This window comes from Schistocerca nitens, chromosome 12 (assembly GCF_023898315.1).
Source record: "Schistocerca nitens isolate TAMUIC-IGC-003100 chromosome 12, iqSchNite1.1, whole genome shotgun sequence".
Taxonomy (NCBI): Eukaryota; Metazoa; Arthropoda; class Insecta; order Orthoptera; family Acrididae; genus Schistocerca; species Schistocerca nitens.
The window spans coordinates 184281911-184353999 of record NC_064625.1 but is presented as its reverse complement, the minus strand read 5'-3'; positions in this window follow the sequence as shown (position 1 = coordinate 184353999).

The following is a 72089-nucleotide window of genomic DNA, read 5'->3' as shown; positions in this document are numbered from 1 at the left end:
TGCCGACTTAAGTACAAGAAAAGTGAATCTTCTCAGAGTTTGTGCTTTGAGCGGCTCCTGGGAGGCCAGTATTGGATTCCGATGCACCAGTGCAGGTTTACTCTATCCCTTGGACCTTCACATTGACGATGAAACACAGAAATCGCATCGGAATTGAATATAAAAGGCACAATACCACTTAAGTACAAGAAGAGTGAGTCTCCTAAGAGTTTGTGGTTTGAGCGGCTACTGGGAGACCAGTATTGGATTCCGATGCACCAGTGCAGGTTTACTGTATCCCTTGGACCTTCACATTGACGAAGAAACACAGAAATCGCATCGGAATTGAATATAAAAGGCACAGTGCCGACTTAAGTACAAGAAGAGTGAATATTCTCAGAGTTTGTGCTTTGAGCGGCTCCTGGGAGACCAGTATTGGATTCCGATGCACCAGTGCAGTTTTACTCTATCCCTTGGACCTTCCCATTGACAATGAAACACAGAAATCGCATCGGAATTGAATATAAAAGGCACAATACCACTTAAGTACAAGAAGAGTGAGTCTCCTAAGAGTTTGTGGTTTGAGCGGCTCCTGGGAGACCAGTATTGGATTCCGATGCACCAGTGCAGGTTTACTGTATCCCTTGGACCTTCACGTTGACGATGAAACACAGAAATCGCATCGGAATTGAATATAAAGGCACAATGCCGACTTAAGTACAAGAAGAGTGTGTCTCCTAAGAGTTTGTGCTTTGAGCGGATCCTGGGAGACCAGTATTGGATTCCGATGCACCAGTGCAGGTTTACTGTATCCCTTGGACCTTCACATTGACGATGAAACACAGAAATCGCATCGGAATTGAATATAAAAGGCTCAGTGACGACTTAAGTACAAGAAAAGTGAATCTTCTCAAAGTTTGTGCTTTGAGCGGCTCCTGGGAGACCAGTATTGGATTCCGATGCACCAGTGCAGGTTTACTGTATCCCTTGGACCTTCACATTGACAATGAAACACAGAAATCGCATCGGAATTGAATATAAAAGGCACAATGCCGACTTAAGTACAAGACGAGTGAGTCTCCTAAGAGTTTGTAGTTTGAGCGGCTCCTGGGAGACCAGTATTAGATTCCGATGCACCAGTGCAAGTTTACTGTATCCCTTGGACCTTCACATTGACGATGAAACACAGAAATCGCATCGGAATTGAATATAAAAGGCACAGTGCCGACTTAAGTACAAGAAGAGTGAAAATTCTCAGAGTTTGTGGTTTGAGCGGCTCCTGGGAGACCAGTATTGGATTCCGATGAACCAGTGCAGTTTTACTCTATCCCTTGGACCTTCCCATTGACAATGAAACACAGAAATCGCATCGGAATTAAATATAAAAGGCACAATACCACTTAAGTACAAGAAGAGTGAGTCTCCTAAGAGTTTGTGGTTTGAGCGGCTATTGGGAGACCAGTATTGGATTCCGATGCACCAGTGCAGGTTTACTGTATCCGTTGGACCTTCACATTGACGATGAAACACAGAAATCGCATCGGAATTGAATATAAAAGGCACAGTGCCGACTTAAGTACAAGAAGAGTGAGTCTCCTAAGAGTTTGTGGTTTGAGCGGCTCCTGGGAGACCAGTATTGGATTCCGATGCACCAGTGCAGGTTTACTGTATCCCTTGGACCTTCACATTGACGATGAAACACAGAAATCGCATCGGAATTGAATATAAAAGGCACAGTGCCGACTTAAGTACAAGAAAAGTGAATCTTCTCAGAGTTTGTGCTTTGAGCGGCTCCTGGGAGGCCAGTATTGGATTCCGATGCACCAGTGCAGGTTTACTCTATCCCTTGGACCTTCACATTGACGATGAAACACAGAAATCGCATCGGAATTGAATATAAAAGGCACAATACCACTTAAGTACAAGAAGAGTGAGTCTCCTAAGAGTTTGTGGTTTGAGCGGCTACTGGGAGACCAGTATTGGATTCCGATGCACCAGTGCAGGTTTACTGTATCCCTTGGACCTTCACATTGACGAAGAAACACAGAAATCGCATCGGAATTGAATATAAAAGGCACAGTGCCGACTTAAGTACAAGAAGAGTGAATATTCTCAGAGTTTGTGCTTTGAGCGGCTCCTGGGAGACCAGTATTGGATTCCGATGCACCAGTGCAGTTTTACTCTATCCCTTGGACCTTCCCATTGACAATGAAACACAGAAATCGCATCGGAATTGAATATAAAAGGCACAATACCACTTAAGTACAAGAAGAGTGAGTCTCCTAAGAGTTTGTGGTTTGAGCGGCTCCTGGGAGACCAGTATTGGATTCCGATGCACCAGTGCAGGTTTACTGTATCCCTTGGACCTTCACGTTGACGATGAAACACAGAAATCGCATCGGAATTGAATATAAAGGCACAATGCCGACTTAAGTACAAGAAGAGTGTGTCTCCTAAGAGTTTGTGCTTTGAGCGGATCCTGGGAGACCAGTATTGGATTCCGATGCACCAGTGCAGGTTTACTGTATCCCTTGGACCTTCACATTGACGATGAAACACAGAAATCGCATCGGAATTGAATATAAAAGGCTCAGTGACGACTTAAGTACAAGAAAAGTGAATCTTCTCAAAGTTTGTGCTTTGAGCGGCTCCTGGGAGACCAGTATTGGATTCCGATGCACCAGTGCAGGTTTACTGTATCCCTTGGACCTTCACATTGACAATGAAACACAGAAATCGCATCGGAATTGAATATAAAAGGCACAATGCCGACTTAAGTACAAGAAGAGTGAGTCTCCTAAGAGTTTGTAGTTTGAGCGGCTCCTGGGAGACCAGTATTAGATTCCGATGCACCAGTGCAAGTTTACTGTATCCCTTGGACCTTCACATTGACGATGAAACACAGAAATCGCATCGGAATTGAATATAAAAGGCACAGTGCCGACTTAAGTACATGAAGAGTGAATATTCTCAGAGTTTGTGTTTTGAGCGGCTCCTGGGAGACCAGTATTGGATTCCGATGCACCAGTGCTGTTTTACTCTATCCCTTGGACCTTCCCATTGACAATGAAACACAGAAATCGCATCGGAATTGAATATAAAATGCACAATACCGCTTAAGTACAAGAAGAGTGAGTCTCCTAAGAGTTTGTGGTTTGAGCGGCTCCTGGGAGACCAGTATTGGATTCCGATGCACCAGTGCAGGTTTACTGTATCCCTTGGACCTTCACATTGACGATGAAACACAGAAATCGCATCGGAATTGAATATAAAAGGCACAGTGCCGACTTAAGTACAAGAAGAGTGAGTCTCCTAAGAGTTTGTGGTTTGAGCGGTTCCTGGGAGACCAGTATTGGATTCCGATGCACCAGTGCAGGTTTACTGTATCCCTTGGACCTTCACATTGCCGATGAAACACAGAAATCGCATCGGAATTGAATATAAAAGGCACAGTGCCGACTTAAGTACAAGAAGAGTGAATCTTCTCAGTTTGTGCTTTGAGCGGCTCCTGGGAGGCCAGTATTGGATTCCGATGCACCAGTGCAGGTTTACTCTATCCCTTGGACCTTCACATTGACGATGAAACACAGAAATCGCATCGGAATTGAATATAAAAGGCACAATACCACTTAAGTACAAGAAGAGTGAGTCTCCTAAGAGTTTGTGGTTTGAGCGGCTCCTGGGAGACCAGTATTGGATTCCGATGCACCAGTGCAGGTTTACTGTATCCCTTGGACCTTCACATTGACGATGAAACACAGAAATCGCATCGGAATTGAATATAAAAGGCTCAGTGCCGACTTAAGTACAAGAAGAGTGAATATTCTCAGAGTTTGTGCTTTGAGCGGCTCCTGGGAGACCAGTATTGGATTCCGATGCACCAGTGCAGTTTTACTCTATCCCTTGGACCTTCCCATTGACAATGAGACACAGAAATCGCATCGGAATTGAATATAAAAGGCACAATACCACTTAAGTACAAGAAGAGTGAGTCTCCTAAGAGTTTGTGGTTTGAGCGGCTCCTGGGAGACCAGTATTGGATTCCGACGCACCAGTGCAGGTTTACTGTATCCCTTGGACCTTCACATTGACGATGAAACACAGAAATCGCATCGGAATTGAATATAAAAGGCACAGTGCCGACTTAAGTACAAGAAGAGTGAGTCTCCTAAGAGTTTGTGGTTTGAGCGGCTCCTGGGAGACCAGTATTGGATTCCGATGCACCAGTGCAGGTTTACTGTATCCCTTGGACCTTCACATTGACGATGAAACACAGAAATCGCATCGGAATTGAATATAAAAGGCACAGTGCCGACTTAAGTACAAGAAGAGTGAATATTCTCAGAGTTTGTGCTTTGAGCGGCTCCTGGGAGACCAGTATTGGATTCCGATGCGCCAGTGCAGTTTTACTCTATCCCTTGGACCTTCACATTGACAATGAAACACAGAAATCGCATCGGAATTGAATATAAAAGGCACAATACCACTTAAGTACAAGAAGAGTGAGTCTCCTAAGAGTTTGTGGTTTGAGCGGCTCCTGGGAGACCAGTATTGGATTCCGATGCACCAGTGCAGGTTTACTGTATCCCTTGGACCTTCACATTGACGATGAAACACAGAAATCGCATCGGAATTGAATATAAAAGGCACAGTGCCGACTTAAGTACAAGAAGAGTGAGTCTCCTAAGAGTTTGTGGTTTGAGCGGCTCCTGGGAGACCAGTATTAGATTCCGATGCACCAGTGCAGGTTTACTGTATCCCTTGGACCGTCACATTGACAATGAAACACAGAAATCGCATCGGAATTGAATATAAAAGGCACAATGCCGACTTAAGTACAAGAAGAGTGAATCTTCTAAGGGTTTGTGCTTTGAGCGGCACCGGCGAGACCAGTACTAGATTCCGATGCACCAGTGCAGGTTTACTGTATCCCTTGGACCTTCACATTGACGATGAAACACAGAAATCGCATCGGAATTGAATATAAAAGGCTCAGTGACGACTTAAGTACAAGAAAAGTGAATCTTCTCAGAGTTTGTGCTTTGAGCGGCTCCTGGGAGACCAGTATTGGGTTCCGATGCACCAGTGCAGGTATTACTGTATCCCTTGGACCTTCACATTGACGATGAAACACAGAAATCGCATCGGAATTGAATATAAAACGCTCAGTGACGACTTAAGTACAAGAAAAGTGAATCTTCTCAGAGTTTGTGCTTTGAGCGGCAACTGGGAGACCAGTATTGGATTCCGATGCACCAGTGCAGGTTTACTGTATCCCTTGGACCTTCACATTGACGATGAAACACAGAAATCGCATCGGAATTGAATATAAAGGCACAATGCCGACTTAAGTACAAGAAGAGTGTGTCTCCTAAGAGTTTGTGCTTTGAGCGGATCCTGGGAGACCAGTATTGGATTCCGATGCACCAGTGCAGGTTTACTGTATCCCTTGGACCTTCACATTGACGATGAAACACAGAAATCGCATCGGAATTGAATATAAAAGGCTCAGTGACGACTTAAGTACAAGAAAAGTGAAGCTTCTCAAAGTTTGTGCTTTGAGCGGCTCCTGGGAGACCAGTATTGGATTCCGATGCACCAGTGCCGGTTTACTGTATCCCTTGGACCTTCACATTGACAATGAAACACAGAAATCGCGTCGGAATTGAATATAAAAGTCACAGTGCCGACTTAAGTACAAGAAGAGTGAGTCTCCTAAGAGTTTGTAGTTTGAGCGGCTCCTGGGAGACCAGTATTAGATTCCGATGCACCAGTGCAAGTATACTGTATCCCTTGGACCTTCACATTGACGATGAAACACAGAAATCGCATCGGAATTGAATATAAAAGGCACAGTGCCGACTTAAGTACAGGAAGAGTGAATATTCTCAGAGTTTGTGCTTGGAGCGGCTCCTGGGAGACCAGTATTGGATTCCGATGCACCAGTGCTGTTTTACTCTATCCCTTGGACCTTCCCATTGACAATGAAACACAGAAATCGCATCGGAATTGAATATAAAAGGCACAATACCACTTAAGTACAAGAAGAGTGAGTCTCCTAAGAGTTTGTGGTTTGAGCGGCTCCTGGGAGACCAGTATTGGATTCCGATGCACCAGTGCAGGTTTACTGTATCCCTTGGACCTTCACATTGACGATGAAACACAGAAATCGCATCGGAATTGAATATAAAAGGCACAGTGCCGACTTAAGTATAAGAAGAGTGAATATTCTCAGAGTTTGTGCTTTGAGCGCCTCCTGGGAGACCAGTATTGGATTCCGATGCGCCAGTGCAGTTTTACTCTATCCCTTGGACCTTCACATTGACAATGAAACACAGAAATCGCATCGGAATTGAATATAAAAGGCACAATACCACTTAAGTACAAGAAGAGTGAGTCTCCTAACAGTTTGTGGTTTGAGCGGCTCCTGGGAGACCAGTATTGGATTCCGATGCACCAGTGCAGGTTTACTGTATCCCTTGGACCTTCACATTGACGATGAAACACAGAAATCGCATCGGAATTGAATATAAAAGGCACAGTGCCGACTTAAGTACAAGAAGAGTGAGTCTCCTAAGAGTTTGTGGTTTGAGCGGCTCCTGGTAGACCAGTATTAGATTCCGATGCACCAGTGCTGGTTTACTGTATCCCTTGGACCGTCACATTGACAATGAAACACAGAAATCGCATCGGAATTGAATATAAAAGGCACAATGCCGACTTAAGTACAAGAAGAGTGAATCTTCTAAGGGTTTGTGCTTTGAGCGGCACCTGCGTGACCAGTATTAGATTCCGATGCACCAGTGCAAGTTTACTCTATCCCTTGGACCTTCACATTGACAATGAAACACAGAAATCGCATCGGAATTGAATATAAAAGGCACAATACCACTTAAGTACAAGAAGAGTGAGACTCCTAAGAGTTTGTGCTTTGAGCGGCTCCTGGGAGACCAGTATTGGATTCCGATGCACCAGTGCAGGTTTACTGTATCCCTTGGACCTTCACATTGACGATGAAACACAGAAATCGCATCGGAATTGAATATAAAAGGCACAGTGCCGACTTAAGTACAAGAAGAGTGAGTCTCCTAAGAGTTTGTGGTTTGAGCGGCTCCTGGGAGACGAGTATTAGATTCCGATGCACCAGAGCAGGTTTACTGTATCCTTGGACCTTCACATTGACGATGAAACACAGAAATCGCATCGGAATTGAATATAAAAGGCACAGTGCTGACTTAAGTACAAGAAGAGTGAATCTCCTAAGAGTTTGTGGTTTGAGCGGCTCCTGGGAGACCAGTATTAGATTCCGATGCACCAGTGCAGGTTTACTGTATCCCTTGGACCGTCACATTGATAATGAAACACAGAAATCGCATCGGAATTGAATATAAAAGGCACAATGCCGACTTAAGTACAAGAAGAGTGAATCGTCTAAGGGTTTGTGGTTTGAGCGGCAACTGCGAGACCAGTATTAGATTCCGATGCACCAGTGCAAGTTTACTCTATCCCTTGGACCTTCCCATTGACAATGAAACACAGAAATCGCATCGGAATTGAATATAAAAGTCACAATACCACTTAAGTACAAGAAGAGTGAGTCTCCTAAGAGTTTGTGCTTTGAGCGGCTCCTGGGAGACCAGTATTGGATTCCGATGCACCAGTGCAGGTTTACTGTATCCCTTGGACCTTCACATTGACGATGAAACACAGAAATCGCATCGGAATTGAATATAAAAGGCTCAGTGACGACTTAAGTACAAGAAAAGTGAATCTTCTCAGAGTTTGTGCTTTGAGCGGCTCCTGGGAGACCAGTATTGGGTTCCGATGCACCAGTGCAGGTATTACTGTATCCCTTGGACCTTCACATTGACGATGAAACACAGAAATCGCATCGGAATTGAATATAAAACGCTCAGTGACGACTTAAGTACAAGAAAAGTGAATCTTCTCAGAGTTTGTGCTTTGAGCGGCAACTGGGAGACCAGTATTGGATTCCGATGCACCAGTGCAGGTTTACTGTATCCCTTGGACCTTCACATTGACGATGAAACACAGAAATCGCATCGGAATTGAATATAAAGGCACAATGCCGACTTAAGTACAAGAAGAGTGTGTCTCCTAAGAGTTTGTGCTTTGAGCGGATCCTGGGAGACCAGTATTGGATTCCGATGCACCAGTGCAGGTTTACTGTATCCCTTGGACCTTCACATTGACGATGAAACACAGAAATCGCATCGGAATTGAATATAAAAGGCTCAGTGACGACTTAAGTACAAGAAAAGTGAAGCTTCTCAAAGTTTGTGCTTTGAGCGGCTCCTGGGAGACCAGTATTGGATTCCGATGCACCAGTGCCGGTTTACTGTATCCCTTGGACCTTCACATTGACAATGAAACACAGAAATCGCGTCGGAATTGAATATAAAAGTCACAGTGCCGACTTAAGTACAAGAAGAGTGAGTCTCCTAAGAGTTTGTAGTTTGAGCGGCTCCTGGGAGACCAGTATTAGATTCCGATGCACCAGTGCAAGTATACTGTATCCCTTGGACCTTCACATTGACGATGAAACACAGAAATCGCATCGGAATTGAATATAAAAGGCACAGTGCCGACTTAAGTACAAGAAGAGTGAATATTCTCAGAGTTTGTGCTTGGAGCGGCTCCTGGGAGACCAGTATTGGATTCCGATGCACCAGTGCTGTTTTACTCTATCCCTTGGACCTTCCCATTGACAATGAAACACAGAAATCGCATCGGAATTGAATATAAAAGGCACAATACCACTTAAGTACAAGAAGAGTGAGTCTCCTAAGAGTTTGTGGTTTGAGCGGCTCCTGGGAGACCAGTATTGGATTCCGATGCACCAGTGCAGGTTTACTGTATCCCTTGGACCTTCACATTGACGATGAAACACAGAAATCGCATCGGAATTGAATATAAAAGGCACAGTGCCGACTTAAGTATAAGAAGAGTGAATATTCTCAGAGTTTGTGCTTTGAGCGGCTCCTGGGAGACCAGTATTGGATTCCGATGCGCCAGTGCAGTTTTACTCTATCCCTTGGACCTTCACATTGACAATGAAACACAGAAATCGCATCGGAATTGAATATAAAAGGCACAATACCACTTAAGTACAAGAAGAGTGAGTCTCCTAACAGTTTGTGGTTTGAGCGGCTCCTGGGAGACCAGTATTGGATTCCGATGCACCAGTGCAGGTTTACTGTATCCCTTGGACCTTCACATTGACGATGAAACACAGAAATCGCATCGGAATTGAATATAAAAGGCACAGTGCCGACTTAAGTACAAGAAGAGTGAGTCTCCTAAGAGTTTGTGGTTTGAGCGGCTCCTGGTAGACCAGTATTAGATTCCGATGCACCAGTGCTGGTTTACTGTATCCCTTGGACCGTCACATTGACAATGAAACACAGAAATCGCATCGGAATTGAATATAAAAGGCACAATGCCGACTTAAGTACAAGAAGAGTGAATCTTCTAAGGGTTTGTGCTTTGAGCGGCACCTGCGTGACCAGTATTAGATTCCGATGCACCAGTGCAAGTTTACTCTATCCCTTGGACCTTCACATTGACAATGAAACACAGAAATCGCATCGGAATTGAATATAAAAGGCACAATACCACTTAAGTACAAGAAGAGTGAGACGCCTAAGAGTTTGTGCTTTGAGCGGCTCCTGGGAGACCAGTATTGGATTCCGATGCACCAGTGCAGGTTTACTGTATCCCTTGGACCTTCACATTGACGATGAAACACAGAAATCGCATCGGAATTGAATATAAAAGGCACAGTGCCGACTTAAGTACAAGAAGAGTGAGTCTCCTAAGAGTTTGTGGTTTGAGCGGCTCCTGGGAGACGAGTATTAGATTCCGATGCACCAGAGCAGGTTTACTGTATCCTTGGACCTTCACATTGACGATGAAACACAGAAATCGCATCGGAATTGAATATAAAAGGCACAGTGCTGACTTAAGTACAAGAAGAGTGAATCTCCTAAGAGTTTGTGGTTTGAGCGGCTCCTGGGAGACCAGTATTAGATTCCGATGCACCAGTGCAGGTTTACTGTATCCCTTGGACCGTCACATTGATAATGAAACACAGAAATCGCATCGGAATTGAATATAAAAGGCACAATGCCGACTTAAGTACAAGAAGAGTGAATCTTCTAAGGGTTTGTGGTTTGAGCGGCAACTGCGAGACCAGTATTAGATTCCGATGCACCAGTGCAAGTTTACTCTATCCCTTGGACCTTCCCATTGACAATGAAACACAGAAATCGCATCGGAATTGAATATAAAAGTCACAATACCACTTAAGTACAAGAAGAGTGAGTCTCCTAAGAGTTTGTGCTTTGAGCGGCTCCTGGGAGACCAGTATTGGATTCCGATGCACCAGTGCAGGTTTACTGTATCCCTTGGACCTTCACATTGACGATGAAACACAGAAATCGCATCGGAATTGAATATAAAAGGCACAGTGCTGACTTAAGTACAAGAAGAGTGAGTCTCCTAAGAGTTTGTGCTTTGAGCGGCTCCTGGGAGACCAGTATTGGATTCCGATGCACCAGTGCAGGTTTACTGTATCTCTTGGACCTTCACATTGACGATGAAACACAGAAATCGAAACGGAATTGAATATAAAAGGCACAGTGCCGACTTAAGTACAAGAAGAGTGAGTCTCCTAAGAGTTTGTGGTTTGAGCGGCTCCTGGGAGTCCAGTATTAGATTCCGATGCACCAGAGCAGGTTTACTGTATCCCTTGGACCGTCACATTGACAATGAAACACAGAAATCGCATCGGAATTGAATATAAAAGGCACAATGCCGACTTAAGTACAAGAAGAGTGAATCTTCTAAGGGTTTGTGCTTTGAGCGGCACCTGCGAGACCAGTATTAGATTCCGATGCACCAGTGCAAGTTTACTCTATCCCTTGGACCTTCACATTGACAATGAAACACAGAAATCGCATCGGAATTGAATATAAAAGGCACAATACCACTTAAGTACAAGAAGAGTGAGTCTCCTAAGAGTTTGTGCTTTGAGCGGCTCCTGGGAGACCAGTATTGGATTCCGATGCACCAGTGCAGGTTTACTGTATCCCTTGGACCTTCACATTGACGATGAAACACAGAAATCGCATCGGAATTGAATATAAAAGGCACAGTGCCGGTTTAAGTACAAGAAGAGTGAGTCTCCTAAGAGTTTGTGGTTTGAGCGGCTCCTGGGAGACCAGTATTAGATTACGATGCACCAGTGCAGGTTTACTGTATCCCTTGGACCGTCACATTGACAATGAAACACAGAAATCGCATCGGAATTGAATATAAAAGGCACAATGCCGACTTAAGTACAAGAAGAGTGAATCTTCTAAGGGTTTGTGCTTTGAGCGGCACCTGCGAGACCAGTATTAGATTCCGATGCACCAGTGCAAGTTTACTCTATCCCTTGGACCTTCACATTGACAATGAAACACAGAAATCGCATCGGAATTGAATATAAAAGGCACAATACCACTTAAGTACAAGAAGAGTGAGTCTCCTAAGAGTTTGTGGTTTGAGCGGCTCCTGGGAGACCAGTATTGGATCCCGATGCACCAGTGCAGGTTTACTGTATCCCTTGGACCTTCACATTGACGATGAAACACAGAAATCGCATCGGAATTGAATATAAAAGGCACAGTGCCGACTTAAGTACAAGAAGAGTGAGTCTCCTAAGAGTTTGTGGTTTGAGCGGCTCCTGGGAGACCAGTATTAGATTCCGATGCACCAGTGCATGTTTACTGTATGCCTTGGACCGTCACATTGACAATGAAACACAGAAATCGCATCGGAATTGAATATAAAAGGCACAATACCACTTAAGCACAAGAAGAGTGAGTCTCCTAAGAGTTTGTGGTTTGAGCGGCTCCTGGGAGACCAGTATTGGATTCCGATGCACCAGTGCAGGTTTACTGTATCCCTTGGACCTTCACATTGACGATGAAACACAGAAATCGAATCGGAATTTAATATAAAAGGCACAGTGCCGACTTAAGTACAAGAAGAGTGAATATTCTCAGAGTTTGTGCTTTGAGCGGCTCCTGGGAGACCAGTAATGGATTCCGATGCGCCAGTGCAGTTTTACTCTATCCCTTGGACCTTCACATTGACAATGAAACACAGAAATCGCATCGGAATTGAATATAAAATGCACAATACCACTTAAGCACAAGAAGAGTGAGTCTCCTAAGAGTTTGTGGTTTGAGCGGCTCCTGGGAGACCAGTATTGGATTCCGATGCACCAGTGCAGGTTTACTGTATCCCTTGGACCTTCACATTGACGATGAAACACAGAAATCGCATCGGAATTGAATATAAAAGGCACAATGCCGACTTAAGTACAAGAAGAGTGAATCTTCTAAGGGTTTGTGCTTTGAGCGGCACCTGCGAGACCAGTATTATATTCCGATGCACCAGTGCAAGTTTACTCTATCACTTGGACCTTCACATTGACAATGAAACACAGAAATCGCATCGGAATTGAATATAAATGGCACAATACCACTTAAGTACAAGAAGAGTGAGTCTCCTAAGAGTTTGTGCTTTGAGCGGCTCCTGGGAGACCAGTATTGGATTCCGATGCACCAGTGCAGGTTTACTGTATCCCTTGGACCTTCACATTGACGATGAAACACAGAAATCGCATCGGAATTGAATATAAAAGGCACAGTGCCGACTTAAGTACAAGAAGAGTGAGTCTCCTAAGAGTTTGTGGTTTGAGCGGCTCCTGGGAGACCAGTATTAGATTCCGATGCACCAGAGCAGGTTTACTGTATCCTTGGACCTTCACATTGACGATGAAACACAGAAATCGCATCGGAATTGAATATAAAAGGCACAGTGCCGACTTAAGTACAAGAAGAGTGAGTCTCCTAAGAGTTTGTGGTTTGAGCGGCTCCTGGGAGTCCAGTATTAGATTCCGATGCACCAGTGCAGGTTTACTGTATCCCTTGGACCGTCACATTGACAATGAAACACAGAAATCGCATCGGAATTGAATATAAAAGGCACAATGCCGACTTAAGTACAAGAAGAGTGAATCTTCTAAGGGTTTGTGCTTTGAGCGGCACCTGCGAGACCAGTATTAGATTCCGATGCACCAGTGCAAGTTTACTCTATCCCTTGGACCTTCACATTGACAATGAAACACAGAAATCGCATCGGAATTGAATATAAAAGGCACAATACCACTTAAGTACAAGAAGAGTGAGTCTCCTAAGAGTTTGTGCTTTGAGCGGCTCCTGGGAGACCAGTATTGGATTCCGATGCACCAGTGCAGGTTTACTGTATCCCTTGGACCTTCACATTGACGATGAAACACAGAAATCGCATCGGAATTGAATATAAAAGGCACAGTGCCGACTTAAGTACAAGAAGAGTGAGTCTCCTAAGAGTTTGTGGTTTGAGCGGCTCCTGGGAGACCAGTATTAGATTACGATGCACCAGTGCAGGTTTACTGTATCCCTTGGACCGTCACATTGACAATGAAACACAGAAATCGCATCGGAATTGAATATAAAAGGCACAATGCCGACTTAAGTACAAGAACAGTGAATCTTCTAAGGGTTTGTGCTTTGAGCGGCACCTGCGAGACCAGTATTAGATTCCGATGCACCAGTGCAAGTTTACTCTATCCCTTGGACCTTCACATTGACAATGAAACACAGCAATCGCATCGGAATTGAATATAAAAGGCACAATACCACTTAAGTACAAGAAGAGTGAGTCTCCTAAGAGTTTGTGGTTTGAGCGGCTCCTGGGAGACCAGTATTGGATCCCGATGCACCAGTGCAGGTTTACTGTATCCCTTGGACCTTCACATTGACGATGAAACACAGAAATCGCATCGGAATTGAATATAAAAGGCACAGTGCCGACTTAAGTACAAGAAGAGTGAGTCTCCTAAGAGTTTGTGGTTTGAGCGGCTCCTGGGAGACCAGTATTAGATTCCGATGCATTAGTGCGTGTTTACTGTATCCCTTGGACCGTCACATTGACAATGAAACACAGAAATCGCATCGGAATTGAATATAAAAGGCACAATACCACTTAAGTACAATAAGAGAGAGTCTCCTAAGAGTTTGTGGTTTGAGCGGCTCCTGGGAGACCAGTATTGGATTCCGATGCACCAGTGCAGGTTTACTGTATCCCTTGGACCTTCACATTGACGATGAAACACTGAAATCGCATCGGAATTGAATATAAAAGGCACAGTGCCGACTTAAGTACAAGAAGAGTGAATATTCTCAGAGTTTGTGCTTTGAGCGGCTCCTGGGAGACCAGTATTGGATTCCGATGCGCCAGTGCAGTTTTACTCTATCCCTTGGACCTTCACATTGACAATGAAACACAGAAATCGCATCGGAATTGAATATAAAAGGCACAATACCACTTAAGTACAAGAAGAGTGAGTCTCCTAAGAGTTTGTGCTTTGAGCGGCTCCTGGGAGACCAGTATTAGATTCCGATGCACCAGTGCAGGTTTACTGTATCCCTTGGACCTTCACATTGACGATGAAACACAGAAATCGCATCGGAATTGAATATAAAAGGCTCAGTGACGACTTAAGTACAAGAAAAGTGAATCTTCTCAGAGTTTGTGCTTTGAGCGGCTCCTGGGAGACCAGTATTGGGTTCCGATGCACCAGTGCAGGTATTACTGTATCCCTTGGACCTTCACATTGACGATGAAACACAGAAATCGCATCGGAATTGAATATAAAACGCTCAGTGACGACTTATGTACAAGAAAAGTAAATCTTCTCAGAGTTTGTGCTTTGAGCGGCAACTGGGAGACCAGTATTGGATTCCGATGCACCAGTGCAGGTTTACTGTATCCCTTGGACCTTCACATTGACGATGAAACACAGAAATCGCATCGGAATTGAATATAAAGGCACAATGCCGACTTAAGTACAAGAAGAGTGTGTCTCCTAAGAGTTTGTGCTTTGAGCGGATCCTGGGAGACCAGTATTGGATTCCGATGCACCAGTGCAGGTTTACTGTATCCCTTGGACCTTCACATTGACGATGAAACACAGAAATCGCATCGGAATTGAATATAAAAGGCTCAGTGACGACTTAAGTACAAGAAAAGTGAAGCTTCTCAAAGTTTGTGCTTTGAGCGGCTCCTGGGAGACCAGTATTGGATTCCGATGCACCAGTGCCGGTTTACTGTATCCCTTGGACCTTCACATTGACAATGAAACACAGAAATCGCGTCGGAATTGAATATAAAAGTCACAGTGCCGACTTAAGTACAAGAAGAGTGAGTCTCCTAAGAGTTTGTAGTTTGAGCGGCTCCTGGGAGACCAGTATTAGATTCCGATGCACCAGTGCAAGTATACTGTATCCCTTGGACCTTCACATTGACGATGAAACACAGAAATCGCATCGGAATTGAATATAAAAGGCACAGTGCCGACTTAAGTACAAGAAGAGTGAATATTCTCAGAGTTTGTGCTTGGAGCGGCTCCTGGGAGACCAGTATTGGATTCCGATGCACCAGTGCTGTTTTACTCTATCCCTTGGACCTTCCCATTGACAATGAAACACAGAAATCGCATCGGAATTGAATATAAAAGGCACAATACCACTTAAGTACAAGAAGAGTGAGTCTCCTAAGAGTTTGTGGTTTGAGCGGCTCCTGGGAGACCAGTATTGGATTCCGATGCACCAGTGCAGGTTTACTGTATCCCTTGGACCATCACATTGACGATGAAACACAGAAATCGCATCGGAATTGAATATAAAAGGCACAGTGCCGACTTAAGTATAAGAAGAGTGAATATTCTCAGAGTTTGTGCTTTGAGCGGCTCCTGGGAGACCAGTATTGGATTCCGATGCGCCAGTGCAGTTTTACTCTATCCCTTGGACCTTCACATTGACAATGAAACACAGAAATCGCATCGGAATTGAATATAAAAGGCACAATACCACTTAAGTACAAGAAGAGTGAGTCTCCTAACAGTTTGTGGTTTGAGCGGCTCCTGGGAGACCAGTATTGGATTCCGATGCACCAGTGCAGGTTTACTGTATCCCTTGGACCTTCACATTGACGATGAAACACAGAAATCGCATCGGAATTGAATATAAAAGGCACAGTGCCGACTTAAGTACAAGAAGAGTGAGTCTCCTAAGAGTTTGTGGTTTGAGCGGCTCCTGGTAGACCAGTATTAGATTCCGATGCACCAGTGCTGGTTTACTGTATCCCTTGGACCGTCACATTGACAATGAAACACAGAAATCGCATCGGAATTGAATATAAAAGGCACAATGCCGACTTAAGTACAAGAAGAGTGAATCTTCTAAGGGTTTGTGCTTTGAGCGGCACCTGCGTGACCAGTATTAGATTCCGATGCACCAGTGCAAGTTTACTCTATCCCTTGGACCTTCACATTGACAATGAAACACAGAAATCGCATCGGAATTGAATATAAAAGGCACAATACCACTTAAGTACAAGAAGAGTGAGACTCCTAAGAGTTTGTGCTTTGAGCGGCTCCTGGGAGACCAGTATTGGATTCCGATGCACCAGTGCAGGTTTACTGTATCCCTTGGACCTTCACATTGACGATGAAACACAGAAATCGCATCGGAATTGAATATAAAAGGCACAGTGCCGACTTAAGTACAAGAAGAGTGAGTCTCCTAAGAGTTTGTGGTTTGAGCGGCTCCTGGGAGACGAGTATTAGATTCCGATGCACCAGAGCAGGTTTACTGTATCCTTGGACCTTCACATTGACGATGAAACACAGAAATCGCATCGGAATTGAATATAAAAGGCACAGTGCTGACTTAAGTACAAGAAGAGTGAATCTCCTAAGAGTTTGTGGTTTGAGCGGCTCCTGGGAGACCAGTATTAGATTCCGATGCACCAGTGCAGGTTTACTGTATCCCTTGGACCGTCACATTGATAATGAAACACAGAAATTGCATCGGAATTGAATATAAAAGGCACAATGCCGACTTAAGTACAAGAAGAGTGAATCTTCTAAGGGTTTGTGGTTTGAGCGGCAACTGCGAGACCAGTATTAGATTCCGATGCACCAGTGCAAGTTTACTCTATCCCTTGGACCTTCCCATTGACAATGAAACACAGAAATCGCATCGGAATTGAATATAAAAGTCACAATACCACTTAAGTACAAGAAGAGTGAGTCTCCTAAGAGTTTGTGCTTTGAGCGGCTCCTGGGAGACCAGTATTGGATTCCGATGCACCAGTGCAGGTTTACTGTATCCCTTGGACCTTCACATTGACGATGAAACAGAAATCGCATCGGAATTGAATATAAAAGGCACAGTGCTGACTTAAGTACAAGAAGAGTGAGTCTCCTAAGAGTTTGTGCTTTGAGCGGCTCCTGGGAGACCAGTATTGGATTCCGATGCACCAGTGCAGGTTTACTGTATCTCTTGGACCTTCACATTGACGATGAAACACAGAAATCGAAACGGAATTGAATATAAAAGGCACAGTGCCGACTTAAGTACAAGAAGAGTGAGTCTCCTAAGAGTTTGTGGTTTGAGCGGCTCCTGGGAGTCCAGTATTAGATTCCGATGCACCAGAGCAGGTTTACTGTATCCCTTGGACCGTCACATTGACAATGAAACACAGAAATCGCATCGGAATTGAATATAAAAGGCACAATGCCGACTTAAGTACAAGAAGAGTGAATCTTCTAAGGGTTTGTGCTTTGAGCGGCACCTGCGAGACCAGTATTAGATTCCGATGCACCAGTGCAAGTTTACTCTATCCCTTGGACCTTCACATTGACAATGAAACACAGAAATCGCATCGGAATTGAATATAAAAGGCACAATACCACTTAAGTACAAGAAGAGTGAGTCTCCTAAGAGTTTGTGCTTTGAGCGGCTCCTGGGAGACCAGTATTGGATTCCGATGCACCAGTGCAGGTTTACTGTATCCCTTGGACCTTCACATTGACGATGAAACACAGAAATCGCATCGGAATTGAATATAAAAGGCACAGTGCCGGTTTAAGTACAAGAAGAGTGAGTCTCCTAAGAGTTTGTGGTTTGAGCGGCTCCTGGGAGACCAGTATTAGATTACGATGCACCAGTGCAGGTTTACTGTATCCCTTGGACCGTCACATTGACAATGAAACACAGAAATCGCATCGGAATTGAATATAAAAGGCACAATGCCGACTTAAGTACAAGAAGAGTGAATCTTCTAAGGGTTTGTGCTTTGAGCGGCACCTGCGAGACCAGTATTAGATTCCGATGCACCAGTGCAAGTTTACTCTATCCCTTGGACCTTCACATTGACAATGAAACACAGAAATCGCATCGGAATTGAATATAAAAGGCACAATACCACTTAAGTACAAGAAGAGTGAGTCTCCTAAGAGTTTGTGGTTTGAGCGGCTCCTGGGAGACCAGTATTGGATCCCGATGCACCAGTGCAGGTTTACTGTATCCCTTGGACCTTCACATTGACGATGAAACACAGAAATCGCATCGGAATTGAATATAAAAGGCACAGTGCCGACTTAAGTACAAGAAGAGTGAGTCTCCTAAGAGTTTGTGGTTTGAGCGGCTCCTGGGAGACCAGTATTAGATTCCGATGCACCAGTGCATGTTTACTGTATGCCTTGGACCGTCACATTGACAATGAAACACAGAAATCGCATCGGAATTGAATATAAAAGGCACAATACCACTTAAGCACAAGAAGAGTGAGTCTCCTAAGAGTTTGTGGTTTGAGCGGCTCCTGGGAGACCAGTATTGGATTCCGATGCACCAGTGCAGGTTTACTGTATCCCTTGGACCTTCACATTGACGATGAAACACAGAAATCGAATCGGAATTGAATATAAAAGGCACAGTGCCGACTTAAGTACAAGAAGAGTGAATATTCTCAGAGTTTGTGCTTTGAGCGGCTCCTGGGAGACCAGTAATGGATTCCGATGCGCCAGTGCAGTTTTACTCTATCCCTTGGACCTTCACATTGACAATGAAACACAGAAATCGCATCGGAATTGAATATAAAATGCACAATACCACTTAAGTACAAGAAGAGTGAGTCTCCTAAGAGTTTGTGGTTTGAGCGGCTCCTGGGAGACCAGTATTGGATTCCGATGCACCAGTGCAGGTTTACTGTAACCCTTGGACCTTCACATTGACGATGAAACACAGAAATCGCATCGGAATTGAATATAAAAGGCACAATACCACTTAAGCACAAGAAGAGTGAGTCTCCTAAGAGTTTGTGGTTTGAGCGGCTCCTGGGAGACCAGTATTGGATTCCGATGCACCAGTGCAGGTTTACTGTATCCCTTGGACCTTCACATTGACGATGAAACACAGAAATCGCATCGGAATTGAATATAAAAGGCACAATGCCGACTTAAGTACAAGAAGAGTGAATCTTCTAAGGGTTTGTGCTTTGAGCGGCACCTGCGAGACCAGTATTAGATTCCGATGCACCAGTGCAAGTTTACTCTATCACTTGGACCTTCACATTGACAATGAAACACAGAAATCGCATCGGAATTGAATATAAATGGCACAATACCACTTAAGTACAAGAAGAGTGAGTCTCCTAAGAGTTTGTGCTTTGAGCGGCTCCTGGGAAACCAGTATTGGATTCCGATGCACCAGTGCAGGTTTACTGTATCCCTTGGACCTTCACATTGACGATGAAACACAGAAATCGCATCGGAATTGAATATAAAAGGCACAGTGCCGACTTAAGTACAAGAAGAGTGAGTCTCCTAAGAGTTTGTGGTTTGAGCGGCTCCTGGGAGACCAGTATTAGATTCCGATGCACCAGAGCAGGTTTACTGTATCCTTGGACCTTCACATTGACGATGAAACACAGAAATCGCATCGGAATTGAATATAAAAGGCACAGTGCCGACTTAAGTACAAGAAGAGTGAGTCTCCTAAGAGTTTGTGGTTTGAGCGGCTCCTGGGAGTCCAGTATTAGATTCCGATGCACCAGTGCAGGTTTACTGTATCCCTTGGACCGTCACATTGACAATGAAACACAGAAATCGCATCGGAATTGAATATAAAAGGCACAATGCCGACTTAAGTACAAGAAGAGTGAATCTTCTAAGGGTTTGTGCTTTGAGCGGCACCTGCGAGACCAGTATTAGATTCCGATGCACCAGTGCAAGTTTACTCTATCCCTTGGACCTTCACATTGACAATGAAACACAGAAATCGCATCGGAATTGAATATAAAAGGCACAATACCACTTAAGTACAAGAAGAGTGAGTCTCCTAAGAGTTTGTGCTTTGAGCGGCTCCTGGGAGACCAGTATTGGATTCCGATGCACCAGTGCAGGTTTACTGTATCCCTTGGACCTTCACATTGACGATGAAACACAGAAATCGCATCGGAATTGAATATAAAAGGCACAGTGCCGACTTAAGTACAAGAAGAGTGAGTCTCCTAAGAGTTTGTGGTTTGAGCGGCTCCTGGGAGACCAGTATTAGATTACGATGCACCAGTGCAGGTTTACTGTATCCCTTGGACCGTCACATTGACAATGAAACACAGAAATCGCATCGGAATTGAATATAAAAGGCACAATGCCGACTTAAGTACAAGAACAGTGAATCTTCTAAGGGTTTGTGCTTTGAGCGGCACCTGCGAGACCAGTATTAGATTCCGATGCACCAGTGCAAGTTTACTCTATCCCTTGGACCTTCACATTGACAATGAAACACAGCAATCGCATCGGAATTGAATATAAAAGGCACAATACCACTTAAGTACAAGAAGAGTGAGTCTCCTAAGAGTTTGTGGTTTGAGCGGCTCCTGGGAGACCAGTATTGGATCCCGATGCACCAGTGCAGGTTTACTGTATCCCTTGGACCTTCACATTGACGATGAAACACAGAAATCGCATCGGAATTGAATATAAAAGGCACAGTGCCGACTTAAGTACAAGAAGAGTGAGTCTCCTAAGAGTTTGTGGTTTGAGCGGCTCCTGGGAGACCAGTATTAGATTCCGATGCATTAGTGCATGTTTACTGTATCCCTTGGACCGTCACATTGACAATGAAACACAGAAATCGCATCGGAATTGAATATAAAAGGCACAATACCACTTAAGTACAATAAGAGAGAGTCTCCTAAGAGTTTGTGGTTTGAGCGGCTCCTGGGAGACCAGTATTGGATTCCGATGCACCAGTGCAGGTTTACTGTATCCCTTGGACCTTCACATTGACGATGAAACACTGAAATCGCATCGGAATTGAATATAAAAGGCACAGTGCCGACTTAAGTACAAGAAGAGTGAATATTCTCAGAGTTTGTGCTTTGAGCGGCTCCTGGGAGACCAGTATTGGATTCCGATGCGCCAGTGCAGTTTTACTCTATCCCTTGGACCTTCACATTGACAATGAAACACAGAAATCGCATCGGAATTGAATATAAAAGGCACAATACCACTTAAGTACAAGAAGAGTGAGTCTCCTAAGAGTTTGTGCTTTGAGCGGCTCCTGGGAGACCAGTATTGGATTCCGATGCACCAGTGCAGGTTTACTGTATCCCTTGGACCTTCACATTGACGATGAAACACAGAAATCGCATCGGAATTGAATATAAAAGGCACAGTGCCGACTTAAGTACAAGAAGAGTGGTTCTCCTAAGAGTTTGTGGTTTGAGCGGCTCCTGGGAGACTAGTATTAGATTCCGATGCACCAGTGCTGGTTTACTGTATCCCTTGGACCGTCACATTGACAATGAAACACAGAAATCGCATCGTAATTGAATATAAAAGGCACAATGCCGACTTAAGTACAAGAAGAGTGAATCTTCTAAGGGTTTGTGCTTTGAGCGGCACCAGCGAGACCAGTATTAGATTCCGATGCACCAGTGCAAGTTTACTCAATCCCTTGGACCTTCACATTGACAATGAAACACAGAAATCGCATCGGAATTGAATATAAATGGCACAATACCACTTAAGTACAAGAAGAGTGAGTCTCCTAAGAGTTTGTGCTTTGAGCGGCTCCTGGGAGACCAGTATTGGATTCCGATGCACCAGTGCAGGTTTACTGTATCCCTTGGACCTTCACATTGACGATGAAACACAGAAATCGCATCGGAATTGAATATAAAAGGCACAGTGCCGACTTAAGTACAAGAAGAGTGAGTCTCCTAAGAGTTTGTGGTTTGAGCGGCTCCTGGGAGACCAGTATTAGATTCCGATGCACCAGAGCAGGTTTACTGTATCCTTGGACCTTCACATTGACGATGAAACACAGAAATCGCATCGGAATTGAATATAAAAGGCACAGTGCCGACTTAAGTACAAGAAGAGTGAGTCTCCTAAGAGTTTGTGGTTTGAGCGGCTCCTGGGAGTCCAGTATTAGATTCCGATGCACCAGTGCAGGTTTACTGTATCCCTTGGACCGTCACATTGACAATGAAACACAGAAATCGCATCGGAATTGAATATAAAAGGCACAATGCCGACTTAAGTACAAGAAGAGTGAATCTTCTAAGGGTTTGTGCTTTGAGCGGCACCTGCGAGACCAGTATTAGATTCCGATGCACCAGTGCAAGTTTACTCTATCCCTTGGACCTTCACATTGACAATGAAACACAGAAATCGCATCGGAATTGAATATAAAAGGCACAATACCACTTAAGTACAAGAAGAGTGAGTCTCCTAAGAGTTTGTGCTTTGAGCGGCTCCTGGGAGACCAGTATTGGATTCCGATGCACCAGTGCAGGTTTACTGTATCCCTTGGACCTTCACATTGACGATGAAACACAGAAATCGCATCGGAATTGAATATAAAAGGCACAGTGCCGACTTAAGTACAAGAAGAGTGAGTCTCCTAAGAGTTTGTGGTTTGAGCGGCTCCTGGGAGACCAGTATTAGATTACGATGCACCAGTGCAGGTTTACTGTATCCCTTGGACCGTCACATTGACAATGAAACACAGAAATCGCATCGGAATTGAATATAAAAGGCACAATGCCGACTTAAGTACAAGAAGAGTGAATCTTCTAAGGGTTTGTGCTTTGAGCGGCACCTGCGAGACCAGTATTAGATTCCGATGCACCAGTGCAAGTTTACTCTATCCCTTGGACCTTCACATTGACAATGAAACACAGAAATCGCATCGGAATTGAATATAAAAGGCACAATACCACTTAAGTACAAGAAGAGTGAGTCTCCTAAGAGTTTGTGGTTTGAGCGGCTCCTGGGAGACCAGTATTGGATCCCGATGCACCAGTGCAGGTTTACTGTATCCCTTGGACCTTCACATTGACGATGAAACACAGAAATCGCATCGGAATTGAATATAAAAGGCACAGTGCCGACTTAAGTACAAGAAGAGTGAGTCTCCTAAGAGTTTGTGGTTTGAGCGGCTCCTGGGAGACCAGTATTAGATTCCGATGCATTAGTGCATGTTTACTGTATCCCTTGGACCGTCACATTGACAATGAAACACAGAAATCGCATCGGAATTGAATATAAAAGGCACAATACCACTTAAGTACAATAAGAGAGAGTCTCCTAAGAGTTTGTGGTTTGAGCGGCTCCTGGGAGACCAGTATTGGATTCCGATGCACCAGTGCAGGTTTACTGTATCCCTTGGACCTTCACATTGACGATGAAACACTGAAATCGCATCGGAATTGAATATAAAAGGCACAGTGCCGACTTAAGTACAAGAAGAGTGAATATTCTCAGAGTTTGTGCTTTGAGCGGCTCCTGGGAGACCAGTATTGGATTCCGATGCGCCAGTGCAGTTTTACTCTATCCCTTGGACCTTCACATTGACAATGAAACACAGAAATCGCATCGGAATTGAATATAAAAGGCACAATACCACTTAAGTACAAGAAGAGTGAGTCTCCTAAGAGTTTGTGGTTTGAGCGGCTCCTGGGAGACCAGTATTGGATTCCGATGCACCAGTGCAGGTTTACTGTATCCCTTGGACCTTCACATTGACGATGAAACACAGAAATCGCTTCGGAATTGAATATAAAAGGCACAGTGCCGACTTAAGTACAAGAAGAGTGAGTCTCCTAAGAGTTTGTGGTTTGAGCGGCTCCTGGGAGACCAGTATTAGATTCCGATGCACCAGAGCAGGTTTACTGTATCCTTGGACCTTCACATTGACGATGAAACACAGAAATCGCATCGGAATTGAATATAAAAGGCACAATACCACTTAAGTACAAGAAGAGTGAGTCTCCTAAGAGTTTGTGCTTTGAGCGGCTCCTGGGAGACCAGTATTGGATTCCGATGCACCAGTGCAGGTTTACTGTATCCCTTGGACCTTCACATTGACGATGAAACACAGAAATCGCATCGGAATTGAATATAAAAGGCACAGTGCCGACTTAAGTACAAGAAGAGTGAGTCTCCTAAGAGTTTGTGGTTTGAGCGGCTCCTGGGAGACCAGTATTAGATTACGATGCACCAGTGCAGGTTTACTGTATCCCTTGGACCGTCACATTGACAATGAAACACAGAAATCGCATCGGAATTGAATATAAAAGGCACAATGCCGACTTAAGTACAAGAAGAGTGAATCTTCTAAGGGTTTGTGCTTTGAGCGGCACCTGCGAGACCAGTATTAGATTCCGATGCACCAGTGCAAGTTTACTGTATCCCTTGGACCTTCACATTGACAATGAAACACAGCAATCGCATCGGAATTGAATATAAAAGGCACAATACCACTTAAGTACAAGAAGAGTGAGTCTCCTAAGAGTTTGTGGTTTGAGCGGCTCCTGGGAGACCAGTATTGGATTCCGATGCACCAGTGCAGCTTTACTGTATCCCTTGGACCTTCACATTGACGATGAAACACAGAAATCGCATCGGAATTGAATATAAAAGGCACAGTGCCGACTTAAGTACAAGAAGAGTGAGTCTCCTAAGAGTTTGTGGTTTGAGCGGCTCCTGGGAGACCAGTATTAGATTCCGATGCATTAGTGCATGTTTACTGTATCCCTTGGACCGTCACATTGACAATGAAACACAGAAATCGCATCGGAATTGAATATAAAAGGCACAATACCACTTAAGTACAATAAGAGAGAGTCTCCTAAGAGTTTGTGGTTTGAGCGGCTCCTGGGAGACCAGTATTGGATTCCGATGCACCAGTGCAGGTTTACTGTATCCCTTGGACCTTCACATTGACGATGAAACACTGAAATCGCATCGGAATTGAATATAAAAGGCACAGTGCCGACTTAAGTACAAGAAGAGTGAATATTCTCAGAGTTTGTGCTTTGAGCGGCTCCTGGGAGACCAGTATTGGATTCCGATGCGCCAGTGCAGTTTTACTCTATCCCTTGGACCTTCACATTGACAATGAAACACAGAAATCGCATCGGAATTGAATATAAAAGGCACAATACCACTTAAGTACAAGAAGAGTGAGTCTCCTAAGAGTTTGTGGTTTGAGCGGCTCCTGGGAGACCAGTATTGGATTCCGATGCACCAGTGCAGGTTTACTGTATCCCTTGGACCTTCACATTGACGATGAAACACAGAAATCGCATCGGAATTGAATATAAAAGGCACAGTGCCGACTTAAGTACAAGAAGAGTGGTTCTCCTAAGAGTTTGTGGTTTGAGCGGCTCCTGGGAGACCAGTATTAGATTCCGATGCACCAGTGCTGGTTTACTGTATCCCTTGGACCGTCACATTGACAATGAAACACAGAAATCGCATCGTAATTGAATATAAAAGGCACAATGCCGACTTAAGTACAAGAAGAGTGAATCTTCTAAGGGTTTGTGCTTTGAGCGGCACCTGCGAGACCAGTATTAGATTCCGATGCACCAGTGCAAGTTTACTCAATCCCTTGGACCTTCACATTGACAATGAAACACAGAAATCGCATCGGAATTGAATATAAATGGCACAATACCACTTAAGTACAAGAAGAGTGAGTCTCCTAAGAGTTTGTGGTTTGAGCGGCTCCTGGGAGACCAGTATTAGATTCCGATGCACCAGAGCAGGTTTACTGTATCCTTGGACCTTCACATTGACGATGAAACACAGAAATCGCATCGGAATTGAATATAAAAGGCACAGTGCCGACTTAAGTACAAGAAGAGTGAGTCTCCTAAGAGTTTGTGGTTTGAGCGGCTCCTGGGAGTCCAGTATTAGATTCCGATGCACCAGTGCAGGTTTACTGTATCCCTTGGACCGTCACATTGACAATGAAACACAGAAATCGCATCGGAATTGAATATAAAAGGCACAATGCCGACTTAAGTACAAGAAGAGTGAATCTTCTAAGGGTTTGTGCTTTGAGCGGCACCTGCGAGACCAGTATTAGATTCCGATGCACCAGTGCAAGTTTACTCTATCCCTTGGACCTTCACATTGACAATGAAACACAGAAATCGCATCGGAATTGAATATAAAAGGCACAATACCACTTAAGTACAAGAAGAGTGAGTCTCCTAAGAGTTTGTGCTTTGAGCGGCTCCTGGGAGACCAGTATTGGATTCCGATGCACCAGTGCAGGTTTACTGTATCCCTTGGACCTTCACATTGACGATGAAACACAGAAATCGCATCGGAATTGAATATAAAAGGCACAGTGCCGACCTAAGTACAAGAAGAGTGAGTCTCCTAAGAGTTTGTGGTTTGAGCGGCTCCTGGGAGACCAGTATTAGATTACGATGCACCAGTGCAGGTTTACTGTATCCCTTGGACCGTCACATTGACAATGAAACACAGAAATCGCATCGGAATTGAATATAAAAGGCACAATGCCGACTTAAGTACAAGAAGAGTGAATCTTCTAAGGGTTTGTGCTTTGAGCGGCACCTGCGAGACCAGTATTAGATTCCGATGCACCAGTGCAAGTTTACTCTATCCCTTGGACCTTCACATTGACAATGAAACACAGAAATCGCATCGGAATTGAATATAAAAGGCACAATACCACTTAAGTACAAGAAGAGTGAGTCTCCTAAGAGTTTGTGGTTTGAGCGGCTCCTGGGAGACCAGTATTGGATCCCGATGCACCAGTGCAGGTTTACTGTATCCCTTGGACCTTCACATTGACGATGAAACACAGAAATCGCATCGGAATTGAATATAAAAGGCACAGTGCCGACTTAAGTACAAGAAGAGTGAGTCTCCTAAGAGTTTGTGGTTTGAGCGGCTCCTGGGAGACCAGTATTAGATTCCGATGCATTAGTGCATGTTTACTGTATCCCTTGGACCGTCACATTGACAATGAAACACAGAAATCGCATCGGAATTGAATATAAAAGGCACAATACCACTTAAGTACAATAAGAGAGAGTCTCCTAAGAGTTTGTGGTTTGAGCGGCTCCTGGGAGACCAGTATTGGATTCCGATGCACCAGTGCAGGTTTACTGTATCCCTTGGACCTTCACATTGACGATGAAACACTGAAATCGCATCGGAATTGAATATAAAAGGCACAGTGCCGACTTAAGTACAAGAAGAGTGAATATTCTCAGAGTTTGTGCTTTGAGCGGCTCCTGGGAGACCAGTATTGGATTCCGATGCGCCAGTGCAGTTTTACTCTATCCCTTGGACCTTCACATTGACAATGAAACACAGAAATCGCATCGGAATTGAATATAAAAGGCACAATACCACTTAAGTACAAGAAGAGTGAGTCTCCTAAGAGTTTGTGGTTTGAGCGGCTCCTGGGAGACCAGTATTGGATTCCGATGCACCAGTGCAGGTTTACTGTATCCCTTGGACCTTCACATTGACGATGAAACACAGAAATCGCATCGGAATTGAATATAAAAGGCACAGTGCCGACTTAAGTACAAGAAGAGTGGTTCTCCTAAGAGTTTGTGGTTTGAGCGGCTCCTGGGAGACCAGTATTAGATTCCGATGCACCAGTGCTGGTTTACTGTATCCCTTGGACCGTCACATTGACAATGAAACACAGAAATCGCATCGTAATTGAATATAAAAGGCACAATGCCGACTTAAGTACAAGAAGAGTGAATCTTCTAAGGGTTTGTGCTTTGAGCGGCACCTGCGAGACCAGTATTAGATTCCGATGCACCAGTGCAAGTGTACTCTATCCCTTGGACCTTCACATTGACAATGAAACACAGAAATCGCATCGGAATTGAATATAAATGGCACAATACCACTTAAGTACAAGAAGAGTGAGTCTCCTAAGAGTTTGTGCTTTGAGCGGCTCCTGGGAGACCAGTATTGGATTCCGATGCACCAGTGCAGGTTTACTGTATCCCTTGGACCTTCACATTGACGATGAAACACAGAAATCGCATCGGAATTGAATATAAAAGGCACAGTGCCGACTTAAGTACAAGAAGAGTGAGTCTCCTAAGAGTTTGTGGTTTGAGCGGCTCCTGGGAGACCAGTATTAGATTCCGATGCACCAGAGCAGGTTTACTGTATCCTTGGACCTTCACATTGACGATGAAACACAGAAATCGCATCGGAATTGAATATAAAAGGCACAGTGCCGACTTAAGTACAAGAAGAGTGAGTCTCCTAAGAGTTTGTGGTTTGAGCGGCTCCTGGGAGACCAGTATTAGATTACGATGCACCAGTGCAGGTTTACTGTATCCCTTGGACCGTCACATTGACAATGAAACACAGAAATCGCATCGGAATTGAATATAAAAGGCACAATGCCGACTTAAGTACAAGAAGAGTGAATCTTCTAAGGGTTTGTGCTTTGAGCGGCACCTGCGAGACCAGTATTAGATTCCGATGCACCAGTGCAAGTTTACTCTATCCCTTGGACCTTCACATTGACAATGAAACACAGAAATCGCATCGGAATTGAATATAAAAGGCACAATACCACTTAAGTACAAGAAGAGTGAGTCTCCTAAGAGTTTTTGGTTTGAGCGGCTCCTGGGAGACCAGTATTGGATCCCGATGCACCAGTGCAGGTTTACTGTATCCCTTGGACCTTCACATTGACGATGAAACACAGAAATCGCATCGGAATTGAATATAAAAGGCACAGTGCCGACTTAAGTACAAGAAGAGTGAGTCTCCTAAGAGTTTGTGGTTTGAGCGGCTCCTGGGAGACCAGTATTAGATTACGATGCACCAGTGCAGGTTTACTGTATCCCTTGGACCGTCACATTGACAATGAAACACAGAAATCGCATCGGAATTGAATATAAAAGGCACAATGCCGACTTAAGTACAAGAAGAGTGAATCTTCTAAGGGTTTGTGCTTTGAGCGGCACCTGCGAGACCAGTATTAGATTCCGATGCACCAGTGCAAGTTTACTCTATCCCTTGGACCTTCACATTGACAATGAAACACAGAAATCGCATCGGAATTGAATATAAAATGCACAATACCACTTAAGTACAAGAAGAGTGAGTCTCCTAAGAGTTTGTGGTTTGAGCGGCTCCTGGGAGACCAGTATTGGATCCCGATGCACCAGTGCAGGTTTACTGTATCCCTTGGACCTTCACATTGACGATGAAACACAGAAATCGCATCGGAATTGAATATAAAAGGCACAGTGCCGACTTAAGTACAAGAAGAGTGAGTCTCCTAAGAGTTTGTGCTTTGAGCGGCTCCTGGGAGACCAGTATTAGATTCCGATGCACCAGTGCATGTTTACTGTATCCCTTGGACCGTCACATTGACAATGAAACACAGAAATCGCATCGGAATTGAATATAAAAGGCACAGTGCCGACTTAAGTACAAGAAGAGTGAGTCTCCTAAGAGTTTGTGGTTTGAGCGGCTCCTGGGAGACCAGTATTAGATTCCGATGCACCAGTGCTGGTTTACTGTATCCCTTGGACCGTCACATTGACAATGAAACACAGAAATCGCATCGGAATTGAATATAAAAGGCACAATGCCGACTTAAGTACAAGAAGAGTGAATCTTCTAAGGGTTTGTGCTTTGAGCGGCACCTGCGAGACCAGTATTAGATTCCGATGCACCAGTGCAAGTTTACTCTATCCCTTGGACCTTCACATTGACAATGAAACACAGAAATCGCATCGGAATTGAATATAAAAGGCACAATACCACTTAAGTACAAGAAGAGTGAGTCTCCTAAGAGTTTGTGCTTTGAGCGGCTCCTGGGAGACCAGTATTGGATTCCGATGCACCAGTGCAGGTTTACTGTATCCCTTGGACCTTCACATTGACGATGAAACACAGAAATCGCATCGGAATTGAATATAAAAGGCACAGTGCCGACTTAAGTACAAGAAGAGTGAGTCTCCTAAGAGTTTGTGGTTTGAGCGGCTCCTGGGAGACCAGTATTAGATTCCGATGCACCAGTGCTGGTTTACTGTATCCCTTGGACCGTCACATTGACAATGAAACACAGAAATCGCATCGGAATTGAATATAAAAGGCACAATGCCGACTTAAGTACAAGAAGAGTGAATCTTCTAAGGGTTTGTGCTTTGAGCGGCACCTGCGAGACCAGTATTAGATTCCGATGCACCAGTGCAAGTTTACTCTATCCCTTGGACCTTCACATTGACAATGAAACACAGAAATCGCATCGGAATTGAATATAAAAGGCACAATACCACTTAAGTACAAGAAGAGTGAGTCTCCTAAGAGTTTGTGCTTTGAGCGGCTCCTGGGAGACCAGTATTGGATTCCGATGCACCAGTGCAGGTTTACTGTATCCCTTGGACCTTCACATTGACGATGAAACACAGAAATCGCATCGGAATTGAATATAAAAGGCACAGTGCCGACTTAAGTACAAGAAGAGTGAGTCTCCTAAGAGTTTGTGGTTTGAGCGGCTCCTGGGAGACCAGTATTAGATTCCGATGCACCAGAGCAGGTTTACTGTATCCTTGGACCTTCACATTGACGATGAAACACAGAAATCGCATCGGAATTGAATATAAAAGCACAGTGCCGACTTAAGTACAAGAAGAGTGAGTCTCCTAAGAGTTTGTGGTTTGAGCGGCTCCTGGGAGACCAGTATTAGATTACGATGCACCAGTGCAGGTTTACTGTATCCCTTGGACCGTCACATTGACAATGAAACACAGAAATCGCATCGGAATTGAATATAAAAGGCACAATGCCGACTTAAGTACAAGAAGAGTGAATCTTCTAAGGGTTTGTGCTTTGAGCGGCACCTGCGAGACCAGTATTAGATTCCGATGCACCAGTGCAAGTTTACTCTATCCCTTGGACCTTCACATTGAGAATGAAACACAGAAATCGCATCGGAATTGAATATAAAAGGCACAATACCACTTAAGTACAAGAAGAGTGAGTCTCCTAAGAGTTTGTGGTTTGAGGGGCTCCTGGGAGACCAGTATTGGATCCCGATGCACCAGTGCAGGTTTACTGTATCCCTAGGACCTTCACATTGACGATGAAACACAGAAATCGCATCGGAATTGAATATAAAAGGCACAGTGCCGACTTAAGTACAAGAAGAGTGAGTCTCCTAAGAGTTTGTGGTTTGAGCGGCTCCTGGGAGACCAGTATTAGATTACGATGCACCAGTGCAGGTTTACTGTATCCCTTGGACCGTCACATTGACAATGAAACACAGAAATCGCATCGGAATTGAATATAAAAGGCACAATGCCGACTTAAGTACAAGAACAGTGAATCTTCTAAGGGTTTGTGCTTTGAGCGGCACCTGCGAGACCAGTATTAGATTCCGATGCACCAGTGCAAGTTTACTCTATCCCTTGGACCTTCACATTGACAATGAAACACAGAAATCGCATCGGAATTGAATATAAAAGGCACAATACCACTTAAGTACAAGAAGAGTGAGTCTCCTAAGAGTTTGTGGTTTGAGCGGCTCCTGGGAGACCAGTATTGGATCCCGATGCACCAGTGCAGGTTTACTGTATCCCTTGGACCTTCACATTGACGATGAAACACAGAAATCGCATCGGAATTGAATATAAAAGGCACAGCGCCGACTTAAGTACAAGAAGAGTGAGTCGCCTAAGAGTTTGTGGTTTGAGCGGCTCCTGGGAGACCAGTATTAGATTCCGATGCACCAGTGCATGTTTACTGTATCCCTTGGACCGTCACATTGACAATGAAACACAGAAATCGCATCGGAATTGAATATAAAAGGCACAATACCACTTAAGTACAAGAAGAGTGAGTCTCCTAAGAGTTTGTGGTTTGAGCGGCTCCTGGGAGACCAGTATTGGATTCCGATGCACCAGTGCAGGTTTACTGTATCCCTTGGACCTTCACATTGACGATGAAACACAGAAATCGCATCGGAATTGAATATAAAAGGCACAGTGCCGACTTAAGTACAAGAAGAGTGAGTCTCCTAAGAGTTTGTGGTTTGAGCGGCTCCTGGGAGACCAGTATTGGATTCCGATGCACCAGTGCAGGTTTACTGTATCCCTTGGACCTTCACATTGACAATGAAACACAGAAATCGCATCGGAATCGAATATAAAAGGCACAATACCACTTAAGTACATGAAGAGTGAGTCTCCTAAGAGTTTGTGGTTTGAGCGGCTCCTGGGAGACCAGTATTGGATTCCGATACACCAGTGCAGGTTTACTGTATCCCTTGGACCGTCACATTGACGATGAAACACAGAAATCGCATCGGAATTGAATATAAAAGGCACAGTGCCGACTTAAGTACAAGAAGAGTGAATCTTCTAAGGGTTTGTGCTTTGAGCGGCACCTGGGAGACCAGTATTGGATTCCGATGCACCAGTGGAGGTTTACTGTATCCCTTGGACCTTCACATTGACGATGAAACACAGATATCGCATCGGAATTGGATATAAAAGGCACAATGCCGACTTAAGTACAAGAAGAGTGAATCTTCTCAGAGTTTGTGCTTTGAGCGGCTCCTGGGAGACCAGTATTGGATTCCGATGCACCAGTGCAGGTTTACTGTATCCCTTGGACCTTCACATTGACGATGAAACACAGAAATCGCATCGGAATTGAATATAAAAGGCACAATACCGACTTAAGTACAAGAAGAGTGAGTCTCCTAAGAGTTTGTGCTTTGAGCGGCTCCTGGGAGACCAGTATTGGATTCCGATGCACCTGTGCAGGTTTACTCTATCCCTTGGACCTTCACATTGACGATGAAACACAGAAATCGCATCGGAATTGTATATAAAAGGCACAATGCCGACTTAAGTACAAGAAGTGTGAATCTTCTCAGAGTTTGTGCTTTGAGCGGCTCCTGGGAGACCAGTATTGGATTCCGATGCACCAGTGCAGGTTTACTGTATCCCTTGGACCGTCACATTGACAATGAAACACCGAAATCGCATCGGAATTGCATATAAAAGGCACAATGCCGATTTAAGTACAAGAAGAGTGAATCTTCTAAGGGTTTGTGCTTTGAGCGGCACCTGGGAGACCAGTAGTGGATTCCGATGCACCAGTGCAGGTTTACTGTATCCCTTGGACCTTCACATTGACGATAAAACACAGAAATCGCATCGGAATTGAATATAAAAGGCACAATACCGACTTAAGTACAAGAAGAGTGAATCTTCTCAGAGTTTGTGCTTTGAGCGGCTCCTGGGAGACCAGTATTGGATTCCGATGCACCAGTGCAGTTTTACTGTATCCCTTGGACCTTCACATTGACGATGAAACACAGAAATCGCACCGGAATTGTATATAAAAGGCACAATGCCGACTTAAGTACAAGAAGAGTGAATCTTCTAAGGGTTTGTGCTTTGAGCGGCACCTGGGAGACCAGTATTAGATTCCGATGCACCAGTGCAGGTTTACTGTATCCCTTGGACCGTCACATTGACAATGAAACACAGAAATCGCATCGGAATTGTATATAAAAGGCACAATGCCGACTTAAGTACAAGAAGAGTGAATCTTCTAAGGGTTTGTGCTTTGAGCGGCACCTGGGAGACCAGTATTGGATTCCGATGCACCAGAGCAGGTTTACTGTATCCCTTGGACCTTCACATTGACGATGATACACAGAAATCGCATCGGAATTGAATATAAAAGGCACAGTGCCGACTTAAGTACAAGAAGAGTGAGTCTCCTAAGAGTTTGTGGTTTGAGCGGCTCCTGGGAGACAAGTATTGGATTCCGATGCACCAGTGCAGGTTTACTGTATCCCTTTGACCTTCACATTGACAATGAAACACAGAAATCGCATTGGAATTGAATTAAAAAGGCACAATACCACTTAAGTACAAGAAGAGTGAGTCTCCTAAGAGTTTGTGGTTTGAGCGGCTCCTGGGAGACCAGTATTTGATTCCGATGCACCAGTGCAGGTTTACTGTATCCCTTGGACCTTCACATTGACGATGAAACACAGAAATCGCATCGGAATTGAATATAAAAGGCACAGTGCCGACTTAAGTACAAGAAGAGTGAGTCTCCTAAGAGTTTGTGGTTTGAGCGGCTCCTGGGAGACCAGTATTAGATTCCGATGCACCAGTGCAGGTTTACTGTATCCCTCGGACCTTCACATTGACGATGAAACACAGAAGTCGCATCGGAATTGAATATAAAAGGCACAGTGCCGACTTAAGTACAAGAAGAGTGAGTCTCCTAAGAGTTTGTGGTTTGAGCGGCTCCTGGGAGACCAGTATTAGATTCCGATGCACCAGTGCAGGTTTACTGTATCCCTTGGACCGTCACATTGACAATGAAACACAGAAATCGCATCGGAATTATATATAAAAGGCACAATGCCGACTCAAGTACAAGAAGAGTGAATCTTCTAAGGGTTTGTGCTTTGAGCGGCACCTGGGAGACCAGTATTGGATTCCGATGCACCAGTGCAGGTTTACTGTATCCCTTGGACCTTCACATTGACGATGAAACACAGAAATCGCATCGGAATTGAATATAAAAGGCACAATACCGACTTAAGTACAAGAAGAGTGAATCTTCTCAGAGTTTCTGCTTTGAGCGGCTCCTGGGAGACCAGTATTGGATTCCGATGCACCAGTGCAGGTTTACTCTATCCCTTGGACCTTCACATTGACGATGAAACACAGAAATCGCATCGGAATTGTATATAAAAGGCACAATGCCGTCTTAAGTACAAGAAGAGTGAATCTTCTCAGAGTTTGTGCTTTGGGCGGCTCCTGGGAGACCAGTATTAGATTCCGATGCACCAGAGCAGGTTTACTGTATCCCTTGGACCGTCACATTGGCAATGAAACACAGAAATCGCATCGGAATTGTATATAAAAGGCACAATGCCGACTTAAGTACAAGAAGAGTGAATCTTCTAAAGGTTTGTGCTTTGAGCGGCACCTGGGAGACCAGTATTGGATTCCGATGCACCAGTGCAGGTTTACTGTATCCCTTGGACCTTCACATTGACGATGAAACACAGAAATCGCATCGGTATTGGATATAAAAGGCACAATACCGACTTAAGTACAAGAAGAGTGAATCTTCTCAGAGTTTGTGCTTTGAGCGGCTCCTGGGAGACCAGTATTGGATTCCGATGCACCAGTGCAGGTTTACTGTATCCCTTGGACCTTCACATTGACGATGAAACACAGAAATCGCATCGGAATTGTATATAAAAGGCACAATGCCGACTTAAGTACAAGAAGAGTGAATCTTCTAAGGGTTTGTGCTTTGAGCGGCACCTGGGAGACCAGTATTAGATTCCGATGCACCAGTACAGGTTTACTGTATCCCTTGGACCGTCACATTGACAATGAAACACAGAAATCGCATCGGAATTGTATATAAAAGGCACAATGCCGACTTAAGTACAAGAAGAGTGAATCTTCTAAGGATTTGTGCTTTGAGCGGCACCTGGGAGACCAGTATTGGATTCCGATGCACCAGTGCAGGTTTACTGTATCCCTTGGACCTTCACATTGACGATGAAACACAGAAATCGCATCGGAATTGTATATAAAAGGCACAATGCCGACTTAAGTACAAGAAGAGTGAATCTTCTCAGAGTTTGTGATTTGAGCGGCTCCTGGGAGACCAGTATTGGATTCCGATGCACCAGTGCAGGTTTACTGTATCCCTTGGACCTTCACATTGACGATGAAGCACAGAAATCGCATCGGAATTGAATATAAAAGGCACAATACCGACTTAAGTACAAGAAGAGTGAGTCTCCTAAGAGTTTGTGGTTTGAGCGGCTCCTGGGAGACCAGTATTGGATTCCGATGCACCAGTGCAGGTTTACTGTATCCCTTGGACCTTCACATTGACGATGAAACACAGAAATCGCATCGGAATTGAATATAAAAGGCACAGTGCCGACTTAAGTACAAGAAGAGTGAGTCTCCTAAGAGTTTGTGGTTTGAGCGGCTCCTGGGAGACCAGTATTGGATTCCGATGCACCAGTGCAGGTTTACTGTATCCCTTGGACCTTCACATTGACGATGAAACACAGAAATCGCATCGGAATTGAATATAAAAGGCACAGTGCCGACTTAAGTACAAGAAGAGTGAGTCTCCTAAGAGTTTGTGCTTTGAGCGGCTCCTGGGAGACCAGTATAGGATTCCGATTCACCAGTGCAGGTTTACTGTATCCCTTGGACCTTCACATTGACGATGAAACACAGAAATCGCATCGGAATTGAATATAAAAGGCACAATACCGACTTAAGTACAAGAAGAGTGAGTCTCCTAAGAGTTTGTGGTTTGAGCGGCTCCTGGGAGACCAGTATTGGATTCCGATGCACCAGTGCAGGTTTACTGTATCCCTTGGACCTTCACATTGACGATGAAACACAGAAATCGCATCGGATTTGAATATAAAAGGCACAGTGACGACTTAAGTACAAGAAGAGTGAGTCTCCTAAGAGTTTGTGGTTTGAGCGGCTCCTGGGAGACCAGTATTGGATTCCGATGCACCAGTGCAGGTTTACTGTATCCCTTGGACCTTCACATTGATAATGAAACACAGAAATCGCATCGGAATTGAATATAAAAGGGACAATACCACTTAAGTACAAGAAGAGTGAGTCTCCTAAGAGTTTGTGGTTTGAGCGGCTCCTGGGAGACCAGTATTGGATTTCGATGCACCAGTGCAGGTTTACTGTATCCCTTGGACCTTCACATTGACGATGAAACACAGAAATCGCATCGGAATTGAATATAAAAGGCACAGTGCCAACTTAAGTACAAGAAGAGTGAGTCTCCTAAGAGTTTGTGGTTTGAGCGGCTCCTGGGAGACCAGTATTGGATTCCGATGCACCAGTGCAGGTTTACTGTATCCCATGGACCTTCACATTGACAATGAAACACAGAAATCGCATCGGAATTGAATATAAAAGGCACAATACCACTTAAGTACATGAAGAGTGAGTCTCCTAAGAGTTTGTGGTTTGAGCGGCTCCTGGGAGACCAGTATTGGATTCCGATGCACCAGTGCAGGTTTACTCTATCCCTTGGACCTTCACATTGACGATGAAACACAGAAATCGCATCGGAATTGTATATAAAAGGCACAATGCCGACTTAAGTACAAGAAGTGTGAATCTTCTCAGAGTTTGTGCTTTGAGCGGCTCCTGGGAGACCAGTATTGGATTCCGATGCACCAGTGCAGGTTTACTGTATCCCTTGGACCGTCACATTGACAATGAAACACAGAAATCGCATCGGAATTGCATTTAAAAGGCACAATGCCGACTTAAGTACAAGAAGAGTGAATCTTCTAAGGGTTTGTGCTTTGAGCGGCACCTGGGAGACCAGTAGTGGATTCCGATGCACCAGTGCAGGTTTACTGTATCCCTTGGACCTTCACATTGACGATAAAACACAGAAATCGCATCGGAATTGAATATAAAAGGCACAATACCGACTTAAGTACAAGAAGAGTGAATCTTCTCAGAGTTTGTGCTCTGAGCGGCTCCTGGGAGACCAGTATTGGATTCCGATGCACCAGTGCAGGTTTACTGTATCCCTTGGACCTTCACATTGACGATGAAACACAGAAATCGCATCGGAATTGTATATAAAAGGCACAATGCCGACTTAAGTACAAGAAGAGTGAATCTTCTAAGGGTTTGTGCTTTGAGCGGCACCTGGGAGACCAGTATTAGATTCCGATGCACCAGTGCAGGTTTACTGTATCCCTTGGACCGTCACATTGACGATGAAACACAGAAATCGCATCGGAATTGTATATAAAAGGCACAATGCCGACTTAAGTACAAGAAGAGTGAATCTTCTAAGGGTTTGTGCTTTGAGCGGCACCTGGGAGACCAGTATTGGATTCCGATGCACCAGTGCAGGTTTACTGTATCCCTTGGACTTTCACATTGACGATGAAACACAGAAATCGCATCGGAATTTTATATAAAAGGCACAATGCCGACTTAAGTACAAGAAGAGTGAATCTTCTCAGAGTTTGTGGTTTAAGCGGCTCCTGGGAGACCAGTATTGGATTCCGATGCACCAGTGCAGGTATACTCTATCCCTTGGACCTTCACATTGGCGATGAAACACAGAAATCGCATCGGAATTGAATATAAAAGGCACAGTGCCGACTTAAGTACAAGAAGAGTGAGTCTCCTAGGAATTTGTGGTTTGAGCGGCTCCTGGGAGACCAGTATTAGATTCCGATGCACCAGTGCAGGTTTACTGTATCCCTTGGACCTTCACATTGACGATGATACACAGAAATCGCATCGGAATTGAATATAAAAGGCACAATACCGACTTAAGTACAAGAAGAGTGAGTCTCCTAAGAGTTTGTGGTTTGAGCGCCTCCTGGGAGACCAGTATTGGATTTCGATGCACCAGTGCAGGTTTACTGTATCCCTTGGACCTTCACATTGACGATGAAACACAGAAATCGCATCGGATTTGAATATAAAAGGCACAGTGACGACTTAAGTACAAGAAGAGTGAGTCTCCTAAGAGTTTGTGGTTTGAGCAGCTCCTGGGAGACCAGTATTGGATTCCGATGCACCAGTGCAGGTTTACTGTATCCCTTGGACCTTCACATTGACAATGAAACACAGAAATCGCATCGGAATTGAATATAAAAGGGACAATACCACTTAAGTACAAGAAGAGTGAGTCTCCTAAGAGTTTGTGGTTTGAGCGGCTCCTGGGAGACCAGTATTGGATTTCGATGCACCAGTGCAGGTTTACTGTATCCCTTGGACCTTCACATTGACGATGAAACACAGAAATCGCATCGGAATTGAATATAAAAGGCACAGTGCCGACTTAAGTACAAGAAGAGTGAGTCTCCTAAGAGTTTGTGGTTTGAGCGGCTCCTGGGAGACCAGTATTGGATTCCGATGCACCAGTGCAGGTTTACTGTATCCCATGGACCTTCACATTGACAATGAAACACAGAAATCGCATCGGAATTGAATATAAAAGGCACAATACCACTTAAGTACATGAAGAGTGAGTCTCCTAAGAGTTTGTGGTTTGAGCGGCTCCTGGGAGACCAGTATTGGATTCCGATGCACCAGTGCAGGTTTACTGTATCCCTTGGACCTTCACATTGACGATGAAACACAGAAATCGCATCGGAATTGTATATAAAAGGCACAATGCCGACTTAAGTACAAGAAGTGTGAATCTTCTCAGAGTTTGTGCTTTGAGCGGATCCTGGGAGACCAGTATTGGATTCCGATGCACCAGTGCAGGTTTACTGTATCCCTTGGACCGTCACATTGACAATGAAACACAGAAATCGCATCGGAATTGCATATAAAAGGCACAATGCCGACTTAAGTACAAGAAGAGTGAATCTTCTAAGGGTTTGTGCTTTGAGCGGCACCTGGGAGACCAGTAGTGGATTCCGATGCACCAGTGCAGGTTTACTGTATCCCTTGGACCTTCACATTGACGATAAAACACAGAAATCGCATCGGAATTGAATAAAAAAGGCACAATACCGACTTAAGTACAAGAAGAGTGAATCTTCTCAGAGTTTGTGCTTTGAGCGGCACCTGGGAGACCAGTAGTGGATTCCTATGCACCAGTGCAGGTTTACTGTATCCCTTGGACCTTCACATTGACGATAAAACACAGAAATCGCATCGGAATTGAATATAAAAGGCACAATGCCGACTTATGTACAAGAAGAGTGAATCTTCTAAGGGTTTGTGCTTTGAGCGGCACCTGGGAGACCAGTATTAGATTCCGATGCACCAGTGCAGGTTTACTGTATCCCTTGGACCTTCACATTGACGATGATACACTGAAATCGCATCGGAATTGAATATAAAAGGCACAGTGCCGACTTAAGTACAAGAAGAGTGAGTCTCCTAAGAGTTTGTGGTTTGAGCGGCTCCTGGGAGACCAGTATTGGATTCCGATGCACCAGTGCAGGTTTACTGTATCCCTTTGACCTTCACATTGACAATGAAACACAGAAATCGCATTGGAATTGAATTAAAAAGGCACAATACCACTTAAGTACAAGAAGAGTGAGTCTCCTAAGAGTTTGTGGTTTGAGCGGCTCCTGGGAGACCAGTATTGGATTCCGATGCACCAGTGCAGGTTTACTGTATCACTTTGACCTTCACATTGACGATGAAACACAGAAATCGCATCGGAATTGAATATAACAGGCACAGTGCCGACTTAAGTACAAGAAGAGTGAGTCTCCTAAGAGTTTGTGGTTTGAGCGGCTCCTGGGAGACCAGTATTGGATTCCGATGCACCAGTGCTGGTTTACTGTATCCCTCGGACCTTCACATTGACGATGAAACACAGAAATCGCATCGGAATTGAATATAAAAGGCACAATACCGACTTAAGTACAAGAAGAGTGAATCTTCTCAGAGTTTCTGCTTTGAGCGGCTCCTGGGAGACCAGTATTGGATTCCGATGCACCAGTGCAGGTTTACTCTATCCCTTGGACCTTCACATTGACGATGAAACACAGAAATCGCATCGGAATTGTATATAAAAGGCACAATGCCGACTTAAGTACAAGAAGAGTGAATCTTCTCAGAGTTTGTGCTTTGAGCGGCTCCTGGGAGACCAGTATTAGATTCCGATGCACCAGTGCAGGTTTACTGTATCCCTTGGACCGTCACATTGGCAATGAAACACAGAAATCGCATCGGAATTGTATATAAAATGCACAATGCCGACTTAAGTACAAGAAGAGTGAATCTTCTAAAGGTTTGTGCTTTGAGCGGCACCTGGGAGACCAGTATTGGATTCCGATGCACCAGTGCAGGTTTACTGTATCCCTTGGACCTTCAGATTGACGATGAAACACAGAAATCGCATCGGAATTGAATATAAAAGGCACAATACCGACTTAAGTACAAGAAGAGTGAATCTTCTCAGAGTTTGTGCTTTGAGCGGCTCCTGGGAGACCAGTATTGGATTCCGATGCACCAGTGCAGGTTTACTGTATCCCTTGGACCTTCACATTGACGATGAAACACAGAAATCGCATCGGAATTGTATATAAAATTCACAATGCCGACTTAAGTACAAGAAGAGTGAATCTTCTAAGGGTTTGTGCTTTGAGCGGCACCTGGGAGACCAGTATTAGATTCCGATGCACCAGTACAGGTTTACTGTATACCTTGGACCGTCACATTGACAATGAAACACAGAAATCGCATCGGAATTGTATATAAAAGGCACAATGCCGACTTAAGTACAAGAAGAGTGAATCTTCTAAGGCTTTGTGCTTTGAGCGGCACCTGGGGACCAGTATTGGATTCCGATGCACCAGTGCAGGTTTACTGTATCCCTTGGACCTTCACATTGACGATGAAACACAGAAATCGCATCGGAATTGTATATAAAAGGCACAATGCCGACTTAAGTACAAGAAGAGTGAATCTTCTCAGAGTTTGTGCTTTGAGCGGCTCCTGGGAGACCAGTATTGGATTCCGATGCACCAGTGCAGGTTTACTGTATCCCTTGGACCTTCACATTGACGATGAAGCACAGAAATCGCATCGGAATTGAATATAAAAGGCACAATACCGACTTAAGTACAAGAAGAGTGAGTCTCCTAAGAGTTTGTGGTTTGAGCGGCTCCTGGGAGACCAGTATTGGATTCCGATGCACCAGTGCAGGTTTACTGTATCCCTTGGACCTTCACATTTACGATGAAACACAGAAATCGCATCGGAATTGAATATAAAAGGCACAGTGCCGACTTAAGTACAAGAAGAGTGAGTCTCCTAAGAGTTTGTGGTTTGAGCGGCTCCTGGGAGACCAGTATTGGATTCCGATGCACCAGTGCAGGTTTACTGTATCCCTTGGACCTTCACATTGACGATGAAACACAGAAATCGCATCGGAATTGAATATAAAAGGCACAGTGCCGACTTAAGTACAAGACGAGTGAGTCTCCTAAGAGTTTGTGGTTTGAGCGGCTCCTGGGAGACCAGTATAGGATTCCGATTCACCAGTGCAGGTTTACTGTATCCCTTGGACCTTCACATTGACGATGAAACACAGAAATCGCATCGGAATTGAATATAAAAGGCACAATACCGACTTAAGTACAAGAAGAGTGAGTCTCCTAAGAGTTTGTGGTTTGAGCGGCTCCTGGGAGACCAGTATTGGATTCCGATGCACCAGTGCAGGTTTACTGTATCCCTTGGACCTTCACATTGACGATGAAACACAGAAATCGCATCGGATTTGAATATAAAGGGCACAGTGACGACTTAAGTACAAGAAGAGTGAGTCTCCTAAGAGTTTGTGGTTTGAGCGGCTCCTGGGAGACCAGTATTGGATTCCGATGCACCAGTGCAGGTTTACTGTATCCCTTGGACCTTCAGATTGACGATGAAACACAGAAATCGCATCGGAATTGAATATAAAAGGCACAATACCGACTTAAGTACAAGAAGAGTGAATCTTCTCAGAGTTTGTGCTTTGAGCGGCTCCTGGGAGACCAGTATTGGATTCCGATGCACCAGTGCAGGTTTACTGTATCCCTTGGACCTTCACATTGACGATGAAACACAGAAATCGCATCGGAATTGAATATAAAAGGCACAATACCGACTTAAGTACAAGAAGAGTGAATCTTCTCAGAGTTTGTGCTTTGAGCGGCTCCTGGGAGACCAGTATTGGATTCCGATGCACCAGTGCAGGTTTACTGTATCCCTTGGACCTTCACATTGACGATGAAACACAGAAATCGCATCGGAATTGTATATAAAATTCACAATGCCGACTTAAGTACAAGAAGAGTGAATCTTCTAAGGGTTTGTGCTTTGAGCGGCACCTGGGAGACCAGTATTAGATTCCGATGCACCAGTACAGGTTTACTGTATACCTTGGACCGTCACATTGACAATGAAACACAGAAATCGCATCGGAATTGTATATAAAAGGCACAATGCCGACTTAAGTACAAGAAGAGTGAATCTTCTAAGGCTTTGTGCTTTGAGCGGCACCTGGGGACCAGTATTGGATTCCGATGCACCAGTGCAGGTTTACTGTATCCCTTGGACTTTCACATTGACGATGAAACACAGAAATCGCATCGGAATTGTATATAAAAGGCACAATGCCGACTTAAGTACAAGAAGAGTGAATCTTCTCAGAGTTTGTGCTTTGAGCGGCTCCTGGGAGACCAGTATTGGATTCCGATGCACCAGTGCAGGTTTACTGTATCCCTTGGACCTTCACATTGACGATGAAGCACAGAAATCGCATCGGAATTGAATATAAAAGGCACAATACCGACTTAAGTACAAGAAGAGTGAGTCTCCTAAGAGTTTGTGGTTTGAGCGGCTCCTGGGAGACCAGTATTGGATTCCGATGCACCAGTGCAGGTTTACTGTATCCCTTGGACCTTCACATTTACGATGAAACACAGAAATCGCATCGGAATTGAATATAAAAGGCACAGTGCCGACTTAAGTACAAGAAGAGTGAGTCTCCTAAGAGTTTGTGGTTTGAGCGGCTCCTGGGAGACCAGTATTGGATTCCGATGCACCAGTGCAGGTTTACTGTATCCCTTGGACCTTCACATTGACGATGAAACACAGAAATCGCATCGGAATTGAATATAAAAGGCACAGTGCCGACTTAAGTACAAGACGAGTGAGTCTCCTAAGAGTTTGTGGTTTGAGCGGCTCCTGGGAGACCAGTATAGGATTCCGATTCACCAGTGCAGGTTTACTGTATCCCTTGGACCTTCACATTGACGATGAAACACAGAAATCGCATCGGAATTGAATATAAAAGGCACAATACCGACTTAAGTACAAGAAGAGTGAGTCTCCTAAGAGTTTGTGGTTTGAGCGGCTCCTGGGAGACCAGTATTGGATTCCGATGCACCAGTGCAGGTTTACTGTATCCCTTGGACCTTCACATTGACGATGAAACACAGAAATCGCATCGGATTTGAATATAAAGGGCACAGTGACGACTTAAGTACAAGAAGAGTGAGTCTCCTAAGAGTTTGTGGTTTGAGCGGCTCCTGGGAGACCAGTATTGGATTCCGATGCACCAGTGCAGGTTTACTGTATCCCTTGGACTTAACATTGACAATGAAACACAGAAATCGCATCGGAATTGAATATAAAAGGGACAATACCACTTAAGTACAAGAAGAGTGAGTCTCCTAAGAGTTTGTGGTTTGAGCGGCTCCTGGGAGACCAGTATTGGATTTCGATGCACCAGTGCAGGTTTACTGTATCCCTTGGACCTTCACATTGACGATGAAACACAGAAATCGCATCGGAATTGAATATAAAAGGCACAGTGCCGACTTAAGTACAAGAAGAGTGAGTCTCCTAAGAATTTGTGGTTTGAGCGGCTCCTGGGAGACCAGTATTGGATTCCGATGCACCAGTGCAGGTTTACTGTATCCCTTGGACCTTCACATTGACAATGAAAAACAGAAATCGCATCGGAATTGAATATAAAAGGCACAATACCACTTAAGTACATGAAGAGTGAGTCTCCTAAGAGTTTGTGGTTTGAGCGGCTCCTGGGAGACCAGTATTGGATTCCAATGCACCAGTGCAGGTTTACTGTATCCCTTGGACCGTCACATTGACGATGAAACATAGAAATCGCATCGGAATTGAATATAAAAGGCACAGTGCCAACTGAAGTACAAGAAGAGTGAATCTTCTAAGGGTTTGTGCTTTGAGCGGCACCTGGGAGACCAGTATTGAATTCCGATGCACCAGTGCAGGTTTACTGTATCCCTTGGACCTTCACATTGACGATGAAACACAGAAATCGCATCGGAATTGAATATAAAAGGCACAATGCCGACTTAAGTACAAGAAGAGTGAATCTTCTTAGAGTTTGTGCTTTGAGCGGCTCCTGGGAGACCAGTATTGGATTCCGATGCACCAGTGCAGGTTTACTCTATCCCTTGGACCTTCACATTGACGATGAAACACAGAAATCGCATCGGAATTGAATATAAAAGGCACAATACCGACTTAAGTACAAGAAGAGTGAATCTTCTCAGAGTTTGTCCTTTGAGCGGCTCCTGGGAGACCAGTATTGGATTCCGATGCACCAGTGCAGGTTTACTCTATCCCTTGGACCTTCACATTGACGATGAAACATAGAAATCGCATCGGAATTGTATATAAAAGGCACAATGCCGACTTAAGTACAAGAAGTGTGAATCTTCTCAGAGTTTGTGCATTGAGCGGCTCCTGGGAGACCAGTATTGGATTCCGATGCACCAGTGCAGGTTTACTGTATCCCTTGGACCGTCACATTGACAATGAAACACAGAAATCGCATCGGAATTGAATATAAAAGGCACAATACCGACTTAAGTACAAGAAGAGTGAATCTTCTCAGAGTTTGTGCTTTGAGCGGCTCCTGGGAGACCAGTATTGGATTCCGATGCACCAGTGCAGGTTTACTGTATCCCTTGGACCTTCACATTGACGATGAAACACAGAAATCGCAACGGAATTGTATATAAAAGGCACAATGCCGACTTAAGTACAAGAAGAGTGAATCTTCTAAGGGTTTGTGCATTGAGCGGCACCTGGGAGACCAGTATTAGATTCCGATGCACCAGTGCAGGTTTACTGTATCCCTTGGACCGTCACATTGACAATGAAACACAGAAATCGCATCGGAATTGTATATAAAAGGCACAATGCCGACTTACGTACAAGAAGAGTGAATCTTCTAAGGGTTTGTGCTTTGAGCGGCACCTGGGAGACCAGTATTGGATTGCGATGCACCAGTGCAGGTTTACTGTATCCCTTGGACCTTCACATTGACGATGAAACACAGAAATCGCATCGGAATTTTATATAAAGGGCACAATGCCGACTTAAGTACAAGAAGAGTGAATCTTCTCAGAGTTTGTGGTTTGAGCGGCTCCTGGGAGACCAGTATTGGATTCCGATGCACCAGTGCAGGTTTACTCTATCCCTTGGACCTTCACATTGACGATGAACCACAGAAATCGCATCGGAATTGAATATAAAAGGCACAGTGCCGACTTAAGTACAAGAAGAGTGAGTCTCCTAAGAGTTTGTGGTTTGAGCGGCTCCTGGGAGACCAGTATTGGATTCCGATGCACCAGTGCAGGTTTACTGTATCCCTTGGACCTTCACATTGACGATGATACACAGAAATCGCATCGGAATTGAATATAAAAGGCACAGTGCCGACTTAAGTACAAGAAGAGTGAGTCTCCTAAGAGTTTGTGGTTTGAGCGGCTCCTGGGAGAGCAGTATTGGATTCCGATGCACCATTGCAGGTTTACTGTATCCCCTGGACCTTCACATTGACGATGAAACACAGAAATCGCATCGGAATTGAATATAAAAGGCACAGTGCCGACTTAAGTACAAGAAGAGTGAGTCTCCTAAGAGTTTGTGGTTTGAGCGGCTCCTGGGAGACCAGTATTAGATTCCGATGCACCAGTGCAGGTTTACTGTATCCCTTGGACCGTCACATTGACAATGAAACACAGAAATCGCATCGGAATTGTATATAAAAGGCACAATGCCGACTTAAGTACAAGAAGAGTGAATCTTCTAAGGTTTTGTGCTTTGAGCGGCACCTGGGAGACCAGTATTGGATTCCGATGCACCAGTGCAGGTTTACTGTATCCCTTGGACCTTCACATTTACGATGAAACACAGAAATCGCATCGGAATTGAATATAAAAGGCACAGTGCCGACTTAAGTACAAGAAGAGTGAAAATTCTCAGAGTTTGTGGTTTGAGCGGCTCCTGGGAGACCAGTATTGGATTCCGATGAACCAGTGCAGTTTTACTCTATCCCTTGGACCTTCCCATTGACAATGAAACACAGAAATCGCATCGGAATTAAATATAAAAGGCACAATACCACTTAAGTACAAGAAGAGTGAGTCTCCTAAGAGTTTGTGGTTTGAGCGGCTATTGGGAGACCAGTATTGGATTCCGATGCACCAGTGCAGGTTTACTGTATCCCTTGGACCTTCACATTGACGATGAAACACAGAAATCGCATCGGAATTGAATATAAAAGGCTCAGTGACGACTTAAGTACAAGAAAAGTGAATCTTCTCAGAGTTTGTGCTTTGAGCGGCTCCTGGGAGACCAGTATTGGATTCCGATGCACCAGTGCAGGTTTACTGTATCCCTTGGACCTTCACATTGACGATGAAACACAGAAATCGCATCGGAATTGAATATAAAAGGCTCAGTGACGACTTAAGTACAAGAAAAGTGAATCTTCTCAAAGTTTGTGCTTTGAGCGGCTCCTGGGATACCAGTATTGGATTCCGATGCACCAGTGCAGGTTTACTGTATCCCTTGGACCTTCACATTGACAATGAAACACAGAAATCGCATCGGAATTGAATATAAAAGGCACAATGCCGACTTAAGTACAAGAAGAGTGAGTCTCCTAAGAGTTTGTAGTTTGAGCGGCTCCTGGGAGACCAGTATTAGATTCCGATGCACCAGTGCAAGTTTACTGTATCCCTTGGACCTTCACATTGACGATGAAACACAGAAATCGCATCGGAATTGAATATAAAAGGCACAGTGCCGACTTAAGTACAAGAAGAGTGAATATTCTCAGAGTTTGTGCTTTGAGCGGCTCCTGGGAGACCAGTATTGGATTCCGATGCACCAGTGCTGTTTTACTCTATCCCTTGGACCTTCCCATTGACAATGAAACACAGAAATCGCATCGGAATTGAATATAAAATGCACAATACCACTTAAGTACAAGAAGAGTGAGTCTCCTAAGAGTTTGTGGTTTGAGCGGCTCCTGGGAGACCAGTATTGGATTCCGATGCACCAGTGCAGGTTTACTGTATCCCTTGGACCTTCACATTGACGATGAAACACAGAAATCGCATCGGAAGTGAATATAAAAGACACAGTGCCGACTTAAGTACAAGAAGAGTGAGTCTCCTAAGAGTTTGTGGTTTGAGCGGTTCCTGGGAGACCAGTATTGGATTCCGATGCACCAGTGCAGGTTTACTGTATCCCTTGGACCTTCACATTGACGATGAAACACAGAAATCGCATCGGAATTGAATATAAAAGGCACAGTGCCGACTTAAGTACAAGAAGAGTGAATCTTCTCAGTTTGTGCTTTGAGCGGCTCCTGGGAGGCCAGTATTGGATTCCGATGCACCAGTGCAGGTTTACTCTATTCCTTGGACCTTCACATTGACGATGAAACACAGAAATCGCATCGGAATTGAATATAAAAGGCACAATACCACTTAAGTACAAGAAGAGTGAGTCTCCTAAGAGTTTGTGGTTTGAGCGGCTTCTGGGAGACCAGTATTGGATTCCGATGCACCAGTGCAGGTTTACTGTATCCCTTGGACCTTCACATTGACGATGAAACACAGAAATCGCATCGGAATTGAATATAAAAGGCTCAGTGCCGACTTAAGTACAAGAAGAGTGAATATTCTCAGAGTTTGAACTTTGAGCGGCTCCTGGGAGACCAGTATTGGATTCCGATGCACCAGTGCAGTTTTACTCTATCCCTTGGACCTTCCCATTGACAATGAGACACAGAAATCGCATAGGAATTGAATATAAAAGGCACAATACCACTTAAGTACAAGAAGAGTAAGTCTCCTAAGAGTTTGTGGTTTGAGCGGCTCCTGGGAGACCAGTATTGGATTCCGACGCACCAGTGCAGGTTTACTGTATCCCTTGGACCTTCACATTGACGATGAAACACAGAAATCGCATCGGAATTGAATATAAAAGGCACAGTGCCGACTTAAGTACAAGAAGAGTGAGTCTCCTAAGAGTTTGTGGTTTGAGCGGCTCCTGGGAGACCAGTATTGGATTCCGATGCACCAGTGCAGGTTTACTGTATCCCTTGGACCTTCACATTGACGATGAAACACAGAAATCGCATCGGAATTGAATATAAAAGGCACAGTGCCGACTTAAGTACAAGAAGAGTGAATATTCTCAGAGTTTGTGCTTTGAGCGGCTCCTGGGAGACCAGTATTGGATTCCGATGCGCCAGTGCAGTTTTACTCTATCCCTTGGACCTTCACATTGACAATGAAACACAGAAATCGCATCGGAATTGAATATAAAAGGCACAATACCACTTAAGTACAAGAAGAGTGAGTCTCCTAAGAGTTTGTGGTTTGAGCGGCTCCTGGGAGACCAGTATTGGATTCCGATGCACCAGTGCAGGTTTACTGTATCCCTTGGACCTTCACATTGACGATGAAACACAGAAATCGCATCGGAATTGAATATAAAAGGCACAGTGCCGACTTAAGTACAAGAAGAGTGAGTCTCCTAAGAGTTTGTGGTTTGAGCGGCTCCTGGGAGACCAGTATTAGATTCCGATGCACCAGTGCAGGTTTACTGTATCCCTTGGACCGTCACATTGACAATGAAACACAGAAATCGCATCGGAATTGAATATAAAAGGCACAATGCCGACTTAAGTACAAGAAGAGTGAATCTTCTAAGGGTTTGTGCTTTGAGCGGCACCGGCGAGACCAGTACTAGATTCCGATGCACCAGTGCAGGTTTACTGTATCCCTTGGACCTTCACATTGACGATGAAACACAGAAATCGCATCGGAATTGAATATAAAAGGCTCAGTGACGACTTAAGTACAAGAAAAGTGAATCTTCTCAGAGTTTGTGCTTTGAGCGGCTCCTGGGAGACCAGTATTGGATTCCGATGCACCAGTGCAGGTTTACTGTATCCCTTGGACCTTCACATTGACGATGAAACACAGAAATCGCATCGGAATTGTATATAAAAGGCACAATGCCGACTTAAGTACAAGAAGAGTGAATCTTCTAAGGGTTTGTGCTTTGAGCGGCACCTGGGAGACCAGTATTAGATTCCGATGCACCAGTACAGGTTTACTGTATCCCTTGGACCGTCACATTGACAATGAAACACAGAAATCGCATCGGAATTGTATATAAAAGGCACAATGCCGACTTAAGTACAAGAAGAGTGAATCTTCTAAGGATTTGTGCTTTGAGCGGCACCTGGGAGACCAGTATTGGATTCCGATGCACCAGTGCAGGTTTACTGTATCCCTTGGACCTTCACATTGACGATGAAACACAGAAATCGCATCGGAATTGTATATAAAAGGCACAATGCCGACTTAAGTACAAGAAGAGTGAATCTTCTCAGAGTTTGTGATTTGAGCGGCTCCTGGGAGACCAGTATTGGATTCCGATGCACCAGTGCAGGTTTACTGTATCCCTTGGACCTTCACATTGACGATGAAGCACAGAAATCGCATCGGAATTGAATATAAAAGGCACAATACCGACTTAAGTACAAGAAGAGTGAGTCTCCTAAGAGTTTGTGGTTTGAGCGGCTCCTGGGAGACCAGTATTGGATTCCGATGCACCAGTGCAGGTTTACTGTATCCCTTGGACCTTCACATTGACGATGAAACACAGAAATCGCATCGGAATTGAATATAAAAGGCACAGTGCCGACATAAGTACAAGAAGAGTGAGTCTCCTAAGAGTTTGTGGTTTGAGCGGCTCCTGGGAGACCAGTATTGGATTCCGATGCACCAGTGCAGGTTTACTGTATCCCTTGGACCTTCACATTGACGATGAAACACAGAAATCGCATCGGAATTGAATATAAAAGGCACAGTGCCGACTTAAGTACAAGAAGAGTGAATCTTCTCAGAGTTTGTGCTTTGAGCGGCAACTGGGAGACCAGTATTGGATTCCGATGCACCAGTGCAGGTTTACTGTATCCCTTGGACCTTCACATTGACGATGAAACACAGAAATCGCATCGGAATTGAATATAAAGGCACAATGCCGACTTAAGTACAAGAAGAGTGTGTCTCCTAAGAGTTTGTGGTTTGAGCGGATCCTGGGAGACCAGTATTGGATTCCGATGCACCAGTGCAGGTTTACTGTATCCCTTGGACCTTCACATTGACGATGAAACACAGAAATCGCATCGGAATTGAATATAAAAGGCTCAGTGACGACTTAAGTACAAGAAAAGTGAAGCTTCTCAAAGTTTGTGCTTTGAGCGGCTCCTGGGAGACCAGTATTGCATTCCGATGCACCAGTGCCGGTTTACTGTATCCCTTGGACCTTCACATTGACAATGAAACACAGAAATCGCGTCGGAATTGAATATAAAAGGCACAGTGCCGACTTAAGTACAAGAAGAGTGAGTCTCCTAAGAGGTTGTGGTTTGAGCGGCTCCTGGGAGACCAGTATTAGATTCCGATGCACCGGTGCAAGTTTACTGTATCCCTTGGACCTTCACATTGACGATGAAACACAGAAATCGCATCGGAATTGAATATAAAAGGCACAGTGCCGACTTAAGTACAAGAAAAGTGAAGCTTCTCAAAGTTTGTGCTTTGAGCGGCTCCTGGGAGACCAGTATTGGATTCCGATGCACCAGTGCCGGTTTACTGTATCCCTTGGACCTTCACATTGACAATGAAACACAGAAATCGCATCGGAATTGAATATAAAAGGCTCAGTGACGACTTAAGTACAAGAAAAGTGAAGCTTCTCAAAGTTTGTGCTTTGAGGGGCTCCTGGGAGACCAGTATTGGATTCCGATGCACCAGTGCAGGTTTACTGTATCCCTTGGACCTTCACATTGACAATGAAACACAGAAATCGCGTCGGAATTGAATATAAAAGTCACAGTGCCGACTTAAGAACAAGAAGAGTGAGTCTCCTAAGAGTTTGTAGTTTGAGCGGCTCCTGGGAGACCAGTATTAGATTCCGATGCACCAGTGCAAGTTTACTGTATCCCTTGGACCTTCACATTGACGATGAAACACAGAAATCGCATCGGAATTGAATATAAAAGGCACAGTGCCGACTTAAGTACAAGAAGAGTGAATATTCTCAGAGTTTGTGCTTGGAGCGGCTCCTGGGAGACCAGTATTGGATTCCGATGCACCAGTGCCGGTTTACTGTATCCCTTGGACCTTCACATTGACGATGAAACACAGAAATCGCATCGGAATTGAATATAAAAGGCTCAGTGACGACTTAAGTACAAGAAAAGTGAAGCTTCTCAAAGTTTGTGCTTTGAGCGGCTCCTGGGAGACCAGTATTGGATTTCGATGCACCAGTGCCGGTTTACTGTATCCCTTGGACCTTCACAATGACAATGAAACACAGAAATCGCGTCGGAATTGAATATAAAAGTCACAGTGCCGACTTAAGTACAAGAAGAGTGAGTCTCCTAAGAGTTTGTAGTTTGAGCGGCTCCTGGGAGACCAGTATTAGATTCCGATGCACCAGTGCAAGTATACTGTATCCCTTGGACCTTCACATTGACGATGAAACACAGAAATCGCATCGGAATTGAATATAAAAGGCACAGTGCCGACTTAAGTACAAGAAGAGTGAATATTCTCAGAGTTTGTGCTTGGAGCGGCTCCTGGGAGACCAGTATTGGATTCCGATGCACCAGTGCTGTTTTACTCTATCCCTTGGACCTTCCCATTGACAATGAAACACAGAAATCGCATCGGAATTGAATATAAAAGGCACAATACCACTTAAGTACAAGAAGAGTGAGTCTCCTAAGAGTTTGTGGTTTGAGCGGCTCCTGGGAGACCAGTATTGGATTCCGATGCACCAGTGCAGGTTTACTGTATCCCTTGGACCTTCACATTGACGATGAAACACAGAAATCGCATCGGAATTGAATATAAAAGGCACAGTGCCGACTTAAGTACAAGAAGAGTGAATCTTATCAGTTTGTGCTTTGAGCGGCTCCTGGGAGGCCAGTATTGGATTCCGATGCACCAGTGCAGGTTTACTCTATCCCTTGGAATTTCACATTGACGATGAAACACAGAAATCGCATCGGAATTGAATATAAAAGGCACAGTGCCGGCTTAAGTACAAGAAGAGTGAGTCTCCTAAGAGTTTGTGGTTTGAGCGGCTCCTGGGAGACCAGTATTGGATTCCGATGCACCAGTGCAGGTTTACTGTATCCCTTGGACCTTCACATTGACGATGAAACACAGAAATCGCATCGGAATTGAATATAAAAGGCACAGTGCCGACTTAGGTACAAGAAGAGTGAATATTCTCAGAGTTTGTGCTTTGAGCGGCTCCTGGGAGACCAGTATTGGATTCCGATGCGCCAGTGCAAATTTACTCTATCCCTTGGACCTTCACATTGACAATGAAACACAGAAATCGCATCGGAATTGAATATAAAAGGCACAATACCACTTAAGTACAAGAAGAGTGAGTCTCCTAACAGTTTGTGGTTTGAGCGGCTCCTGGTAGACCAGTATTAGATTCCGATGCACCAGTGCTGGTTTACTGTATCCCTTGGACCGTCACATTGACAATGAAACACAGAAATCGCATCGGAATTGAATATAAAAGGCACAATGCCGACTTAAGTACAAGAAGAGTGAATCTTCTAAGGGTTTGTGCTTTGAGCGGCACCTGCGTGACCAGTATTAGATTCCGATGCACCAGTGCAAGTTTACTCTATCCCTTGGACCTTCACATTGACAATGAAACACAGAAATCGCATCGGAATTGAATATAAAAGGCACAATACCACTTAAGTACAAGAAGAGTGAGACTCCTAAGAGTTTGTGCTTTGAGCGGCTCCTGGGAGACCCGTATTGGATTCCGATGCACCAGTGCAGGTTTACTGTATCCCTTGGACCTTCACATTGACGATGAAACACAGAAATCGCATCGGAATTGAATATAAAAGGCACAGTGCCGACTTAAGTACAAGAAGAGTGAGTCTCCTAAGAGTTTGTGGTTTGAGCGGCTCCTGGGAGACCAGTATTAGATTCCGATGCACCAGAGCAGGTTTACTGTATCCTTGGACCTTCACATTGACGATGAAACACAGAAATCGCATCCGAATTGAATATAAAAGGCACAGTGCTGACTTAAGTACAAGAAGAGTGAATCTCCTAAGAGTTTGTGGTTTGAGCGGCTCCTGGGAGACCAGTATTAGATTCCGATGCACCAGTGCAGGTTTACTGTATCCCTTGGACCGTCACATTGACAATGAAACACAGAAATCGCATCGGAATTGAATATAAAAGGCACAATGCCGACTTAAGTACAAGAAGAGTGAATCTTCTAAGGGTTTGTGGTTTGAGCGGCAACTGCGAGACCAGTATTAGATTCCGATGCACCAGTGCAAGTTTACTCTATCCCTTGGACCTTCCCATTGACAATGAAACACAGAAATCGCATCGGAATTGAATATAAAAGTCACAATACCACTTAAGTACAAGAAGAGTGAGTCTCCTAAGAGTTTGTGCTTTGAGCGGCTCCTGGGAGACCAGTATTGGATTCCGATGCACCAGTGCAGGTTTACTGTATCCCTTGGACTTTCACATTGACGATGAAACACAGAAATCGCATCGGAATTGAATATAAAAGGCACAGTGCTGACTTAAGTACAAGAAGAGTGAGTCTCCTAAGAGTTTGTGCTTTGAGCGGCTCCTGGGAGACCAGTATTGGATTCCGATGCACCAGTGCAGGTTTACTGTATCCCTTGGACCTTCACATTGACGATGAAACACAGAAATCGAAACGGAATTGAATATAAAAGGCACAGTGCCGACTTAAGTACAAGAAGAGTGAGTCTCCTAAGAGTTTGTGGTTTGAGCGGCTCCTGGGAGTCCAGTATTAGATTCCGATGCACCAGTGCAGGTTTACTGTATCCCTTGGACCGTCACATTGACAATGAAACACAGAAATCGCATCGGAATTGAATATAAAAGGCACAATGCCGACTTAAGTACAAGAAGAGTGAATCTTCTAAGGGTTTGTGCTTTGAGCGGCACCTGCGAGACCAGTATTAGATTCCGATGCACCAGTGCAAGTTTACTCTATCCCTTGGACCTTCACATTGACAATGAAACACAGAAATCGCATCGGAATTGAATATAAAAGGCACAATACCACTTAAGTACAAGAAGAGTGAGTCTCCTAAGAGTTTGTGCTTTGAGCGGCTCCTGGGAGACCAGTATTGGATTCCGATGCACCAGTGCAGGTTTACTGTATCCCTTGGACCTTCACATTGACGATGAAACACAGAAATCGCATCGGAATTGAATATAAAAGGCACAGTGCCGACTTAAGTACAAGAAGAGTGAGTCTCCTAAGAGTTTGTGGTTTGAGCGGCTCCTGGGAGACCAGTATTAGATTACGATGCACCAGTGCAGGTTTACTGTATCCCTTGGACCGTCACATTGACAATGAAACACAGAAATCGCATCGGAATTGAATATAAAAGGCACAATGCCGACTTAAGTACAAGAAGAGTGAATCTTCTAAGGGTTTGTGCTTTGAGCGGCACCTGCGAGACCAGTATTAGATTCCGATGCACCAGTGCAAGTTTACTCTATCCCTTGGACCTTCACATTGACAATGAAACACAGAAATCGCATCGGAATTGAATATAAAAGGCACAATACCACTTAAGTACAAGAAGAGTGAGTCTCCTAAGAGTTTGTGGTTTGAGCGGCTCCTGGGAGACCAGTATTGGATCCCGATGCACCAGTGCAGGTTTACTGTATCCCTTGGACCTTCACATTGACGATGAAACACAGAAATCGCATCGGAATTGAATATAAAAGGCACAGTGCCGACTTAAGTACAAGAAGAGTGAGTCTCCTAAGAGTTTGTGGTTTGAGCGGCTCCTGGGAGACCAGTATTAGATTCCGATGCACCAGTGCATGTTTACTGTATGCCTTGGACCGTCACATTGCCAATGAAACACAGAAATCGCATCGGAATTGAATATAAAAGGCACAATACCACTTAAGCACAAGAAGAGTGAGTCTCCTAAGAGTTTGTGGTTTGAGCGGCTCCTGGGAGACCAGTATTGGATTCCGATGCACCAGTGCAGGTTCACTGTATCCCTTGGACCTTCACATTGACGATGAAACACAGAAATCGAATCGGAATTGAATATAAAAGGCACAGTGCCGACTTAAGTACAAGAAGAGTGAATATTCTCAGAGTTTGTGCTTTGAGCGGCTCCTGGGAGACCAGTAATGGATTCCGATGCGCCAGTGCAGTTTTACTCTATCCCTTGGACCTTCACATTGACAATGAAACACAGAAATCGCATCGGAATTGAATATAAATGGCACAATACCACTTAAGTACAAGAAGAGTGAGTCTCCTAAGAGTTTGTGCTTTGAGCGGCTCCTGGGAGACCAGTATTGGATTCCGATGCACCAGTGCAGGTTTACTGTATCCCTTGGACCTTCACATTGACGATGAAACACAGAAATCGCATCGGAATTGAATATAAAAGGCACAGTGCCGACTTAAGTACAAGAAGAGTGAGTCTCCTAAGAGTTTGTGGTTTGAGCGGCTCCTGGGAGACCAGTATTAGATTCCGATGCACCAGAGCAGGTTTACTGTATCCTTGGACCTTCACATTGACGATGAAACACAGAAATCGCATCGGAATTGAATATAAAAGCACAGTGCCGACTTAAGTACAAGAAGAGTGAGTCTCCTAAGAGTTTGTGGTTTGAGCGGCTCCTGGGAGTCCAGTATTAGATTCCGATGCACCAGTGCAGGTTTACTGTATCCCTTGGACCGTCACATTGACAATGAAACACAGAAATCGCATCGGAATTGAATATAAAAGGCACAATGCCGACTTAAGTACAAGAAGAGTGAATCTTCTAAGGGTTTGTGCTTTGAGCGGCACCTGCGAGACCAGTATTAGATTCCGATGCACCAGTGCAAGTTTACTCTATCCCTTGGACCTTCACATTGACAATGAAACACAGAAATCGCATCGGAATTGAATATAAAAAATGCACAATACCACTTAAGTACAAGAAGAGTGAGTCTCCTAAGAGTTTGTGCTTTGAGCGGCTACTGGGAGACCAGTATTGGATTCCGATGCACCAGTGCAGGTTTACTGTATCCCTTGGACCTTCACATTGACGATGAAACACAGAAATCGCATCGGAATTGAATATAAAAGGCACAGTGCCGACTTAAGTACAAGAAGAGTGAGTCTCCTAAGAGTTTGTGGTTTGAGCGGCTCCTGGGAGACCAGTATTAGATTACGATGCACCAGTGCAGGTTTACTGTATCCCTTGGACCGTCACATTGACAATGAAACACAGAAATCGCATCGGAATTGAATATAAAAGGCACAATGCCGACTTAAGTACAAGAAGAGTGAATCTTCTAAGGGTTTGTGCTTTGAGCGGCACCTGCGAGACCAGTATTAGATTCCGATGCACCAGTGCAAGTTTACTCTATCCCTTGGACCTTCACATTGACAATGAAACACAGAAATCGCATCGGAATTGAATATAAAAGGCACAATACCACTTAAGTACAAGAAGAGTGAGTCTCCTAAGAGTTTGTGGTTTGAGCGGCTCCTGGGAGACCAGTATTGGATCCCGATGCACCAGTGCAGGTTTACTGTATCCCTTGGACCTTCACATTGACGATGAAACACAGAAATCGCATCGGAATTGAATATAAAAGGCACAGTGCCGACTTAAGTACAAGAAGAGTGAGTCTCCTAAGAGTTTGTGGTTTGAGCGGCTCCTGGGAGACCAGTATTAGATTCCGATGCACCAGTGCATGTTTACTGTATCCCTTGGACCGTCACATTGACAATGAAACACAGAAATCGCATCGGAATTGAATATAAAAGGCACAATACCACTTAAGTACAATAAGAGAGAGTCTCCTAAGAGTTTGTGGTTTGAGCGGCTCCTGGGAGACCAGTATTGGATTCCGATGCACCAGTGCAGGTTTACTGTATCCCTTGGACCTTCACATTGACGATGAAACACTGAAATCGCATCGGAATTGAATATAAAAGGCACAGTGCCGACTTAAGTACAAGAAGAGTGAATATTCTCAGAGTTTGTGCTTTGAGCGGCTCCTGGGAGACCAGTATTGGATTCCGATGCGCCAGTGCAGTTTTACTCTATCCCTTGGACCTTCACATTGACAATGAAACACAGAAATCGCATCGGAATTGAATATAAAAGGCACAATACCACTTAAGTACAAGAAGAGTGAGTCTCCTAAGAGTTTGTGGTTTGAGCGGCTCCTGGGAGACCAGTATTGGATTCCGATGCACCAGTGCAGGTTTACTGTATCCCTTGGACCTTCACATTGACGATGAAACACAGAAATCGCATCGGAATTGAATATAAAAGGCACAGTGCCGACTTAAGTACAAGAAGAGTGGTTCTCCTAGGAGTTTGTGGTTTGAGCGGCTCCTGGGAGACCAGTATTAGATTCCGATGCACCAGTGCTGGTTTACTGTATCCCTTGGACCGTCACATTGACGATGAAACACAGAAATCGCATCGGAATTGAATATAAAAGGCACAGTGCCGACTTAAGTACAAGAAGAGTGGTTCTCCTAGGACTTTGTGGTTTGAGCGGCTCCTGGGAGACCAGTATTAGATTCCGATGCACCAGTGCAGGTTTACTGTATCCCTTGGACCTTCACATTGACAATGAAACACAGAAATCGCATCGTAATTGAATATAAAAGGCACAATGCCGACTTAAGTACAAGAAGAGTGAATCTTCTAAGGGTTTGTGCTTTGAGCGGCACCTGCGAGACCAGTATTAGATTCCGATGCACCAGTGCAAGTTTACTCTATCCCTTGGACCTTCACATTGACAATGAAACACAGAAATCGCATCGGAATTGAATATAAAAGGCACAATACCACTTAAGTACAAGAAGAGTGAGTCTCCTAAGAGTTTGTGCTTTGAGCGGCTCCTGGGAGACCAGTATTGGATTCCGATGCGCCAGTGCAGTTTTACTCTATCCCTTGGACCTTCACATTGACAATGAAACACAGAAATCGCATCGGAATTGAATATAAAAGGCACAATACCACTTAAGTACAAGAAGAGTGAGTCTCCTAAGAGTTTGTGGTTTGAGCGGCTCCTGGGAGACCAGTATTAGATTCCGATGCACCAGTGCAGGTTTACTGTATCCCTTGGACCTTCACATTGACGATGAAACACAGAAATCGCATCGGAATTGAATATAAACGGCACAGTGCCGACTTAAGTACAAGAAGAGTGGTTCTCCTAGGAGTTTGTGGTTTGAGCGGCTCCTGGGAGACCAGTATTAGATTCCGATGCACCAGTGCTGGTTTACTGTATCCCTTGGACCGTCACATTGACGATGAAACACAGAAATCGCATCGGAATTGAATATAAAAGGCACAGTGCCGACTTAAGTACAAGAAGAGTGGTTCTCCTAGGAGTTTGTGGTTTGAGCGGCTCCTGGGAGACCAGTATTAGATTCCGATGCACCAGTGCAGGTTTACTGTATCCCTTGGACCTTCACATTGACAATGAAACACAGAAATCGCATCGTAATTGAATATAAAAGGCACAATGCCGACTTAAGTACAAGAAGAGTGAATCATCTAAGGGTTTGTGCTTTGAGCGGCACCTGCGAGACCAGTATTAGATTCCGATGCACCAGTGCAAGTTTACTCTATCCCTTGGACCTTCACATTGACAATGAAACACAGAAATCGCATCGGAATTGAATATAAAAGGCACAATACCACTTAAGTACAAGAAGAGTGAGTCTCCTAAGAGTTTGTGCTTTGAGCGGCTCCTGGGAGACCAGTATTGGATTCCGATGCGCCAGTGCAGTTTTACTCTATCCCTTGGACCTTCACATTGACAATGAAACACAGAAATCGCATCGGAATTGAATATAAAAGGCACAATACCACTTAAGTACAAGAAGAGTGAGTCTCCTAAGAGTTTGTTCTTTGAGCGGCTCCTGGGAGACCAGTATTGGATTCCGATGCGCCAGTGCAGTTTTACTCTATCCCTTGGACCTTCACATTGACAATGAAACACAGAAATCGCATCGGAATTGAATATAAAAGGCACAATACCACTTAAGTACAAGAAGAGTGAGTCTCCTAAGAGTTTGTGGTTTGAGCGGCTCCTGGGAGACCAGTATTAGATTCCGATGCACCAGTGCAAGTTTACTCTATCCCTTGGACCTTCACATTGACGATGAAACACAGAAATCGCATCGGAATTGAATATAAAAGGCACAATGCCGACTTAAGTACAAGAAGAGTGAGTCTCCTAAGAGTTTGTGGTTTGAGCGGCTCCTGGGAGACCAGTATTAGATTCCGATGCACCAGTGCAGGTTTACTGTATCCCTTGGACCTTCACATTGACAATGAAACACAGAAATCGCATCGGAATTGAATATAAAAGGCACAGTGCCGACTTAAGTACAAGAAGAGTGAATATTCTCAGAGTTTGTGCTTTGAGCGGCTCCTGGGAGACCAGTATTGGATTCCGATGCGCCAGTGCAGTTTTACTCTATCCCTTGGACCTTCACATTGACAATGAAACACAGAAATCGCATCGGAATTGAATATAAAAGGCACAATACCACTTAAGTACAAGAAGAGTGAGTCTCCTAAGAGTTTGTGGTTTGAGCGGCTCCTGGGAGACCAGTATTAGATTCCGATGCACCAGTGCAGGTTTACTGTATCCCTTGGACCTTCACATTGACGATGAAACACAGAAATCGCATCGGAATTGAATATAAAAGGCACAGTGCCGACTTAAGTACAAGAAGAGTGGTTCTCCTAGGAGTTTGTGGTTTGAGCGGCTCCTGGGAGACCAGTATTAGATTCCGATGCACCAGTGCAGGTTTACTGTATCCCTTGGACCGTCACATTGACAATGAAACACAGAAATCGCATCGTAATTGAATATAAAAGGCACAATGCCGACTTAAGTACAAGAAGAGTGAGTCTCCTAAGAGTTTGTGCTTTGAGCGGCTCCTGGGAGACCAGTATTGGATTCCGATGCGCCAGTGCAGTTTTACTCTATCCCTTGGACCTTCACATTGACAATGAAACACAGAAATCGCATCGGAATTGAATATAAAAGGCACAATACCACTTAAGTACAAGAAGAGTGAGTCTCCTAAGAGTTTGTGGTTTGAGCGGCTCCTGGGAGACCAGTATTAGATTCCGATGCACCAGTGCAAGTTTACTCTATGCCTTGGACCTTCACATTGACGATGAAACACAGAAATCGCATCGGAATTGAATATAAAAGGCACAATGCCGACTTAAGTACAAGAAGAGTGAGTCTCCTAAGAGTTTGTGGTTTGAGCGGCTCCTGGGAGACCAGTATTAGATTCCGATGCGCCAGTGCAGTTTTACTCTATCCCTTGGACCTTCACATTGACGATGAAACACTGAAATCGCATCGGAATTGAATATAAAAGGCACAATACCACTTAAGTACAAGAAGAGTGAGTCTCCTAAGAGTTTGTGGTTTGAGCGGCTCCTGGGAGACCAGTATTGGATTCCGATGCGCCAGTGCAGTTTTACTCTATCCCTTGGACCTTCACATTGACAATGAAACACAGAAATCGCATCGGAATTGAATATAAAAGGCACAATACCACTTAAGTACAAGAAGAGTGAGTCTCCTAAGAGTTTGTGGTTTGAGCGGCTCCTGGGAGACCAGTATTAGATTCCGATGCACCAGTGCTGGTTTACTCTATCCCTTGGACCTTCACATTGACGATGAAACACTGAAATCGCATCGGAATTGAATATAAAAGGCACAATGCCGACTTAAGTACAAGAAGAGTGAGTCTCCTAAGAGTTTGTGGTTTGAGCGGCTCCTGGGAGACCAGTATTAGATTCCGATGCACCAGTGCAGGTTTACTATATCTCTTGGACCTTCACATTGACGATGAAACACTGAAATCGCATCGGAATTGAATATAAAAGGCACAGTGCCGACTTAAGTACAAGAAGAGTGAATATTCTCAGAGTTTGTGCTTTGAGCGGCTCCTGGGAGACCAGTATTGGATTCCGATGCGCCAGTGCAGTTTTACTCTATCCCTTGGACCTTCACATTGACAATGAAACACAGAAATCGCATCGGAATTGAATATAAAAGGCACAATACCACTTAAGTACAAGAAGAGTGAGTCTCCTAAGAGTTTGTGCTTTGAGCGGCTCCTGGGAGACCAGTATTGGATTCCGATGCGCCAGTGCAGTTTTACTCTATCCCTTGGACCTTCACATTGACAATGAAACACAGAAATCGCATCGGAATTGAATATAAAAGGCACAATACCACTTAAGTACAAGAAGAGTGAGTCTCCTAAGAGTTTGTGGTTTGAGCGGCTCCTGGGAGACCAGTATTAGATTCCGATGCACCAGTGCTGGTTTACTCTATCCCTTGGACCTTCACATTGACGATGAAACACTGAAATCGCATCGGAATTGAATATAAAAGGCACAGTGCCGACTTAAGTACAAGAAGAGTGAATATTCTCAGAGTTTGTGCTTTGAGCGGCTCCTGGGAGACCAGTATTGGATTCCGATGCGCCAGTGCAGTTTTACTCTATCCCTTGGACCTTCACATTGACAATGAAACACAGAAATCGCATCGGAATTGAATATAAAAGGCACAATACCACTTAAGTACAAGAAGAGTGAGTCTCCTAAGAGTTTGTGCTTTGAGCGGCTCCTGGGAGACCAGTATTGGATTCCGATGCGCCAGTGCAGTTTTACTCTATCCCTTGGACCTTCACATTGACAATGAAACACAGAAATCGCATCGGAATTGAATATAAAAGGCACAATACCACTTAAGTACAAGAAGAGTGAGTCTCCTAAGAGTTTGTGGTTTGAGCGGCTCCTGGGAGACCAGTATTAGATTCCGATGCACCAGTGCAAGTTTACTCTATCCCTTGGACCTTCACATTGACGATGAAACACAGAAATCGCATCGGAATTGAATATAAAAGGCACAATGCCGACTTAAGTACAAGAAGAGTGAGTCTCCTAAGAGTTTGTGGTTTGAGCGGCTCCTGGGAGACCAGTATTAGATTCCGATGCACCAGTGCAGGTTTACTGTATCCCTTGGACCTTCACATTGACAATGAAACACAGAAATCGCATCGGAATTGAATATAAAAGGCACAGTGCCGACTTAAGTACAAGAAGAGTGAATATTCTCAGAGTTTGTGCTTTGAGCGGCTCCTGGGAGACCAGTATTGGATTCCGATGCGCCAGTGCAGTTTTACTCTATCCCTTGGACCTTCACATTGACAATGAAACACAGAAATCGCATCGGAATTGAATATAAAAGGCACAATACCACTTAAGTACAAGAAGAGTGAGTCTCCTAAGAGTTTGTGGTTTGAGCGGCTCCTGGGAGACCAGTATTAGATTCCGATGCACCAGTGCAAGTTTACTCTATCCCTTGGACCTTCACATTGACGATGAAACACAGAAATCGCATCGGAATTGAATATAAAAGGCACAATGCCGACTTAAGTACAAGAAGAGTGAGTCTCCTAAGAGTTTGTGGTTTGAGCGGCTCCTGGGAGACCAGTATTAGATTCCGATGCACCAGTGCAGGTTTACTGTATCCCTTGGACCTTCACATTGACGATGAAACACTGAAATCGCATCGGAATTGAATATAAAAGGCACAGTGCCGACTTAAGTACAAGAAGAGTGAATATTCTCAGAGTTTGTGCTTTGAGCGGCTCCTGGGAGACCAGTATTGGATTCCGATGCGCCAGTGCAGTTTTACTCTATCCCTTGGACCTTCACATTGACAATGAAACACAGAAATCGCATCGGAATTGAATATAAAAGGCACAATACCACTTAAGTACAAGAAGAGTGAGTCTCCTAAGAGTTTGTGGTTTGAGCGGCTCCTGGGAGACCAGTATTAGATTCCGATGCACCAGTGCAGGTTTACTGTATCCCTTGGACCTTCACATTGACGATGAAACACAGAAATCGCATCGGAATTGAATATAAAAGGCACAGTGCCGACTTAAGTACAAGAAGAGTGGTTCTCCTAGGAGTTTGTGGTTTGAGCGGCTCCTGGGAGACCAGTATTAGATTCCGATGCACCAGTGCAGGTTTACTGTATCCCTTGGACCGTCACATTGACAATGAAACACAGAAATCGCATCGTAATTGAATATAAAAGGCACAATGCCGACTTAAGTACAAGAAGAGTGAAACTTCTAAGGGTTTGTGCTTTGAGCGGCACCTGCGAGACCAGTATTAGATTCCGATGCAACCAGTGCAAGTTTACTCTATCCCTTTGACCTTCACATTGACAATGAAACACAGAAATCGCATCGGAATTGAATATAAATGGCACAATACCACTTAAGTACAAGAAGAGTGAGTCTCCTAAGAGTTTGTGCTTTGAGCGGCTCCTGGGAGACCAGTATTGGATTCCGATGCACCAGTGCAGGTTTACTGTATCCCTTGGACCTTCACATTGACGATGAAACACAGAAATCGCATCGGAATTGAATATAAAAGGCACAGTGCCGACTTAAGTACAAGAAGAGTGAGTCTCCTAAGAGTTTGTGGTTTGAGCGGCTCCTGGGAGACCAGTATTAGATTCCGATGCACCAGAGCAGGTTTACTGTATCCTTGGACCTTCACATTGACGATGAAACGCAGAAATCGCATCGGAATTGAATATAAAAGGCACAGTGCCGACTTAAATACAAGAAGAGTGAGTCTCCTAAGAGTTTGTGGTTTGAGCGGCTCCTGGGAGACCAGTATTAGATTACGATGCACCAGTGCAGGTTTACTGTATCCCTTGGACCGTCACATTGACAATGAAACACAGAAATCGCATCGGAATTGAATATAAAAGGCACAATGCCGACTTAAGTACAAGAAGAGTGAATCTTCTAAGGGTTTGTGCTTTGAGCGGCACCTGCGAGACCAGTATTAGATTCCGATGCACCAGTGCAAGTTTACTCTATCCCTTGGACCTTCACATTGACAATGAAACACAGAAATCGCATCGGAATTGAATATAAAAGGCACAATACCACTTAAGTACAAGAAGAGTGAGTCTCCTAAGAGTTTGTGGTTTGAGCGGCTCCTGGGAGACCAGTATTGGATCCCGATGCACCAGTGCAGGTTTACTGTATCCCTTGGACCTTCACATTGACGATGAAACACAGAAATCGCATCGGAATTGAATATAAAAGGCACAGTGCCGACTTAAGTACAAGAAGAGTGAGTCTCCTAAGAGTTTGTGGTTTGAGCGGCTCCTGGGAGACCAGTATTAGATTACGATGCACCAGTGCAGGTTTACTGTATCCCTCGGACCGTCACATTGACAATGAAACACAGAAATCGCATCGGAATTGAATATAAAAGGCACAATGCCGACTTAAGTACAAGAAGAGTGAATCTTCTAAGGGTTTGTGCTTTGAGCGGCACCTGCGAGACCAGTATTAGATTCCGATGCACCAGTGCAAGTGTACTCTATCCCTTGGACCTTCACATTGACAATGAAACACAGAAATCGCATCGGAATTGAATATAAAATGCACAATACCACTTAAGTACAAGAAGAGTGAGTCTCCTAAGAGTTTGTGGTTTGAGCGGCTCCTGGGAGACCAGTATTGGATCCCGATGCACCAGTGCAGGTTTACTGTATCCCTTGGACCTTCACATTGACGATGAAACACAGAAATCGCATCGGAATTGAATATAAAAGGCACAGTGCCGACTTAAGTACAAGAAGAGTGAGTCTCCTAAGAGTTTGTGGTTTGAGCGGCTCCTGGGAGACCAGTATTAGATTCCGATGCACCAGTGCATGTTTACTGTATCCCTTGGACCGTCACATTGACAATGAAACACAGAAATCGCATCGGAATTGAATATAAAAGGCACAATACCACTTAAGTACAAGAAGAGTGAGTCTCCTAAGAGTTTGTGGTTTGAGTGGCTCCTGGGAGACCAGTATTGGATTCCGATGCACCAGTGCAGGTTTACTGTATCCCTTGGACCTTCACATTGACAATGAAACACAGAAATCGCATCGGAATTGAATATAAAAGGCACAATACCACTTAAGTACAAGAAGAGTGAGTCTCCTAAGAGTTTGTGGTTTGAGCGGCTCCTGGGAGACCAGTATTGGATCCCGATGCACCAGTGCAGGTTTACTGTATCCCTTGGACCTTCACATTGACGATGAAACACAGAAATCGCATCGGAATTGAATATAAAAGGCACAGTGCCGACTTAAGTACAAGAAGAGTGAGTCTCCTAAGAGTTTGTGGTTTGAGCGGCTCCTGGGAGACCAGTATTAGATTCCGATGCACCAGTGCATGTTTACTGTATCCCTTGGACCGTCACATTGACAATGAAACACAGAAATCGCATCGGAATTGAATATAAAAGGCACAATACAACTTAAGTACAAGAAGAGTGAGTCTCCTAAGAGTTTGTGGTTTGAGCGGCTCCTGGGAGACCAGTATTGGATTCCGATGCACCAGTGCAGGTTTACTGTATCCCTTGGACCTTCACATTGACGATGAAACACAGAAATCGCATCGGAATTGAATATAAAAGGCACAGTGCCGACTTAAGTACAAGAAGAGTGAATATTCTCAGAGTTTGTGCTTTGAGCGGCTCCTGGGAGACCAGTATTGGATTCCGATGCGCCAGTGCAGTTTTACTCTATCCCTTGGACCTTCACATTGACAATGAAACACAGAAATCGCATCGGAATTGAATATAAAAGGCACAATACCACTTAAGTACAAGAAGAGTGAGTCTCCTAAGAGTTTGTGGTTTGAGCGGCTCCTGGGAGACCAGTATTGGATTCCGATGCACCAGTGCAGGTTTACTGTATCCCTTGGACCTTCACATTGACGATGAAACACAGAAATCACATCGGAATTGAATATAAAAGGCACAGTGCCGACTTAAGTACAAGAAGAGTGAGTCTCCTAAGAGTTTGTGGTTTGAGCGGCTCCTGGGAGACCAGTATTAGATTCCGATGCACCAGTGCTGGTTTACTGTATCCCTTGGACCGTCACATTGACAATGAAACACAGAAATCGCATCGGAATTGAATATAAAAGGCACAATGCCGACTTAAGTACAAGAAGAGTGAATCTTCTAAGGGTTTGTGCTTTGAGCGGCACCTGCGAGACCAGTATTAGATTCCGATGCACCAGTGCAAGTTTACTCTATCCCTTGGACCTTCACATTGACAATGAAACACAGAAATCGCATCGGAATTGAATATAAAAGGCACAATACCACTTAAGTACAAGAAGAGTGAGTCTCCTAAGAGTTTGTGCTTTGAGCGGCTCCTGGGAGACCAGTATTGGATTCCGATGCACCAGTGCAGGTTTACTGTATCCCTTGGACCTTCACATTGACGATGAAACACAGAAATCGCATCGGAATTGATTATAAAAGGCACAGTGCCGACTTAAGTACAAGAAGAGTGAGTCTCCTAAGAGTTTGTGGTTTGAGCGGCTCCTGGGAGACCAGTATTAGATTCCGATGCACCAGAGCAGGTTTACTGTATCCTTGGACCTACACATTGACGATGAAACACAGAAATCGCATCGGAATTGAATATAAAAGCACAGTGCCGACTTAAGTACAAGAAGAGTGAGTCTCCTAAGAGTTTGTGGTTTGAGCGGCTCCTGGGAGACCAGTATTAGATTACGATGCACCAGTGCAGGTTTACTGTATCCCTTGGACCGTCACATTGACAATGAAACACAGAAATCGCATCGGAATTGAATATAAAAGGCACAATGCCGACTTAAGTACAAGAAGAGTGAATCTTCTAAGGGTTTGTGCTTTGAGCGGCACCTGCGAGACCAGTATTAGATTCCGATGCACCAGTGCAAGTTTACTCTATCCCTTGGACCTTCACATTGACAATGAAACACAGAAATCGCATCGGAATTGAATATAAAAGGCACAATACCACTTAAGTACAAGAAGAGTGAGTCTCCTAAGAGTTTGTGGTTTGAGCGGCTCCTGGGAGACCAGTATTGGATCCCGATGCACCAGTGCAGGTTTACTGTATCCCTAGGACCTTCACATTGACGATGAAACACAGAAATCGCATCGGAATTGAATATAAAAGGCACAGTGCCGACTTAAGTACAAGAAGAGTGAGTCTCCTAAGAGTTTGTGGTTTGAGCGGCTCCTGGGAGACCAGTATTAGATTACGATGCACCAGTGCAGGTTTACTGTATCCCTTGGACCGTCACATTGACAATAAAACACAGAAATCGCATCGGAATTGAATATAAAAGGCACAATGCCGACTTAAGTACAAGAAGAGTGAATCTTCTAAGGGTTTGTGCTTTGAGCGGCACCTGCGAGACCAGTATTAGATTCCGATGCACCAGTGCAAGTTTACTCTATCCCTTGGACCTTCACATTGACAATGAAACACAGAAATCGCATCGGAATTGAATATAAAAGGCACAATACCACTTAAGTACAAGAAGAGTGAGTCTCCTAAGAGTTTGTGGTTTGAGCGGCTCCTGGGAGACCAGTATTGGATCCCGATGCACCAGTGCAGGTTTACTGTATCCCTTGGACCTTCACATTGACGATGAAACACAGAAATCGCATCGGAATTGAATATAAAAGGCACAGTGCCGACTTAAGTACAAGAAGAGTGAGTCGCCTAAGAGTTTGTGGTTTGAGCGGCTCCTGGGAGACCAGTATTAGATTCCGATGCACCAGTGCATGTTTACTGTATCCCTTGGACCGTCACATTGACAATGAAACACAGAAATCGCATCGGAATTGAATATAAAAGGCACAATACCACTTAAGTACAAGAAGAGTGAGTCTCCTAAGAGTTTGTGGTTTGAGCGGCTCCTGGGAGACCAGTATTGGATTCCGATGCACCAGTGCAGGTTTACTGTATCCCTTGGACCTTCACATTGACGATGAAACACAGAAATCGCATCGGAATTGAATATAAAAGGCACAGTGCCGACTTAAGTACAAGAAGAGTGAGTCTCCTAAGAGTTTGTGGTTTGAGCGGCTCCTGGGAGACCAGTATTGGATTCCGATGCACCAGTGCAGGTTTACTGTATCCCTTGGACCTTCACATTGACAATGAAACACAGAAATCGCATCGGAATTGAATATAAAAGGCACAATACCACTTAAGTACATGAAGAGTGAGTCTCCTAAGAGTTTGTGGTTTGAGCGGCTCCTGGGAGACCAGTATTGGATTCCGATACACCAGTGCAGGTTTACTGTATCCCTTGGACCGTCACATTGACGATGAAACACAGAAATCGCATCGGAATTGAATATAAAAGGCACAGTGCCGACTTAAGTACAAGAAGAGTGAATCTTCTAAGGGTTTGTGCTTTGAGCGGCACCTGGGAGACCAGTATTGGATTCCGATGCACCAGTGGAGGTTTACTGTATCCCTTGGACCTTCACATTGACGATGAAACACAGATATCGCATCGGAATTGAATATAAAAGGCACAATGCCGACTTAAGTACAAGAAGAGTGAATCTTCTCAGAGTTTGTGCTTTGAGCGGCTCCTGGGAGACCAGTATTGGATTCCGATGCACCAGTGCAGGTTTACTCTATCCCTTGGACCTTCACATTGACGATGAAACACAGAAATCGCATCGGAATTGAATATAAAAGGCACAATACCGACTTAAGTACAAGAAGAGTGAGTCTCCTAAGAGTTTGTGCTTTGAGCGGCTCCTGGGAGACCAGTATTGGATTCCGATGCACCTGTGCAGGTTTACTCTATCCCTTGGACCTTCACATTGACGATGAAACACAGAAATCGCATCGGAATTGTATATAAAAGGCACAATGCCGACTTAAGTACAAGAAGTGTGAATCTTCTCAGAGTTTGTGCTTTGAGCGGCTCCTGGGAGACCAGTATTGGATTCCGATGCACCAGTGCAGGTTTACTGTATCCCTTGGACCGTCACATTGACAATGAAACACCGAAATCGCATCGGAATTGCATATAAAAGGCACAATGCCGACTTAAGTACAAGAAGAGTGAATCTTCTAAGGGTTTGTGCTTTGAGCGGCACCTGGGAGACCAGTAGTGGATTCCGATGCACCAGTGCAGATTTACTGTATCCCTTGGACCTTCACATTGACGATAAAACACAGAAATCGCATCGGAATTGAATATAAAAGGCACAATACCGACTTAAGTACAAGAAGAGTGAATCTTCTCAGAGTTTGTGCTTTGAGCGGCTCCTGGGAGACCAGTATTGGATTCCGATGCACCAGTGCAGTTTTACTGTATCCCTTGGACCTTCACATTGACGATGAAACACAGAAATCGCACCGGAATTGTATATAAAAGGCACAATGCCGACTTAAGTACAAGAAGAGTGAATCTTCTAAGGGTTTGTGCTTTGAGCGGCACCTGGGAGACCAGTATTAGATTCCGATGCACCAGTGCAGGTTTACTGTATCCCTTGGACCGTCACATTGACAATGAAACACAGAAATCGCATCGGAATTGTATATAAAAGGCACAATGCCTACTTAAGTACAAGAAGAGTGAATCTTCTAAGGGTTTGTGCTTTGAGCGGCACCTGGGAGACCAGTATTGGATTCCGATGCACCAGTGCAGGTTTACTGTATCCCTTGGACCTTCACATTGACGATGAAACACAGAAATCGCATCGGAATTTTATATAAAAGGCACAATGCCGACTTAAGTACAAGAAGAGTGAATCTTCTCAGAGTTTGTGGTTTGAGCGGCTCCTGGGAGACCAGTATTTGTTTCCGATGCACCAGTGCAGGTTTACTCTATACCTTGGACCTTCACATTGACGATGAAACACAGAAATCGCATCGGAATTGAATATAAAAGGCACAGTGCCGACTTAAGTACAAGAAGAGTGAGTCTCCTAGGAGTTTGTGGTTTGAGCGGCTCCTGGGAGACCAGTATTGGATTCCGATGCACCAGAGCAGGTTTACTGTATCCCTTGGACCTTCACATTGACGATGATACACAGAAATCGCATCGGAATTGAATATAAAAGGCACAGTGCCGACTTAAGTACAAGAAGAGTGAGTCTCCTAAGAGTTTGTGGTTTGAGCGGCTCCTGGGAGACAAGTATTGGATTCCGATGCACCAGTGCAGGTTTACTGTATCCCTTTGACCTTCACATTGACAATGAAACACAGAAATCGCATTGGAATTGAATTAAAAAGGCACAATACCACTTAAGTACAAGAAGAGTGAGTCTCCTAAGAGTTTGTGGTTTGAGCGGCTCCTGGGAGACCAGTATATGATTCCGATGCACCAGTGCAGGTTTACTGTATCCCTTGGACCTTCACATTGACGATGAAACACAGAAATCGCATCGGAATTGAATATAAAAGGCACAGTGCCGACTTAAGTACAAGAAGAGTGAGTCTCCTAAGAGTTTGTGGTTTGAGCGGCTCCTGGGAGACCAGTATTGGATTCCGATGCACCAGTGCAGGTTTACTGTATCCCTCGGACCTTCACATTGACGATGAAACACAGAAGTCGCATCGGAATTGAATATAAAAGGCACAGTGCCGACTTAAGTACAAGAAGAGTGAGTCTCCTAAGAGTTTGTGGTTTGAGCGGCTCCTGGGAGACCAGTATTAGATTCCGATGCACCAGTGCAGGTTTACTGTATCCCTTGGACCGTCACATTGACAATGAAACACAGAAATCGCATCGGAATTATATATAAAAGGCACAATGCCGACTTAAGTACAAGAAGAGTGAATCTTCTAAGGGTTTGTGCTTTGAGCGGCACCTGGGAGACCAGTATTGGATTCCGATGCACCAGTGCAGGTTTACTGTATCCCTTGGACCTTCACATTGACGATGAAACACAGAAATCGCATCGGAATTGAATATAAAA